Source organism: Vicia villosa, linkage group LG6 (assembly GCF_029867415.1).
Source record: "Vicia villosa cultivar HV-30 ecotype Madison, WI linkage group LG6, Vvil1.0, whole genome shotgun sequence".
Lineage (NCBI taxonomy): Eukaryota > Viridiplantae > Streptophyta > Magnoliopsida > Fabales > Fabaceae > Vicia > Vicia villosa.
In genome coordinates, this window is record NC_081185.1 from 132207952 (window position 1) to 132268899 (window position 60948).

At 35.7% G+C, this 60948-nt stretch overlaps 4 protein-coding genes and 2 long non-coding RNA genes across 6 annotated transcripts; 2 read left to right on the forward strand and 4 right to left on the reverse strand.

Moving 5' to 3' along the window:
* Positions 1-10396: 10396 nt before the first annotated feature.
* On the reverse strand, positions 10397-16809 carry LOC131614699 (uncharacterized). Its single transcript, XM_058886259.1, has 2 exons — positions 15863-16809; positions 10397-10433 (listed from the first exon to the last, which is right to left on the reverse strand). The coding sequence occupies exons 1-2, from the start codon at positions 16807-16809 to the stop codon at positions 10397-10399; spliced, it is 984 nt and encodes a 327-aa protein (XP_058742242.1).
* A 6381-nt stretch (positions 16810-23190) lies between these two features.
* Positions 23191-24807, reverse strand: LOC131612415 (uncharacterized). The gene is made up of 3 exons (XR_009287375.1): positions 24482-24807; positions 24263-24358; positions 23191-23738 (listed from the first exon to the last, which is right to left on the reverse strand). It is a non-coding gene; the product is annotated as an uncharacterized LOC131612415 (long non-coding RNA).
* A 371-nt stretch (positions 24808-25178) lies between these two features.
* LOC131612416 (subtilisin-like protease SBT1.2) lies at positions 25179-27935 on the reverse strand. The gene has a single exon (XM_058884208.1). The coding sequence runs from the start codon at positions 27696-27698 to the stop codon at positions 25293-25295; it is 2406 nt and encodes an 801-aa protein (XP_058740191.1). The 5' UTR covers positions 27699-27935; the 3' UTR covers positions 25179-25292.
* Positions 27936-29852: 1917 nt separating this feature from the next.
* Positions 29853-33700, reverse strand: LOC131610033 (xyloglucan galactosyltransferase MUR3-like). The gene is made up of 2 exons (XM_058881893.1): positions 31612-33700; positions 29853-31045 (listed from the first exon to the last, which is right to left on the reverse strand). Exon 1 carries the CDS (start codon positions 33402-33404, stop codon positions 31629-31631), a length of 1776 nt encoding a protein of 591 aa, XP_058737876.1. The 5' UTR covers positions 33405-33700; the 3' UTR covers positions 29853-31045; positions 31612-31628.
* Positions 33701-33974: 274 nt separating this feature from the next.
* LOC131612417 (uncharacterized) lies at positions 33975-36035 on the forward strand. Its single transcript, XR_009287376.1, has 4 exons — positions 33975-34296; positions 34527-34611; positions 34979-35145; positions 35793-36035. It is a non-coding gene; the product is annotated as an uncharacterized LOC131612417 (long non-coding RNA).
* A 9139-nt stretch (positions 36036-45174) lies between these two features.
* LOC131614700 (probable LRR receptor-like serine/threonine-protein kinase At1g53440) lies at positions 45175-47329 on the forward strand. Its single transcript, XM_058886260.1, has 9 exons — positions 45175-45311; positions 45457-45601; positions 45899-45961; positions 46124-46361; positions 46483-46548; positions 46678-46737; positions 46821-46865; positions 46952-46998; positions 47091-47329. The coding sequence occupies exons 4-9, from the start codon at positions 46306-46308 to the stop codon at positions 47327-47329; spliced, it is 513 nt and encodes a 170-aa protein (XP_058742243.1). The 5' UTR covers positions 45175-45311; positions 45457-45601; positions 45899-45961; positions 46124-46305.
* The last annotated feature ends 13619 nt before the right edge of the window (positions 47330-60948 follow it).

The following is a 60948-nucleotide window of genomic DNA, read 5'->3' on the forward strand; positions in this document are numbered from 1 at the left end:
GATTCGTCGAATCCTACCAGTGTTGAAGGCAAGAGATGAACAACGACCAAATCTTCTTCTAAGTTTAGCTATGTGTTTGTTAAGATCCTAGAAGCACCACCTACTTCCTTCATAGCTTGACCCTTTTTTGATCTTTCGTTGACACCGCGGTCGCATACCACCATTTTGCCTTGAACTTTGTCTTTTGGAAGAGAGCCTTTTAGGAAAAACTGACTCTCACTATCTCCACCCGAAAGGTAAACCAGCTCAAGTACTCTTCTTTTTCTTTCTAATCTGTTGTTTACATGATACAACGATTCTCCATAGAGAATTTTTCTGTTCGCCATGCGAACTATAGCCGGGAATTTCATGTAAAGTGTGCTTGCACCAATAGTGGCAATCCAAGGAGCATCATTGGCAACAAAAATTGCCATTGGACCATTATTTCCCGGTGCGCATATATAACCGGAATTCCTTTCTCCATTGCTCTAAAGCTTCCAACTGGAATACTGTCATCATACAGAGGCAATGGAAAACTACCTAGAGATAATAATAGAACATCGACACCGTCTCTGATTTCCACATCCAATGCAACCGTGATGTCAGAGTTATAGCAACCATTGAACCAACAAACTTTGTATACTACAATGTGAGCACCAGGAGCCATACCTCTTGACACACGTTTTGCATAACCGGAAACACTCGCCATTGGCACCAGAGCACCACCAGCAGTAGATGAAGTGTGTGTTCCATGTCCAAAAGAGTCTCTTGGAGAAATATTCTGGAATTCTTGTAGGTGATACTGCAAAATGGCCTTTGGTGAAGTACCTTGCACCAATGAGTTTTTTCTTACAATTGGAAGAATTAAAGGCTTGGCCAGATTGGCATATACCTTTCCATTTCTTCGGAACCAGAGGCATATCATGATCGACAAAGCTAGGACTCTCCGGCCAAATTCCGGTATCAAGCTAGGATTCGCAATTTGGATTTACCCGAGTGAAAGCTTTGAAGAACGGTGGTTCGGTCAAAGAAGTAGCGGTAACAGAAGGATCAAATTGGTATTGTTAGAGGACTTGATCGAGCTCAAGATCAAGCGAAGAGAAGGAGGTAGAATCAACTTCAAACATTTAGTTTGTAGGATTGTATTGCTACTATTCTCTTGTAAACAATTTTTGCAAAGTAAGATTGATTATCTCATTTCCATTTGGAATTAGGGAAAAACGTATCCATACCGAGGTCAATTGGTGAACTGCCTAAACAAATCCTTGTGTCCTCTTTCTCTATCTCTGTCATCTACTTTCAATTGCAAATTGTTGAATTTGTTGATTGTGCAATCGACACATTTAGATAAACTTCTTATTGTTTCAAAATTGTATTGTTTAGTTGATTACAATCCATAAGATTGTAATTGGACTTTAAATCAACAAAACCATAAGAAAAATCTTATCAACAATGATTGCATCTCAAGTGTTAGACAATTTGCTTCTTTGTGATTGTTGTTTTCTATTTCATTAGAAACACATTACTATTGAAATCATATCAAATATGTTGTTGGAGAAGATATATTATCTCAATTGTTTATCATTATCATTACATATAACGTTGGATTAACATATATCTGAGTTTTTCGATAACACTTTGGATTACACGATTTGATCTGGGCGTTTTTCGCTGTCCATAGTTAACAAATTTTCAAAATAGAATTTTCACTAGTTTAGTTTTAACTTGGTATCTATTCACCCCCTCTAGATAAGTTATCTTCGTCTAACACTAAATATTCATACCTGTTTACCCGCCTTTCTAATAAAAAATTATTGATCAATTGAAATTTATCATATCATTTTAAGCTTTTAACAATATTTAAAAAAATTCAATAATATTATTGTTGAGTTAAGAAATAAACAAAAACTTTTATTTAAAAGTGTCCAAATTTAATTGTGATGTATTTAATAAACTTGATACGCATACATGTGTATATAATAACAAAAGTAAAAGATATAAATATATATTGCATCGGTATGGGCGGGTTGGTACTAAGGTACCCGTACTCGCGCTCATACCAACTTATTTTCGTGGGCCATTACCTGTGTCCATGCCCGTATCCATTTTGTAAGTTTTTACCCTACCTGTGGGTCATTTTTTAGGGTACCTTCTTGAGATGGGTACAATTGTCATCCCTAGTGGTGTTCATTACATCCTATGTAATGATCACACATTCAATGAAAATCCCAAAATGTTCTTTGTATCGTCCTATTTTTTAAAATTCGGACGCGTTTATTATATACGAAATCATATCATCGGTATCTCACTTTCTGCCAACAAATTCAAGGTATTAATCTTTGAATAAATCCTACGATTTACTTAGGTATTTATCGTTCTTCTCTTACAATGTGGCGAGTCATGATTTTAAAATTCAGACAAACCGCTGGTTAGTTTTTTCACAGATAAAAGGTAAGTTAGAAGAAATTTTACAATTTTTAAATTCACCTTTCATTATAAATCATTTATAAATCAATTTCACAATAAATCATACACATTTGTCAGTCTATAATAAGATCAAATATTCAAATAAAATGAAAAATTCCATTGATGAGCCTCCAAAAGTCCTTGTCCAAAAAGCAACTTGGATTGTGGATTATAAGGAAACTTCCCATACTCTCCAAACTTAGTAACCAACACTTCCTTTGATTATATCCGGGTCGGATAGTGTCAACCGGGGAGTTTACCTGAACTAATAGAGGAAAGTATTCCCATACATGCAAGACCACCTATGGTAGAATGGAACCATGTGTATTAAGAAGTCGTGGTCGGCTCGCATTTGATTTAGTTTGTGCATGGAAGCATTTAATGTCAGATGAGTTGTCAAAAATCAGACGGTTAGGACTGGATATACGTGTCAATGGATTTGAATTTGGTATGGGAGATAGAAAACTGAGTGAAGGGTTTTAAGGAAATAATAGAGAAGAGGGAAAAGTATGCTAACAAAAAAAAAACAACAAATGCATGATTCATTGACATCTTGTTTAGAGGTAGTAATTGAACCTAGCAAAATGAATTAATAAACTGTAATTTAGGCACAAGATGTGTAAAAATTAAATCATAAAAATTACAATGTTTGTACAAGGAGAAAATATTAGCTTCATGAAAATTATAACACTAAAACTAGAGCAATGGATAACCTACATGATAAAAAATTAAATGATAGAAGCAATACATGTTAGGTCATACACAAGCATTCTGTGAAGAAATCCAAAAAAAATGTAGTAGCCAAATTTCAAACCAATCTAAACTGTTAACACAAGTTCCATACATGCATGTATTTTGAATCATAATTCCATTACTCCTCTCAAGTCTCAACCTCATTCTTGTTTAAATTACTTAATACTTGTAGCACCACCGAATGTAAAAGTGGAATTCTAATAGGCAAAAGTGAAATTAACTTGAATGTGAAATGAAGACACGCCTAAAATAACTAGCGCATATATGATCTGATATCAGACAGTGAAAATTGACCCTACTAATCGCCGCTGATGCTTTGTATCTTGGTTGATGATGAACTTTTATCAGTGGTAACATTTACAAGGCCATCCTTAAGAACAATAGTCACACACTTTCTGATTTCGGAGTTTGTTATTGATTAAGTAAAGGAAACTCAATGTATGGGACTTGAGTGAAGCAGACGTTTAAGGGAAATAAAAAAGGAACTTCTCCTCCAAATACATTGTTCAGCACTCTAACTTGATTACAAGTAATTGTCTATTTACACAAGTTTGTATCATTAAGACCAAATGGGAAACAGATCGAAGCCAAACACACGCATCTCATTCATTCACACTTCATATCAAGTCAATATGCAGAATTCCTAACACACGCTTCACTTGTCATCATATCATGACAGATAGTAGACTATGTTAGATTGTATCACTATGTATGTCACGTTCTCTTTTTCTTTTGAAGAGAATACTCATAATTATCTAGAATCTAAAATCTGTAGAATGATGTAATATGTTGTGAAAAAATTTGAGATATAGCTACAGAATTCAAAGGTGAAATCTATGTTCACACTGCCTTTTATATCTTATATATATCATAATGAAAATCTTTTGCATATAAGAAAATTAATATAATTGAAGTTAGAGGTAAGAAAAACATCGAAATGTAAAACTTCATATAAAAAACGGACTATATTTAGATGATTATTCAACATAATGACGATTAAATAGAAACAAATTTAAAAACAAAAAACATCTAATATTCAAGAATCAAAACTTCAATAAATAAGACATCCATAACTAGTAAACGACAACCCTAACGAAAAGAGTTTTCTCTTTATGTCACTAAAAAAAATAAGGTGGAGAATGATGGTCTTGATGAAAGCTTTGAGATAACAACGTCACCATTCACTGTATCACACGACATTGTTTGCAGTTTTCAACCACACGCTTCACTCCCTTTTTCGTGACATATTCACAACATATCAATAATAATTCCAAAAGCCCACAACAACTCTTTGAGATCTCATGGAGTGTTTTATCATCAACACTTGTACAGGATAAGTCCAATACCTCTAGCTGGGGAACCACAAAGTTCAATTTTAGTCCTCTCACTTTACAGTTCATCAGCATTAGATCTCTAAGCTTACAACAACTATTTAAAACTTGACGAATACCTTTTTCAGATATGTTATGGCAATAACTTAAATCGAGATGCTCCAAATTTGAGAATGAAGCAAACAATATGATGGTCTCGTCATTTATAAATGAAGACCGAAACAAATGTAGAAACTTTAATTGAGGGTTGACATCAAAATCTTTCAAAATATCATAATTTTCTACATTTTCTCTCTCAATATCAAAATCATCAATATATAAGCTTCGCATTGTGATCTCACTAAGTGAATGACAATTCTTACTGAGAGTAAACAAAGTTGATTCCGTGAGCTTGGAACATTTACTAAGATTTATAGATACTAAATCAGAAAGAAGTAAAGACAACTGGGAAACATAATGATTATTTAGAAAATCAACACCTTGAAGACCCAAATGTCTTATCCCGCGGCACTTAGATAATAAATCATAAATTCCATGGTAAGTATAGCCGGTGCAATTTTCAAGAACAAAAGTGTTTAAAGGAAGACCTTGTCTTGCAATAGAGTAAAGCAAATAATCAGATATTTGAGAAGAGTGAAACTTAAGAGAATTCAAACCCTTCAAACTCAGTAAGGAATCAATGTAATGAGAAGTTACATTTATCTCAAACATGTAAATAGATAAAGATTTCAATGATGATCTGTCACGGAGAGCCAAGGCAATGTCTGCATCGAGATAATAGGATCCGAAGCAAATGTCAAGGGAATTAAGGTTGGAGAATCTACTAAAGAAACGAGAGAGATGACAAAGTTGTGGATAATATATTTTGAGAGAAAATATGAGACGGTTAGTAATGGAGAGAAAGTGTTTTGAGACGAGAGATAGAGATTCAAAATTGCGTTTGTATTTGTCTTTGATTTTGTCTTCGAAGGGGTCAGTGGGGAATGGGAAGACATCCAAGAACAGGTCAGGCGGGTTGATGATGAATGTGAAGACACGCTCCCAGCACTCATCGGGTAAGTAAAACTCAAACTCAGGTTCTGTAATTATAATTGAATTTGTAGAAGAAAACGGTTGTTGTTGTTGTTGTGAAGATTTGACACAAGTTCTCTTCTTCTTTCGTATAGCAAGTGGTTTTGAGGATCTGATAAAAGTATTCTCCTTCGTCTTCTTTCTTTTCATATTGATTTTCATATTCACCGCCGTTGATTGATCGATGGAGGGATGGAATATGGATTCGGTCACTATTTAAAGACTAAAGTTAGGTTAAATATGAAACAAATTAAACCATTAAAAAGCACCGCCACTTAATTTTTTTAATCAAAAACCTATTTTTTTAAATAATCCTTTAACCCTACCTAACAAATAAAAAAACCAACTCTCCACTTTTTCAATGACAAAAAAACCAACTCTCCACTTTTTCAATGACAAAAAAATATTTATTGATATTTAAAAAGAATAACAATGAGTAAATAAATTTATTGAAATCTAAAAAAAAATAACAGATATAAAAATAAAAATACAAACATTTCTAACAAATAATAATTAAATTAATTCAATAATTTTATAAAAAATTGACAAAATAATAATAATTAAATTAATTCAATACTTTCTATAAAAAAATTAACCCAAAAAATAAGCCAAATTAACCTACTTTGCTAAAAATTTAAATTTAAATTTTTTAATAATAATAATTAAATAAATTATTGTTTTCTAATAAAAACCTAACTACAAGTTTGGCTGAATAATAGCGAGTCAAAATTCATATATATGAGAAGTTTTTTAAAAATCAGACCGAACCGGCCGGTCGGACTGGTTAGACCAGTAATCGGAGGGGTCACCGGTCTGGTCTGATTGTTTGACCAGGTATGCTATTGAACCAATGAGAATCGATCAAAATCGGTCAAAACAGAAAAAAAACCGGTGAACTGTAGATTTTAAAAAATCGACGGTTCAAATGCATGCTTTCTTTTTTTTCGTACAAAACGACGCAGTTTTCATGATTTTTTTTAAAATATAATTAGACTTTATTCAAACTTATTAGAACAATTTTCCCTTATTTACAATTAGACTTGATTTAAAATTTATTTAAATTTATATTTTATATTATTGTATTGTGAGTGATGATTATATTTAAAATTTGAATGTAAAGAATAAACATGTGAAATTATGATATTTTAAAAATTTTAAATTTTGTAGGTGTTTTGATATTTTTTAGAGACTAAGTCATCTGGTTCGACTGATTTAATAAATATATAGTATTGTAATAGAGACTAGTTTATTCAACCGAGTAATCCGATTTAGTCATGCGGTTTGACCAGTGACCGAGTGATTCAACCATTGAACGAGTGACCCAATACCCTCACCGGTTTGATGACCGGTTCGATTTTTAAAATATTGTATATGAGTTTGATAACGTAGACCCATATATATATATATATATATATATATATATATATATATGATCGCACCTGATCAGAAGAATCGTCAAGGCAGCAGAATCTGGCTTGGAGAGCAAGATGGGGGGGGGTACCTGCAAGGTTCTCCGATGCTTAAGTTAGTAGCTATCAGAGAATGAGGGTTGAGAGTGAAGAATGGAATACTTGACCCTCTAGTGAAAGAGGGTATTTATAGCCCCCAGCGCTGGGCCAAGGTTCCCTAATTGGGCCAGATCCAATTGGAGGCCCACGTGCTAGGGAACTGCCAGAGCGTCCCGTGCTAGGGCTGAGTCAGCAGGAGACTCACGTTCTGGATGCACATAGCGTAGGGTTCGGAGATGGTTGACCGAATCCTTCGCTGAGACGTGACGCGTGGTCTTCGTGCGTGGATAACTCTTGACGGTTGTCCAGTGTGTGGGCCCAAAGATTTGGGCCTGCTCGGCCAGAGTTTTCGCGAAGGGCAGCCCTTATCGGTTGCCCAGTAATTGGGCCCAAGGGAATTGGGCCTGCTCGGCTAGTAACAAGGGTTGGGCCTGCTCGGCCCAGTCCAGAACAGGAGCCCCCCAAGTCATTAGCCTTATAAGGGTGGTGACTTTAACGAGGAGGTTTAGCCGAGCACGGGTAACGTTTCTAAATCTTGGGCTACTCGAGGACTTTGGTCGGCCGTTGTCTTTGGTTTTCGACGTTTTGGTTGTCAATCGTCAGCGTGATTGACAGGTGTCAGCTGTGTAGGCTGTAATCATTACTGCGCCGTTTTTAGGGATGGAAATAGGCGGCGTCTTTTGGAGTTTCCAAGACCCTTGGGACGCGTGGCAGCCCTTCGTGGAGGGAGCCGCCTTTGGGGTGTAGGCAATGATGGCGTCTCCTAGGCTGCCTAGGCCATCATGACACCGTTTGGCCTTTTTTCCCTATATAAGGAGTGAGGAGATCACTCATTTGACACTTAACACTTTCCAAGCCTTCAAGATCCGCTCACTGCTCTCCTGCTCGTCTCGTTCATATCTTCTTCGCTTTCTTCAAGTAAGTTCCTCGTCTCCTTCATATTTTTATTTAAGTTTTATGTATTAGTTTTGAGTGCGGAGGGCACGATTGATGAGTGTAACGAGCAAGGTTTATGAATTAACCGAGGAAACCTAGAAGATGATCGTTTCTCCCATGCGTTTGCCGAGTGAGTTTTGAGTGAACGGAGCTAGAACGTTTGAATGAGACGTCCAGCTTTTAGGATTACTAGGGAGTAGTATGAAGGCCACGAGCGGCGGAGGTTGCATGTCTCGGTGAGGGCATGAGTTCGCCGACCTCCGCCGCGTGCGACGACTATGTTGGGCGCTTTAGCTCGTCGGCCATTCGACGATTGGGGGAATTTTCCTCGTCCCTTTTCCTCGCCCTTTCACTTGACTTGCGGTGGAAGGGTGGATTTGACCAGTCGAATTCACGGTTTCCTCTGCTTTTCAGGTAAATGGCCGATGAGAACAAGGATGATGTCGTCTTCGACATTTCAGATGGGGACGAAGCTGTTGGCTCGCAAGAGGACGCTCCCGTCGTCGAGACCTCCCCTAGGGCACTTGAAGAATGGGTGGCCGTTGCTCCGAGGATGATTGCATCGCGCTTCACGAGTCGTCCCAAGGAAGCCTTTAACGTCATCGAGGACCTTGACCAAGACGAGGAGCCTTCTTGGGGCGCCTTTGTGCCCAAATCTCACCAGAGGATCTGCTCGCAATTCCCCGGCCCCCGTTTCGCAATGTATGAGTTCGTCTTTAAGGAGGCTGGTCTCCGTCTCCCCTTCACTCATTTGCAACGGAGTGTCTTCAGTTGGTTGCGCCTCTGCCCGTCTCAGCTTCATCCCAACACTTTAGCGTTCTTAAGGGCCTTTGAGATCGTATGCGGGTACTTGGAGGTCGAAGCGACTCTGCCCCTTTTCTTCAGAGTGTTTCATTTGCAGAGGTTGCGTGATCCGGACGGCAAGTGGAGTTGGGTGTCGTTTAAGCAGCCGAAGAAGCTGTTCGCCATTTACCAGGACTCTATCAAGCATTTTAAGAGTCGGTATTTTATAATTAAGCCGCTCACTCCTGATGCCGAGAATCATTTGTTCGAGGAGCGCGAGTATATTGAGGATGGGGTGAGGAGAGTGGGCCCAGCTGCTCGTTTCCCGTTAGAGTGGCAACCTGACCATTTCGAGCGTGGGACCGACTATTACATCTTCCGGGACGAGGATCTCAATGAGCGCGATACAGGGGGGTATCAGCGGCTCGTTTCTTTTGTGGACGGGTTTAGACCGGCAATATGTACATATCCCAACGGGGATCCCCTATTCGAGGAAGATGGAGGCCCTATGCTGGAGCCTCGGCACATCAACACCAAAGCTGTCCTCGAGTGCGGAAGTTACGGGGACGCTATGATTTTGTTAGGTGAGATAGCTATTATTTGTTCAAACAATACCTTTTTGGTTCTAACTCTTTATTTTGCAGGAAAAATGGCCGACTTGCATGACAAAGTTACGAAGATGCGGGCCAAGAACAAGGGGGCCATCAAAGCGTCTGGGAAACGATCGCGGGTCGAGGAGGTCAAGGCGGCTGCCGCGGGTGTCCCTGACAGTGGCTCTCCTTCGTCAGTTGGGACGACCTCGCGTGGTTCTCCAGCCGGAAAGAAGCAAAAGAATGAAGGGACCGCGGAGCTTCGTCCTCTTATCATTGACAACCCCTCCGATGAAGACGTAGTGCTGCCCTCTTGTACTCTGCACAGGGGAATCTTCTCAAGGAAGAATGTGCTCCTCGAGCGCGAGGAGGTGAGGCACATCGTCAGGCGGGACCGGGTGGCTCGAGACAAGGACCTGTCCGAGGACCTCGAAGGGATGATGAGGGTGGCCGCCTTGGCCTTGGCTCTCAATGCTCAAAATGTCTGTCCTCAGAAGGACTACGATGCTCTCCAGACTAAATATGACGAGTTAGAGCACGAGTTCGAACAGTACAAGGACAAGTATGAGGTCCAGAGCGGCATAGTGGAGGACCTCGTCAAAGAGCAGAATAAGGTCGCGGACTTGGAGGCCGAGGGAAAAAGGCTCCGCGAGCGAATTGCTGAGTTGGAGAGGGCTCATCTCCCTGCTGCCGAGGAGGATGAAGACGAGAAAGCCTTGGTGACGCGTTCTCAGCTTTTGGGCAAGGTGAGGGAGTTGGAGGTCGACTGTGTTGCTACCTTGGGGGTCGGTTTCAAGGCTGCAGTGGATCAGCTGAAAGTCCTCAATCCGCGCCTGGTGACGAAGGGCATTGGTCCCTATCATAAGGTCGTGGACGCGCGAATTGAAGCAAACCCGGAGTTCGAGGACTGGGAAGACGAGCAAGAGTCCCCGGGTGAGGACATCGGTGCCGAGGATGAGGATGGTGATGTTTGACCTGTTTAACTTTGGTTGTGGCCTGTGTGCCAGTTTTGTGGCCTGCGTGCACAAGTAATGTTTGTAATATTTGGATTTCCCGGCCAGTTTGGTCGGATTTTAATACCATTCAGCATTTTATGCTTCAACATTTACTTGTGCTTATCTGATTTTATCGTTGAGTTTTATGTTTATGCTCGAATAATGCTTGTGCTCGACCGAGGTTTATGGCCCGGGCGTGTGGGGAACGGTCCGGGTGCGCAGAGCAGGTGTGCGCTATAAGCGAGCTCGAGGCCGCGGTCGGGGCCAGGTGCTCGCGGCGTGAACGATCCCATCGCGAGCTGGGGTTCTGCCGTGCAGGTACTTCCGCGGAGGGTCTGCGTGTAAGGCCCGCCGCATAGTCGGCTTTGCCTCCTGGTAGGGTTATCCGACTGAAGCTGTCGTGGAGCATACGCGCTTGTACCATGGCGCGAGTCCTTGCCCAGCTTTCCTCGTGTTCGTCACGAGCGGCCGGGTAGCGTTAGGTTGTTTCTAACTGTAGTAGCGTCTGAGTTTTTCAGCATTCCAAGGTCGAGCTAGTTTTTCGCCGAGAAGGTTCTCGAGGTAATACGCACCGTTTTCGGTTTTATCGTATACTCGGTATGGACCTTCCCAGTTTGGGGCTAGTTTGCCTTCGCGCGAATCTTTCATGTTTCGGCAGAGGACCAAGTCTCCGATTTCGAATCCGCGTTTGATAACTTTAGTGCTATGGCGCAAGGCTATCTGTTGTTTCAGTTTTGCTTCACGGAGGGAGGATCTTGTTCGGATTTCCTCGACCATGTCGAGCTCTTCTCTCATAGCTTCGTCGTTTAGTTCTTCCTCGAGAGGTGACTCAGTCCGACGAGATGGTTCTCGGATCTCCACGGGGATCACGGCTTCGGTGCCATAGGTTAACCTGAACGGTGTTTCGCCCGTGGTCGAATGTGGGGTCGTCCTGTACGCCCAGAGGACGCTGTGTAGCTCTTTGATCCAAGCTTTTTTCGCCTCGCCCAGCCTTCTCTTCAACCCACGGAGGATGACCCGGTTGGCGGCTTCAGCCTGTCCGTTGGTTTGGGGGTGCTCGACCGAAGTGAAGTGCTGCTTCGTCCCGAGTTTGGCCACGAACTCCTGGAATTTTCTGTCCGTGAACTGGGTGCCGTTGTCGGTTATTATCGCCTGTGGGACTCCGAATCGAGCGAGTATGTTCCGCTTGTAAAATTGGAGTACGTTTTGGGATGTGATTTTAGCGAGCGCTTCAGCTTCTATCCATTTCGTGAAGTAGTCCACAGCGACCACCAGGTATTTGTTTTGATAGGATCCGACCGGGAAAGGTCCGAGGAGGTCCATTCCCCACGTGGAGAAAGGCCAAGGTGAGGAGAGAGATTTGAGCTCGTTCGGCGGGGCCAGGTGCATGTCGGCGTGACGTTGGCATTTGTCGCATTTCTTGACGTGTTCCTTGGCGTCTTGCTGCATGGTCGGCCAGTAGTAGCCGGCTCTGAGGGCTTTCCTAGCTAGTGACCGTCCGCCGAGGTGCTGGCCGTTGATTCCACCATGGAGCTCTTGGAGCACCTCCAGTGCTTGCGAGGCATCGATACATTTAAGGAGGGGAATGGAGAAACCTCGTCGGTACAGTTTGTTTTCGAGGATAGTGTATGAACATGCTCGTCTTTTTATTGCTGAAGCTTCTTTCGCGTCGGCAGGGAGCTCGTCTTTCGTGAGGAAGTTGTACACTAGGGTCATCCAGCATTGGTTGTCTCCGATGGCGAATATCTGTGGAGCTCGCGCGCTTTCGCCTATACTTGGCCTGGGCAGAATTTCTTGGATAACTGATTTGTTTCCCCCTTTCTTTCTCGTGCTCGCAAGTTTGGATAGTATGTCGGCGCGCGAGTTGTGCTCTCGGGGAATATGCTCGACTTCTGCTTTGGCGAATTTCTTCATCTTGTCCTTGACGAGCGCGAGATATTCGGCGAGTATGTCGTTTTTGGCCTGGTAGTCGCCGCTGACGTGGGATGCGACGAGTTGGGAATCCGTATAGATCTTGATCTCTCGTGCGCCTATGTCCTCGTCGAGTCTCAGGCCTGCGAGGAGGGCTTCGTACTCGGCCTGGTTGTTCGATGTGTTGAAGGATAGGACTAAGGATATTTCTATGATAAGTCCCTCGTCGTTTTCCAAGATAATGCCTGCCCCGCTGCCCGAGCTGCTCGAGGCGCCATCTACGTAGATGGTCCATTTGTCCTTGGCCATGTCGGGCGAGTCGGCGATAGAGGTCATCTCGGCTACGAAGTCCGCCAGTGCCTGTGCTTTTAGTGCCTTCCTGCTTTCATACTGTACGTCGAATTCTGAAAGCTCGAGGGACCATCTTAGCATTCTGCCGGCCATGTCTGGTCGGCTGAGGAGTTGCTTGATGGGTTGGTCCGTCCGAACAAAGATTGTGTGGGCGAGGAAGTAGTATCGTAGCCTTCTGGCCGCTATTACTAGGGCCATGGCGACTTTCTCGATCTGTTGGTATCTCACCTCGGGTCCCTGTAGGGCTTTGCTGGTGAAATATACGGGTTTTTGTCCGTCTACGGTTTCTCGGATCAGTGCCGCACTGACGGCCTCGTTTGAAACGGCTAGGTAAAGGTACAGAGGCTCGTCGTCGTCTGGTCGGGAAAGGACGGGCGGTTCGGAAAGTATTTGCTTAAGGTGTGCAAGTGCTTGCTCGCATTCTTCGGACCATTCGAAGGCTGCTTCTTTGCGTAGCAGTTTGAAGAAAGGGAGGGCGTGCTGGGCGGATTTCGCGACGAAACGTGAAAGTGCAGTGAGCATCCCGTTTAAGATTTGGATGGATTTTTTATTGTTAGGAGTAGGGAGTTCAGAGAATGCTCGGCACTTATCTAGGTTGGCTTCTATTCCTCGTTCGGTCAGATAGAAACCGAGGAATTTTCCTGCCCGGACGCCGAAGGTGCATTTCTCTGGGTTGAAGCGCATCTTGCAGGATCTGGCCTGCTCGAACACGCGCTCGAGATGGGAGGTGTGGTCGGTGTCTTCTCGAGATTTGACGATTATATCGTCCATGTATACCTCGAGGGTGTCGCCGATCTCCCCACGAAACACTTTGTTCATCATCCGTTGATACGTGGATCCCGCGTTTTTGAGGCCGAAGGGCATTACGTTGTAGTAATAGTTGCCCGACTCGGTCATAAACGCCGTGTACTGCTTGTCGCTCCTCGCCATGGGGATCTGGTTGTAACCTGAATAAGCATCCATAAAAGACAATAGTTTATGCCCGGTTAACATCAGTATAATCAACACACATTCTCCATTTTCCATTAGATTTCTTAACAAGTACAACGTTTGAGAGCCAAGTTGAATACTTGGCCTCGGAAATAAAATTTGCCTCTAGGAGGTCTTTTACAGCTTTCTCGGCGGCCTCCGCTTTCTCGGGAGACTGCCGACGCCTACGTTGAACTACGGCCTTTGCGGCTGGATCGATGGAGAGGTGGTGGCAGGCGACCTCAAGGTCGAGTCCGGGCATTTCCGCGGCGCTCCAGGCGAACAGATCAGCATTGGCTCGAAGGCAGGCTATGAGCTGCTTCCTCGGAAGGTCTGGGATCCCTTTACCGATTTTCACTGCTTTGTCAGGGTTTTCGCCCAAGGGGACCAGCTCGAAATCTCCGTCCGGAACTGGTCGGAAGGGGTGAGGTGACTTCAACCGCATCTCTTCCCCAGTCTTTAGTTCTTCCTCTGCAAACCGGGCATCCAGGTCGACTGAGCTGACGTTGGTTGTCTGATGCTGGTCTTCTCGAGGATGCTTGTCTTCGGCCCTTGGCTTTTTGTTGGAGCTGGTCGGCGGAGCGATCAGTTCTAATCCTTTGACGGAGGCGTCGAAGATTCTTCTGGCTGCTTCAATATCGGCGTTGATGGTGGCCACGCGTCCTGTCCTCGTGTAGAACTTCATCTTCAGGTGGACAGTGGAGGGCACGGCGGTCAGTTCGGCCAGAGTGGGGCGTCCGATGATGCAGTTGTACAGGGTTTTGCAGTCGATCACCAAGAACCTGGTTTTGACTTGCCTAGAAGCCTCCCCTTCCCCGAAGGTGACGATCAGCTCGACGTAACCCCATGGTTTAGTGGTAGCTCCGTTGAAACCTTGAAGGTCTGAACCCACATAGGGAGTAAGGTGCTAGTCGTCCAGCTGGAGTGTCCGGAAGAGATGGGAGTACATGATGTCGACCGAGCTTCCTTCATCGACTAAGACTCGTCGAACATCGAAGTTCGCCATTCTGGCTCGGACGAGCAGGGGGATTGTGGCGTTTGGAGCTCCGCCGGGAAGTTCCTCCAGGTAGAAAGTGATTGGTTCTGACTTTCCCCGGAACTTCCGCAGTGTGGGGCCGAGGTCCGCGTTGGCGCTGAGCAACTCATCAAACTTTCTCTTGACTGAACTGATGGTGAGGGAGCCTGGATCCCCGCCGTTGGAGACGACCATGGTGAATGGGAAGTTCTCCCATTTGCTAAGTGCGGTGAGGATCCCGGCTGATGGCACGAAATGCTCTGGACGAGTGACGGACAGTGCTACTTGTAGGGGCCTGTTATCCGGTGAATTCCCTTCGTCAGAGTTTCTGTGGTCGTTCCTTCAGGAAGGTTCCCCTTTCTGTGTGTATTTTGAAAGGCGGCCCTCCTTGATCAGTGTTTCAATTGCATCTTTGAGGTGGATGCATTCTTCGGTCAGATGGCCGTGACTTCTATGGTATTTGCAATACTTTGATTTGTCGGTTCCCGGCCTTGCGGGGTTCGACTTTGGGGGCCTGATGTTTGATTTCTTGAAGTCGGTGTTCTGGCATTCGGCCAGGATCCTCTCCCGCGAGGCGTTCAGAGGGGTGTAGTCATTGAAGCGACCAGATGGTCCTCGGCGCTCTTTGATGTCGAGAGATCTGTCGTCTTTCCTTTTTTCATGCCCTCTCTTCGAACCTGGGTGTTCGTAGTTTGAACTGCGAGCGGCGTCACTGCCTCGCGAGGCTTTGATGGCAGCAGCCTCTCCTTCCTCGAACGCGATGAATGCTTGAGCTTTGCGAAGGAGGGCGTTCATGGAGTGGACCTTTTCAATCTTAATGGCCTTCTTAAAGTCACTGCCGGGGAGAAGTCCCCGTTCTAAGAGGTATCTCTTCATGTAGTCTTCTGTTTGTACTTGGACGGCCTCCTTGTTGAACCTGTCGAGGTAATCCCGAAGAGGTTCGTTGGGCCCTTGTATCACGGCCTCGAGATTGGCCTCTGATTTCGGCTGTCGCCGGGAGGCTGTGAAATGGCTCAGGAAGAGTTCCTTGAGGTCGGTCCAGGAATGGATGGAGTTGGGGCGGAGGTTTCTGTACCAAGTCATTGCTCCCTTCCTGAGGGTGGTTGGGAAGATGCGGCACTTGATGGAGCCCTTGACGACGTGGTAATCCATGACCGCTTCGATGCTCCGAATATGGTCGTCGGGGTCAGTGGTTCCATCATACTGGTCCAACGCCGGAGGCTTTTCCATCCCTCGAGGAAGGCGGGCTCTTCGGATGTCCTCGGACAAAGGGCTGCGGAAGTCCTCTTCGTCGCTCGGTCTTGGTGAAGTTGAATGTCTGCCTCGCCGGGGTCTTTCCTGGTCATTGTTGGGACCGGCGCGATTATCCCGAGGAGAGGGACGCTCGCGGGGTTTCAGCACAGCCTTGGAGGGGCCCTGATGACCCTGCTTGGGGGAGAGGCTTCTTGCTTCAGTGGCCTCTGGTCTCTGATTCTTCCTGCTCTTTCTTGGAGGAGAGCGGGAATATGATCTCCGACGGCGGTGTCTTCTAGGTGGGGAGCGTGAAGAAGATGGGGAACGCCGACGGTGCCTCCTCGGAGGTGAGCGCGAGGAGGAATAGGAGCGTGACCGGTAACGTCTCTTTGGAGGGGAGCGGTACCGTCGCTTCCTTTCCAGCTCGTGGATACGGTCGTCCTGAATTCGGAGGAGGTTGTTCGTCTTTTGCAGTTCTTTGAGCAGGCGGACAGTGATGGGATCAGTGCCCTCGGGGATGTCGAGCTGTTCCTCCTCTTCTACATGGCGGGTCCTCTGTCTCTCGGAGGTGTGAGTGAATGAGGAAGCGGCGTGCCCGTCTCTGGCGTCGGTCTCATTCTCGTTCTGGGGGCGTTCAGGTCCATTGTGGGTTCGGGCCTGCTCGTCTTCCCCGTTCTGAACGTGTCCCTCGGGAGGGTTTTGCTCGACATTCTGGACCTGTTGGAGGCCCTGCAGCTGCTGGATGTTCTGGACCCGCTGCCTCCCAGGTTGCGAGGTCTCATGCCTCGGCCTTCTCTGTCCGGCAAGGGCATGTTGTGGTTCTTCTTGCCGACGACGATTCGCCACCTCGCGGGTGGAATCTTCGATCAGATGTTCCAGGAGGAAGGGATCGGAGCTTGGGATGTTGTTGTTAGCCATGACGATCGTGAAAGGTTATGCTTTGATCTTTGTTAAAGAAGGGGGAGCAAGATTCCCACAGACGGCGCCACTGATCGTACCTGATCAGAAGAATCGTCAAGGCAGCAGAATCTGGCTTGGAGAGCAAGATGGGGGGGTACCTGCAAGGTTCTCCGATTCTTAAGTTAGTAGCTATCAGAGAATGAGGGTTGAGAGTGAAGAATGGAATACCTGACCCTCTAGTGAAAGAGGGTATTTATAGCCCCCAGCGCTGGGCCAAGGTTCCCTAATTGGGCCAGATCCAATTGGAGGCCCACGTGCTAGGGAACTGCCAGAGCGTCCCGTGCTAGGGCTGAGTCAGCAGGAGACTCACGTTCTGGATGCACATAGCGTAGGGTTCGGAGATGGTTGACCGAATCCTTCGCTGAGACGTGACGCGTGGTCTTCGTGCGTGGATAACTCTTGACGGTTGTCCAGTGTGTGGGCCCAAAGATTTGGGCCTGCTCGGCCAGAGTCTTCGCGAAGGGCAGCCCTTATCGGTTGCCCAGTAATTGGGCCCAAGGGAATTGGGTCTGCTCGGCTAGTAACAAGGGTTGGGCCTGCTCGGCCCAGTCCAGAACAATATATATAATTAATTAATTAAATAAATGACTAATTAAAACAAAAACTTTGTTAACTAAAACCAAAAAAATAAATCAATTAAATAACAATAATTTTATATCTAAAATTGTTAAATCACTTCCTCCGTCTCATAATAAGTGTTTCATTTGCACTATTTTTATATCTCAAAATAAATGTCTCTTTTAAATACTGATATAATATTTAATATTTTTTCCACTACTATATTCCTATTTATTAACTTTCACGCTTTCAACTACTCCACTACCAGGACCGTCTCAAACAATTTAGAAGCCATGTTCTAATATTTTTTTTTAAAGTTCAAAATAAAAAATTTAAAAATTTCCTACATATTAACAACATTAAGGTTTTCAACAAAAAATTATGATTTTTATCAAGATTTTTAATTTGAAATTAAATTAACTTATCAATTTTGTTTATGTTTCTCATATTCAAAATTAAATTTTCTAATTTTAAGCGACAATTTAAGAGCCATTAATGAAGAATGGAAAGAAGGAAAAGAAATTAAAACCTAAGTTTTTTTAGGGTCCGTTTGGTTCAACGGAGGGGAAGTGAGGGAATTTAATCGAGGGGAGGGGAATGGAGGGGAAGGGAGGAGAGTGAATTTAACTAAATATATGCTTGGTTCAAAGAAGGGGATGGGAGAGGAGAGATTTTTAACAATTTGGTTCACAAGGGGAGGGGAGGGATTTTAAAATCAATTTACCTTTTTATCTTTATAAATATTATTTTTTGTGCTTAGTAAAAATAATTTTAAATAACAATAGTATTGAGTAAATTTCACCAAATAAAAATATGTTCATTCATAGACCATAATATAACTGTAAACAACAACGCACATTAGTTGAACTATATATCTTCAACGCAAATCAAACAATTATCTGATCTTATAATTCATCTAACCCAATAAAACAATTTCTATAATTAAAAATAAATAAAATAAAGTTAGAAAATTAAAAATATTAAACAAATAATATTAGAGTTAAAATTTTTATTTATAACATAAATATATTATATTTGCATATATTGTATATTTTTATTATTATTATTAGTATTATTATTAATATAATAAATAAAGCCTTATTACTATCATATATAAGAACCGATATAAGTATAAGTATGTTGAAATTAAAGAAAAAAATAAACGTGAAATAATACACAGAAAGGAACCAAACACATATTTTTATAAATAAATATCTCCTCCTCTCCCCTTCCCTCCATCACCTTCCAACCAAACGGACTCTTAATTTTTTTTTTCAAATTCGTAGTAGTGAAATTTGAATTAAATAGACAACATTAAAGTTGAATCAATAAATACAATTAAGAGATAATTAATTATCAAATAAAACTACAAATTAGAAATTAACAATAAAAGGGAATGAAATAATAATTAAAAGTACATTTATAAAATAGAAATAATAATTTTTTTATCATAATGTATAGTGTACACTTGAATTTTTAAATTAGAATGTCTACGTATAATAATAAAAATATAATATTTGAAAAATATAAAAGACCAATATTTTACAAGAGTACCTTATATTTTAACGAAATCAAGCAATACATCTTAAATATTCAATTTTAAAACATATTAATTATAAGTTTAAATAAGAAATGACATATTAATTAATTGATGAGAAAGGAAATAATTAAAATATTGAACGATATTATCAAAATATAAAAGAATGATCACAATTCACATTTTTTTATACATATGTGTATTACTAATAATAAGATTTAATTATATAATCTTAATCCTTAAAAAAAATTTGATAAAAAAAATAGAAAATGAAACGTGTATATGCTATTAGTTATTGGTTGAATGAGAAATGCTAGCAACACTCTCTTTTGAACACTCTCTTAAACACTTACTCTTTTATTGGTTGAAACATGTGTGGGTCCTACTACTTTATGTGAGACCTATTTTTAAAGTGAGGGACTCACATATGTTTCAACCAATAAGAAAGTGAGTGCTTGAGAGAGTGTTCAAAAGAGAGTGTTGCTAGCACTCCTCTTGGTTGAATTTATTATGTAGTTTTATTATCTACTTCTGTCTAAACAAAAGTTATGTAAAAAATCAAAATTATTTTTAACTGGAGTGCCTTATTTGGAGGCCCCTCTATGTTTAGAGGCCCCTGGACCAGACTGCAAAGGTGTATAATCGGCCCTGTCCATTATTTATAATAAATAAGTGTATTTTAGTAAATTATATTGATTTTATCATTAAAACCAACACATCTAATAATTATTTTAAGAATCGCGTAGAGTTCAAATAAGACACTTATTATAAGACGGAGTGGTACTAATTTTTGGTGACAAAATGAAGGATAACTTTACAATTTTAAGTGCCAAAATGAAGGATAACTTTATAATTTCTATATGGTTTAATATCCTTTTTGTTCCTTATATTTGTTTTTAATTCAGGGTTCAGTTTGGTACCATAACTTTTAAAAAAAAATACTGATTTGATCCTTTTAATCCAGAGCCTCCAAAGAATTGTTGCAAGAAGCTTTTAAGTTAAAGAATCTCGAGCTCACCTTCTTGTTAGAGTCTTCCCTCAAAGAGACAATTTTTTGGGTACCTGTTAACAAAAAAAGGGAACACCAATCATAATCAATTCCCATTCTCACAGGGGAGCTCTATATTAATAGAATTTTGTCTCATCTTAACAAAAATACATGAGATGCTTCAAGGAAAAAGTTTGAGTTGAAGGAAGATACCTTAAAGTATGAGATCGAAGGCAGTAAAGTGAAGAAGAAAGGTTAAGGAAGGTCGAAGCTTTAAATGTATGACCCCCTAGTAAAGTAAGACCCACTTATTCTACTTGTTTCACTCGGCCCAAAGTATAAATACAAGTATAAGAAATATAAATATAGGCACCCCCTAGGTCCAATGTATTAGAGATTAGCAGCACCGGATCTAGATCTACGTCTCTAATTCGAGATGCGGCGATATCAAAGCCTCTGATCCAAGAAGTTGCATCACTGAATAACGCATAAAGCTTCGTTCCACCGTAGCTTCTACAGTTTCATCCATTTATATTTCCAGGACAAAAAAGAATTTAAAAACTAGCTTAGATTATCTACTTTTGATTTGAATCAAGGTTCTTCTTGCCTCAAATCAGAAGACATTGTGATTTGATTTATGAACTTTTGACTCGAATCATGATCAAAAATATTTTTGAAAATTAGTCTTGCTTCAAATCAAGCAATTTCTTTAATCAAATTACAAGTGTCAAATCATGATTCAAACCAAAACATGTCATTTCCAAAATTTATTACCTTGATTCGATAATTATTTCCATTAATTCAAATCATAATTTCATGATTGAACTCAACTAAGTGTTCATTTTGTTTCACCTTTTGTGTCTTCATCTTCGCAAGTTGTAGAGGTTTTCATCGATTGAGCCGCCGGTGAATTAGAGTTTGGAGGTGACGGAGGCACCGCAACTTTCGGACGCCCTTGTCCCCGCTTCTCCATCTAACCACCTTATTATTGCGGTACCGGATGTTATACACTTGACTTATATTTGATACGTTATCGGGTTCCTTCCGTTCAATGTGGCAAGTATATTTTTAGATTGGACAAGATTCCAAGACATGTCATTAATACATGTCTTCTCTTCCGGATTGAGCCGACATACACTAGGATGACCTTGTAATTTTGTGCACAAGTCATGGTTATGCAAGCCACAAATAACACTAAATTTCCACTTCTTGCTAGACAACATGTAACCATGAATTTTAAATGGACAGTCGCATTTTCTAGTACTTGTGTCGTCTCTTTTAAACTTCCTTAGAGGAGGATGGTATTTCCCGCTTCTTTCACACAACATTGTTACGAAAGCTTTTGTTCTTGTCGTACCATTATCCGGTCTTCCTATTACCGCACCAAAACTAAGGTTATTTGCATTCCTATGTATCCATGTGAGCATGCTATCACGATCATCAAGCTCTTGCTTGTTATTACAGTCACCGGCGACATCGACCGCCTTTAAGACTACCCCCTTCAACCTTCGGTGAAACATCGACTAAAGGAACTAATTCTCTTTAGATATTATCGGGGTGCACCATACCTATTTGTAAACAATAACATAAATAACACAAAATCATAAGACTGCTGGAAAAAATAGCACAAACACATTCCGTAGATGCACCTCCAGAACGTGTTCATCTTCAACATATTTCGTAGATGTACCTACGGAAGCAACGTTACATTTTTTGACAGAAACATGATGCATAATGTGAGCAATGCAATAGACAAAGATGAATATGCATACCTGAAATTCAGTCTTATTTTGCTCCATTTGATTTGTTACACCAAAAAGTTTGAGTTTTGGAGAGAAAAAGATATTTATGATGTAGGGCTTTTAGGTTGTAGAGAGGTGAGTGTTGAAGAAGAAATGTAACAATGAGAGAGTGTTCAGACAGGTTCAAAGTATAGCAGATGTTTTCGTAGGTACATCTACGGAATATTCTGGCGTTAAGACATTCCGTAGATGTACCAACGGAACAATTCATGAACTGAATTAATTCACATTTTTTCCAACTTATACTGGTTTAAAATACTTTCGTAGATGCACCTACAGAAAAAACCAAAACTTTTATAAAAAAAATAAGATATACTTCCAAATATATATCTACGAAAATGGGACATTACTGAAATTTCGTCATGTGCATAAAAATTTTAAGGAGAGTAATAAGATATTCTCTATAAAAATTTATTCTTATTTTAAGAATCTATTTAAAAGAAAGGGATTCAATAGTCATTTTGAAAAAAATATTCTAACAATGCTATAATTACTGCAACTAAATATATACCCTCAAATTTCAAAAATAAATTATGTTTGAATCCAAACTCTGGTATTTTTTCTTGGAATCATATCAACAAAGATAGTAGTTGAAACGAATGTCTTTAATGCCCAAGTAATTTTTACAAAATTTTACAAGATAGGCCACTGTCATTTAAACTAGAAATGTCATTTGAACTAGAAATATGATAGAATATGGAAACACTCTTTAACTCTATTTATTTATATACTTTACTACTATATTCTTCCTATTATGATGAACAAATAAACTAAAAATAAAAACAATTTTCTTTATTTCTAATATATGAGTATCAATAATACATGAGAATAAAAAAAAACCCAAATAATATATTTTAAATTTATTTATAGCAAGATCCTCTTTTTTATTGGTGTTTAATTCATATTATCGTAACAATTATAATATATATATATATATATATATATATATATATATATAGGGAGCATATCAAGTGAGATATATATATATATATATATATATATATATATATATATATATATATATATATATATATATATATATATATATATATATATATATAATCATATTTGTTCCAACAAAAATCTTAATATAATTAAAATTCAGTATAAAACAAAATTTTACAACCACGCAATGGTCTCAATCTAGTTAACATATTATAATAGACTATTTGCACTTGCTGGATAAACAAGTTGATTTTGGTATGTAATGGTAAACTCACATGCATTGATAGTTCATTTGTCATTTATGTTGGCATGTTTTTAGAAACCATGGGTTTAAATGGTTTTAGTTGAATTGATATTTGTGTACATGCATTCTCATTAAGTTGCAGAAGTCTTATAGGATACAACAAACTCTTTTAAGGTACATAATAGAGTTCTGTCCATTATTTGAAGGTGCATTGACATTGAGTTGTTTAATATTAGTGTACATGCATTGGATTGTTCTTTTTTACATGCATTGGCCAAAACTTTATAAATATTAGTCATATACACAAATTGGTTACTTTAATTAATGGTATATCATCTTTTCTTTTGGTGGATTTGAATAAGAAGGTTAGAACTTGTGTGAGTAAAAAATATATAGGGTTAAATATATGACACCCCCTTGCCATTAGAGCGAGATTTGATTTTGCCCCCTTGAAGTTATTTTTTTACGAAGACACCCTTATAAAAGTTTTAATCAACTTTTACCACACCCTTTTACTCCACATGCTGACTGGGCTTTGACCCATTGGCTTAGGTGGCAATAGCATTTGAAATTCTAATTTCCCTTCATACATCTCCATATTTAGTCTTCTTCATACACCTTCCTCCACTCTTCTCCGATCAAATCGCAGCGGCAATCATTCCTTCTTCTTTTCCAAGTGAAACAGTTCTATCTGCTTACTTATCTCCAAAAGTTGACAAGTCAACTGAGCCTCTCGCATGGACATTGAAAGAACCCGTGCCAAAAGCAGAACTGGGGATGGTGGTATGTTCCTTGAGGAAGTTCACAACATACCTACACTTTTGCATGTCTATTTGTTAGATTCATAAAGCACACAAAGTTCACAAAATTAACCAAAATGCTTTCACAATTTAAAGACGGTGCAAGCAGGGAGGTATAGAATGGTAAATGACGGATCCTTCTCTAGTTCTCCTATTGGCAGATTAAATGCTAACTATGACAACTATAATATTTACAGATAGGAAATCCTTCCATAATAGTTCAATAACTAATAGATCTGTTTGTAAGCACGGTTTTCTGATGATTTAGCTACAGCTTTACATTGAAGGCTCAATACAAAGTTATTGAAAATAACTGTGAATGATAAAGTGTAGTAATACTCAAGAGAGATAGTGTTACAAACCACACTACTTTTATTAAAAAAAATGTATATTGAAAAAACTCAACACATGTGTTTTGCCTGTTATTAAGCAAATAAATTATATGTGCTAGGGGAACTTATCAATTGGAAATTCAGAATGCATAGCTTATCAATCCATCAACCCATCATATTCTAGAGATTAATTAAAGAAACTCACTTGTACTTTAAAAGGACACTTTGCTGAAGTATTTGAATATTTGTTTTGGGTTTTCTCAATGCATATATAGAATTTCTGAACGATGAAGTCAAACACCTGCAGGTGGATGGATAACAATAATATAAATACTTGTTTATCTTATAAACAGCTCCCAGAATAGAATAAAACTTTTGAATGAAATTAAAAAAAAGTCATACTAATACTATAGGTGCAGACAACCTTTGAGACTGCTTTCTGCCAAAGTTTTTCAAGCTCAGGCTGAACATCTTAAAGAGCTTTTGAAGCTTTAACCATTGTGTCCCAAGAAATGGTTTGTATCCCAAAACCAACGAGTAGATTTTCAGTGGAAGATTTAAAAAAGGAAGTGAAGTTCATAGACCTATTTCAGATCATGCTGAAAACCTTCGTTACTGTCAAACCAGTTGTAGGATATGAGTTTGTAATTTTGATTTTTTAGATTGAAAGATTTGGTTGCAGGTTAATGGGTGGTTGTTTAGTGTTGATGATGATATTTCGATGAAGGATTTTGCTGAAAAAGTGGTAAAAGAAAACGACGGAATTGGAAAAAGAAGAAGAGACTTTGTGGTTTGCCTTTTCCTATTTTATCATGTTTCATTTTTTTTAATTAATTAAATAGTTATTTTATTGCCACCTAAGCAAATTGGTCAAAGTCCAGTCAGCATGTGGAGTAAAAGGGTGTGGTAAAAGTTGATTAAAACTTTTATAAGGGTGTCTTCGTAAAAAAATAACTTCAAAGGGGCAAAACTAAATCTCGCTCTAATGGCAAGGGGGTGTCATATATTTAACCCAAATATATATAATAGTGAAAACAAGTTAAGAAGAGATTGTTTTTCACTAAAAATTGGCAAGACCAATTATTTAACCATTATATATCAATTTATTTTTTTCTAGTACAACTCCTATAACAAAGTTTAGCGTAAACTCTGCAACTAAACATAAATAAAACAATGAAACCAATGCAACAATGATAACAAATAACTTAGTAATAATGGTTATAACTTTCTCCTTGCTACTTAGTCTTCCAAGTTACTACTATTGGGCTTCTAACTCTGTAAGAACCATTTTGTGAGTGTATCCATGTCAAATGTCCTTCTGCAAAGTTCGTGGTAACCCTTTTTCTTGATATAAACCAAACTTTGTAGCTCAAGCTTTGATTTTCTTGTTTAAATACTAGCTTCTTTGGTTTCACTATCACTTTCACTCCTTGAGGTGCTACAACTTCCACTGAGTAGATGGAGTTAGGATTTCCTACATTTGTTACTCTCCTGCTGAACATTTTTCGCTTCGTTCCGTCTTTAAAAATCACTGATATTGAAGGATAGTTAAGGCTGAAGCCTCTACTCTTCTGCATGATTGCATGGCAGCTAATGTTTCTGTGTGTGATGCTGAATATTTCTGAGTTTGTGTAACCGATGCTGCAAAGATGGTTGACGTAATCGTTTGGTTTGATATCGTATATCAGTCCGGGATTTAATGCTTTATGTGGATTCACATTTCCGGATCCCATTGCGAAGGATCTAGCGGGTTTGTCTTCGTCGAGTATTGGTTTTCCTGTATGGTCTATTACGTCTGCAGTTGTCATGATTGCTGATTTGATAGCTGCAGGGCTCCAGTTTTGATGCGCAGAACGGATAAGAGCCGCGATTCCACTGACATGAGGACATGACATCGAGGTACCTGACATGACAGAGAAGTTTACTCTTCTTTTGTCTTCTGGTAAGCCTGTTGGACCAAGATTCTGAGGCCATGCAGCAATGATGTTGACGCCTGGAGCTATGACATCTGGTTTAAGGATTGATGGGTTGGTAAAACTTGGTCCTCTGGCGGAGAATATTGCGACTGTTGGTGCTCTAGACTTCCCGATTACAGTTCCTCCGAATTCAATCCTTGCAAGTGGTTTTTTTGTGGAGTTTATGTAAGCTTTCAAGGTGATTGATTCGTCGAATCCTACCAGTGTTGCAGGCAAGAGATGAACATCAACTGAATCTTCTTCTAAGTTTAGCTCTGTGTTTGTTAAGATCATAGCAGCACCACCTGCTTCCTTCACAGCTTCACCCTTTTCTGATCTTCCGTTGACACCGCGGTCGCATACCACCATTTTGCCTTGAACTTTGTCTTTTGGAAGAGACCCTTTGAGGCAAAATTGACTCTCACTATCTCCACCAGATAGGTAAACCAGCTCAAGTACTTTGCTTTTGCTTGCTATTCTGTTGTTTACTGGATACATGGATTCTCCGTAGAGAATTTTTCCGTTCGCCATACGAACTATAGCCGGGAATTTCCTGTCAAGTGTGCTTGCACCAATAGTGGCAATCCAAGGAGCATCATTGGCAACAGACATTGCCATTGGACCATTGTTTCCCGCTGCGCATATAACCGAAATTCCTTTCTCCATTGCTCTAAAGCTCCCAACTGCAATACTGTCATCATACAGAGGCACTGGAAAACCACCTAGAGACAACGATAGAACATCGACACCGTCTCTGATTGCCACATCCAATGCAGCCATGATGTCAGAGTTATAGCAGCCATTGAACCAGCAAACTTTGTATACTGCAATGTGAGCACCTGGAGCCATACCTCTTGCCACACCGTTGGCATAACCGAAAACACTCGCCATTGGCACCGGAACTCCACCAGCGGTAGATGAAGTGTGTGTTCCATGTCCAGAAGAGTCTCTGGGAGAAAGATATTCTGGAATTCTTGTAGGTGATACTGCAAAATGGCCTTTGGTGAAGTATCTTGCACCAATGAGCTTTTTGTTACAATTGGAAGAGTTAAAGGCTTGGCCTGATTGGCATATACCTTTCCATTTCTTCGGAACCGGAGGCATATCATGATCAACGAAGCTAGGACTCTCCGGCCAAACTCCGGTATCAAGCACGCCGATTATGGTTCCCCGGCCGAAACCAGATTGATACCAGCCATTTTCTCTTGCAGGACTGAGTCCTAAGAACTTATAAGAATATGTGGTTTGAATCTGGAGATTCCTATCAGGCCTAATGGAGATAACATCAGGACTTCTTTGTAAATACTCAATCTCAGCCTCGGTTAACTGAGCTGCGAAACCGTCCATAGCGGAACGGTACGAGTATAGTAGGCGCGAGGAAGGGTCTTCATCAGATGAAATGGTTTGTTGTATGAATGATAGATGCCATTCAAGTTTGTTGGTGAACAAAGACTTGGTTGTGCCATGAGGGTGTAACTGAACTATGTAAGTTGCAAGATTTTGTGCATGAATGGTGAGACTGAGAAGGGAAAGAGTAAAGAAAAAGAGTTGAAATTTCGATTCCATTGGTTTTTTTTGCTGGAGTAGTAGTAGAAGAATGTGTTGTGTGGTGCATGATTTTGTGGAAGGATTGTAGGGGTATTTGAAGGTGTTGAGGAAGAATTCAAAAATGAACAAGTTAAGCATTTGTTGAAGTCTGAGGAATATGAAGCTCGTGAAATATAAGAGCTCTTCATCACGAGTATCCTTTGTTAAGAGAGAGAAAAAACCAGAGAAACTGAAATTTAGTAGAAATCTAGGAGCACACAGACTGTGTCACGAGATGTTTTGCTTAGTTTTAATATATGACTTAGTAACCGTTATTTTCAAATATTGTGAAATCAATGTTATTAGTTACTATGTTAATGAAACAAATAGCATTTGGATAAGATGGTAAGGGTCTCTTCTAATTTAATAGAGACTCTAATTTCGATCTAGTCCAGATTATGCAGCAGTAGATGTGGCAAAACTGATATGGTCCACCGAACATGCTCATTTTGTCCGCATTTTTTTACGGGGCAAAGTCAAAGTTTTCGGTCTGCACTCTTTAATATGGTCGTCTCACCTTGTCCCGTTTTTTGCAGACGCGGGTAATAACATAATATTTTGCAATTTTAAGCTTTAAAAATGCAGTGCCTGTAGAGCCGCTCCACCCCACACTCAATTTTTTGCGGGACAGGTAAGATTTTTGTTCTGCGTCCTCAATTTTTTACGGATTTTTGCAGAGAGGACATAAACAGGACTGACATACTCATTTGCCACCCCTACGTACTAGTGTTAAATTTTTTGAAAGAGAATTTTACCTTCTATTTTGATTCTCTCTAATTTGAAGAATAAGTCCGATCTGCGAGGATGTCCAATTTATAAATAAAAAAATAGTACTATGTTAATGAGAGTGAGAGGAGCCAAAAGAATGAGTGTTCAATCAATCATTTATTAAACATGTACGCTCCTTAATTTGCTATGAAATTGAAGACATTAATGTAGGACTGACTAAGGAGACATTTGCAGTAGCTACACAAGTATTACATGAGTGGATGCATGAGATGTTATCTAGTCATGTTTTTTTCATTTCACTGTTTGTTTATTCATATACATGTGTACTCAATCTATTCATCTAGGAAAAGAGTAGTAACTTGTTATTGTTATTTGTTAGCAACAAAAAACATTTAGGGTTGTTGTTTTATTTTATGTGACTACTACATAACTGGGCACGAAAATGACCTCAAGTAAATAGCAAATGACCTCAAGTAAATAGCAAAACAAAGTTTCCATACATATATGCTACTTAGAGGAATTAGTTTTGTAACAAAAAAATGAATTACAGTCAGAAATATTTTTTTTGAAATTCAATTCAATAAAAATAAATATGTAACATTCCTGGTTTTATTTTTAAAAAAAAACAATTTTTGAACACCTTTTTAGATGATAGAATGATAATCTTCATAATATGTTGGTAGGCAATGCATCCTATTTTCTCTCAAACTCTAAAGAAAACAAAAAATAATATTTATTAAATATGGATGCATCAAATATACAAATGTCTCGATAATTTTATTCGGATTCATCATCTAACGACAATAGTATATCATTTTTGTCATTTATGGTGCCTCTCGACAGACAAAATTATATTTAAAAATTAAAATTTTATAGAAATAACAAAGATGACATTTCAGACCAGCACGGATTTTGAAATTCGAACAGAACTTTTGTGCATTTTGAATGTATAGGATGAGCTTGAGTTCTTTTATATGTACTGCGTCCAAATTTTGAAATTCAGATGACGCTAAAAGTATCATTTTTGAAAATTCATCCAGATGACGCTAAAAGTATCATTTTTGAAAATTCTATAGGATTTGAAGGCATTATTAAGGGTTCAATAAGCAACCCCATTTTGGTAGCCATATGGGCCTAGGCCCAAAAATAACTGCTCAAGACCAAATGGATTAGAGGATTTATCCTCCACGCTCTCAAATTTAATCTGTCACCCCCACAAGATCAATGTTTTTACCATTATGCCCTTTCTTAATAACTCCGGTTTTTTAAAAGTACTTACTAAATTTTTGAAAGAATACTGAATTTTTTGCATTTAAATGAAGAAATACTGGATATTAAAAATAAATAAAAAACCGATTTTTTTTGACCAAATATAAAATTTGATAGTTAAATAATGAAAATACATTTTTAAGTTAAATTTGGGGTTGACAGAATAAATTCTCAATGGATTACCTGAGGAGTAGAAATTCCCAGCCCATCAGCATGAACCCCTAGATTCATGTCAAGATTTTTTTTATTGGGGATGGTTCAACGGTTAATGTAAGTTAGAATTGGAAGTGAATTCTCGAATAAATCATGATAGTTAAATTTGTCGAAATTACAGGAATTCCATGTTGATAGAGGCAAACCCAAATCCGCAGAATCCACCCGCACACGAGTCAATAGGTGAAAACCCGATTTGACTGGGTTCATATGCCACCCGATATTTCGAGTGCGGATTTGAATAGTGCGAGTTGTAGGAAAAATGTATTTTATGTATTTTGCTGCGAGTTTGAGTTTGAGTGAAAAAATCCTAACCCAACGGGTGTGGGCGTGAGTGTTATTTTACCACCCGAATAGTCTGAGTTCGGATTTGGGTGGTAATTTCGAGTAGTGTGAAACCCGCACCCGACCCTATCCGTTGTCATCCCTACATGTGATTCTATTAGTTTTTGTAAAAAATAGTAAAATACACTAATTCGATGTGATTCTTTTAATTTTATCGTTAATTCAAACATGCACATCCACTCTATGAGTCTATATACATCTTGTTTTCCTCCCCCAATAGAGATACTCAAAATCCACATTCAAGATCATGCCCTTCAATGTGTGAATAGAAGAAAGTATATCGACTAATTCATATTTAGCGAAGCAATGCTATCAGAATATTAGTGTTTTTTGTTCAGATTTCACTTCATTATATCTTCTATTTGAGGTTAACAACATTTCCATTTTATCCATTACTACAGATTTTGTTTGTAGTACACACTATTTGCTAACCTTTTTCCAAAATCATTTTCTACATATGCACTACCACTATCATTTCTTGTATTACATTGCCACGATTAAACACCAATTGATTAATGAAATTTTAGAAGTTTTCTTACCTAGAAGAAAACATTTTACAAGACAGAAAGACAACAGCCAAAAAGAAGAAAGATTACCGGCAGGCAGGAAATGTTTTATAAAATCAACTAGACAGAACAAAATAATAACCTGGCAAATATTCAGCATAGCTATACATTACTAAGTGCTTGTTTGGCTCTGTTGGTATGCCCTTTCTCACATCCCAAAGCTTCATTTGACTTGATAATGAAGAAGCAACAAATAGTAGCTTGTACTTGGACGCGCGGCCGAAGCTTTTTTGACCATGATTCCAAATACGTACTAATAGTATATTTGGATTAGTGGTTGCATACAGATTATCCCAATGCACAACAAATGTGAATTCCCTGAAACTATATAATGGAGCTTATGCGTGAAAGTGCTATTTCAACGCAATTTTATAAAAATACACCACAGATCCAAACGTATGTCAGTAAATACTATTGAATCGATATCCAACTATTTCAGAGCACATCAAAAGAAAATTTTGCAAAGAAACTCCTAGCATTATCTATACATACCTAAGCAGTCTGATTGATGCAGCTGCCATATTATAGAGTATTGAATTCAACAGACAATTTAACGATAAATTTGTTTATATTTCCTATATGAATCAATTGAATAAAAATGTCTGTATCAAGGGAAATTATTAGACCTTAAAAATACACCTAGAAACCACTATGGCAAATAATACAAAAAGCAGAAACTAGAAAGAATGTATATAACGAAACTGTAGCAAAGAGGGGGGTTTCAATGAGGAAGCCTACTCAGATAGTACAAGTTCTGCAATAAATTGATAGCAGGATTTCACTAACTATTTTGTAGCTGCAATTCTTGTTCTCCCTAATTCAGGGAAATCATTAGAATCTTGCTCTAGACAACTTTTAGAAACCAGCAGCCAGAAGATTCAAATTTTTACCTCACCATGACGAATCATTATTGAGTTCTTTGCTCATTTTTCCAAGAATTTTTCGCAGCTTCAGCAGAGGAATCAGTGGATTCTCCATTTCCACCCTTAGGTTTAGAGAAGAAAGGATCCCATTCATGAGGTCCTACTTCCCGCTGTCCCTCATCCAACAGTGCATATTTCCAACTATTCTCCTCAATGAAGTTTTCGTCAGTGCGACCTTCAATAATATCCTTCCTCAAATTGGTAACCTTATCAATCATGGCTTGCACAGAAACATCAAAAGCATCTTTTAAAGTCTCTAACTTAGATCGGGGATCAGCATACACTAATCTAGGAATCAGACTAATCACCTCCTCTCTCATGATCCTCACTTGCTCCACCGGTATCTGACTAAGCCTCTGCTCTATAGTAACCTTCCTCTTTCGAATATCATCCTCAGGAATAAATACAGAATACTTAGTATAATCCTTAGGTAGATGCCAGGTATATTGCGTATACGCCGAACCCGGATGGAAAAACACAGGTATACAACCAGCAAGCATTGAATCAAAAGCAGATCTTCTTGTATAAGAATCACCTTGAGGTTGAAGACAAAAAAGTGATCCCTGAAACATCTGCATTATGGAGCTAGGAGAATGACATTTACTTTCCCCAAAATCACACTCCAAAAGCTTCCCAACTTTAGAACTCCTACATTGCTCAATTATCTGACCCCTAATCGACTTTGCGTTATCCGGACGCGGCGCACCTGCAAAAGAAAAAAGCCATTTCCTCTCCAACTTCCTCATCCTCTCCTGCCAAAGAAACACATCCTCATCTTTCGCAGGATGGAAATAAGTAGGATAAGGAATCCCAAAATCATTGGCATTCCAAGGACTAGATTCAACAACAAGCATAGACATATTCTTAGCAGCCGGTAAAAACAAAAGCTTGTTCCCCCAATCCGTTTCCTCCTCAGACAATCTCCTAAAATCCCAAGTTATCCTCCCCGCAACAAGAAAATGATCTCTCCCATTCATGATCCCCCACTCCGGCCGCTTCGTCAACCAATCCACGAGATCAAGCGAAGCAGCGTCTCTCATAGAAATATTATAACCCCAAAGATAACGCGCAATGTCAAAGCCAGCATAAAACGGCACAAATACAGCAGCAGCAATGGAAGAGTCTTTAGTCAAGCATTCATACTGTTTCATTCTGTTTGCAAAAATCACATCAACAGCGAATTGGTTAGTAGCGTACCATCCTTTATCGGAGAAGACTCCGTCGATGTTTTCGAGAGGCGGACCAAGACCTGCATTGGTAGTGAACTTGCACATGTTGGTCCAGAGAGACAATGTCTTGCAGTCTCGTAACATGTCTTGGTTGAACCTGGAAGGAAGATCGTGGACGTAGATGTATCTACCTCCACATGGATCGGTTTTATTGTTGGAAGTTGCAAGTGCTTTTGTAAAGGGGAATTTGCTTTTGGGAGGGGCTTGTAGTGATGACTTATCAGGAAAGCCAAAGTTCTTCCTTGGAGGAGTCTTGAATTTGGGTAATGATGGTGGCGGTGGTGGTGATGGTGGCGGTGGTGAATATGGAGGTGGTTGGAGGTTGAGGGGGATTACTTGGTGGTTTACGGTGGTGGTTAAGGTGGATTGGTGTTGATCTTGTTGGGGGAGGACGATGAAATGGAAGTAAAGGAGTAAGAGCCAGAAGAAAGCGGTGAGTACAGCGAGGAAGCAGATTCGGGAGGTTTGGGTTTTGGTTGTTGATTTCTCCATTTGATCTGGGAGGATGCCCGCCACAGGGCGCCGCCTCATTACATCACAGTCGGTGGTGGATTAGATTGAATTGAATTGAACCACCGTGAGAAAACCCTAGAAATTGAAAGAGGATTTGGGGTTTGTAGAGTGAAGAAATTGAGAATGTGAAGAAGAAATGGAATGAAGTTAGCTGGTATAGTAGAGATTGATGATGCGCATGTTAGTAAACTGGGTTGGTCGCAACTGTCGAATGTCGGTGGCCTGTTTGTTAACACACTTACCGTAATTAAGATTCGTCTCAAAACATTGGACCAATCTTAATTTCCACAGGTGGTAACTTTTTCCAAGTGAAAAATATGGTGTATAGTTTGTTTAAGTTATCATCATCCTTCTATTTAATCATACAATATAATAAAGCTAGATGAGTATTTTGGCAAGTTTGCCATTTGTCAAAAAAATAGAGCGCTTACTATATTTATATTTCCTATTTATAGAAATGTTTCTATTATTATTAATATTATAATTAATTAATATTTTAATTATTATTTTCAAATTGTTTAAATTTATTATATTTAATGTTGTGCCAATTCACATTTAATTTTGTTTCTCTTTACATGGGGAAACGTTTTACGCTGCAAAAATACACGAAACGGTTCTCCTTCAACATCTTTTTCCAATTCAGATCCAATTTCTTTTCTCAATGCAAACCCTTCAATTCTTATCCTCTCTCCTTTTATATTCGAATGCACATCGACGGCATGTTGCCTCGCCGGTCGGAGATACCGCTGGAAAAATTTAATATCTGGCATTAGGTAAACACATCCTATCTCTCTCTCTCTCTCCATTTCACATTAGGTCGAACTTTTCCTCCATTTCCTCCATCATCGTCTTCCTCGCTCCTCTTTCTCTCATCTCCCGCAAAGATGTCTATCTCGGTCACTACATCACCGTAAGATTTTATCTCCCTTTAAAATCTACCGTTTCTACTATGCAAATTTAAGAATGAGATTTTTGAAGAATATCTGTGACTGCAAATCATTTGTTAGTTTGGTGTTTTGAACGATCAAGTTCTTTATCTATAACTGTGTTATTGGATGTTTCTTTGTTCATTTTTTAGGTAATTTCAAGTATATACTGAACCCATCAATTTGATTGAATTTGCTATGATACTTTGATTAGGTTGGAAATTTATGTGCTTCAGTAGAAGAGTGGACAGTTGGTAGAACCGAACTCACCTCACTTATGGATGTGGAGAGGAGATATGGTACACATTTTGATCTACAAAGCTTTGTTTTGCCTTAATTTTTTCACTAAATAGTATCTTCAGGTTCTTTGCTTTACTGATTTTTTTATTTTAATTGTTACAATTTGGAGTTTCTACAAAATCACAATGTCACATTTGAGTATACTGGATTGTATTGACTGGTTTTTATTGGCTTATAAAATTTTTTCATTGCAAAATCTGTAAAATATAGTCCATTATTTGACAACAAAACTTGAGCTGGTACATATTATGAATTAAGATGGAATTTTAATTTTTCATATAATGGAACTTAAAGGTTTGGATCTTAGTGTATGGAGATTGTTGATTGTGAAGGTTTAACCGGAACCCCATTTTTATGGTGATGTAGTTTGGCGGCAATCAATGGAAACTTCGACTGGATCAATATCATCACTATCTGCTGGATTGGGACCTAGCGAATATGTGAGCGGATGCATTAAAACTTCTTTGATGGTGGTTTTGGCTCTCATCACTTATATGCTGCTCATGGTTTCACTTTATGCATAAGAGCAGAAGGTGAGAATAGACACTAATTGGCAAGAGAAAAAAGCTTTCCTGTTATTTGTCCAGGCTGCACATGTTAGAAATTTTAGGAATATCAAATTAGGTGTTACTATCGATATAGAACAAAAGTGATGAATATATTGCTTCTTCTCGACTTGATTGTTTTCAAATATGTATATTTGCTTGTCTGTTTGAAATTAAAGCAGATCGATTTGAAAGAGATTTGTGTTTGGTTACAATTACAATTTTCTTCAAATGTGTAGCTTTGTTGGTCTGTTTTTACATAAGCGTTTTATATATGCTATTTCTATAACAAAAGATAAATAAAGTCGAGAAATTTTTATATAAGCTACAAGTTATTTTTAGAAGTATTGCTTCTTCTCAGTCATTAATTTCGAAATTAAAGTAGGGAGATTTGCAAGATATTTGTGCAAGGTTATCGTTTTTGTTAATGTTTGAATATTTGGATTGAGTAATTGCATCTTTAACAAAAAGAAGTTCATTCTTAGTGCAGTAAATCCATGTTAGTATGTCAAATAGAAATGTCATTCTATTTAGTGAGCAGCGACAGACCAACTTATTATCTAAAAAAGTTCATTCTTATTATGAATTATGAATGGTTTTGGAAAGTAAATAATTACTACTTTGTGTGAATGTAGATAACGGAAAATGCTATGTCAGAGAGTGCAGAAGAATGTTTTGCTAATGGTATGGACTCATTTCTATCAAAACCTTTGTGTGCATGAAGATGACGACAAATGCTTTGTGAGAGAATGCAGAAGAATGTTTTGCTAATGTATCAAAACCTGTGAGTTTAGAAAAATTGAAAGAGTGTATTGAACGATATTCTTAAGGTGATAATAACTTTGTAGTTCTTTTTTTTGTACAAAAGTGTAGTATAAGTTAAGGAAATTTTATAATATATGAATCATATTTTCATCATTTGCAAGGTTCATACCCATTATATATATTGGTGAACTATCACAAATGTCTGATAAAAGTAACATTGAATCAATATAAATCTTATGATCTCGATAGATTATTGCATAGTGAATGAGTTAATATCACTATTGTTCATAGAAATACCTTATGGACAATGTGTACCTGAAGAGGCCTTAGCTCATAAGTCATCATCATGAAGACTAATGTTTCATTTTTTATTTCCACTGTTCTTGAATGTGTGACAATCCAAGTCTCTTTAAACAAATATCCTTACCAAGACGTGAATCCGTAGTAATTGAATTATTGTTTAACCAAATAATTTTGTTCTGACATATGAATCTTACCACAAAGATTTTAGGAGTGTTATGTAAGAAATCCCTGCAGTGAGAAACAGACCTCAAAAACTAATAAAGTTAATAAATATGTGAATTGTTGTTGTATTATTTTTTTTAATATTAATTATATTGTGATCCAATGCATTGAGGTATTTAAATAATTTTATATTTTTAATTATTTATAAATATTATATATTTAAAAATAAATTTTAAATAATCAGAAGGGATTTTTTAAAAAAAAAAGTTAAATATTGAATAATGATAAGTAAAAAAAATCATCTTAAAAAAATTATTAAATTGTTTTTAACAGTATTGACATAGTTTTTAGAATTAATTATCTTATTTGTAAAAAAATTAAAATAAATTATTTAATATTTACAATATATTTTATTTTAATTTTAAACATATGTAAATCAAATAAAATAGAGTATATTTTTTTAAAAGGTGCTGCTAAGGGGCACTGGATAAGAAGTTATAAATGATCTTCACTTTTATTCATTTGAAAAGTAATAATAATTAAATATACAATTATTTAGTCACTCAAATTAATTTATTCATTCATTGAAAATAAATGACATCACGAGGTTCAAATATTATAATAAAATATTATGGTCAAAATGATTCACAATTGATTTTGAATAATTATTCTCTAAAAAAAAAAATTCTATTGGACTTTCATTCAAATTAATTTTTTTTTACATTAACAAAATTGTTTATTATTTACAAATAAAAATAAGTTATAAAATTCTATTGAAAGTGTCCAAAAATAAAACAAATAACATAAATTTTAATAAATAAATAAATTATATTTCAAAAAAATAAATAAATAGATAGACATCACACAAAATAAATAAATAAATAGATATCATATCCCAAATAAATAAATAAATAGAACACATTTTAAAAATGTCAACAACATGCACTTGATGCACGAGGTATTAATAAGAAATAGAAAGTAAAAATGAAAAATAATAATGTGTAACATATCAGTTTTTTTTGGTATGAAATAACAGTTTCAATAATTTCCTTTTTCTAAATAATATTAATGAATTCAAATGATGCGGCACTGGTCAGCATTTCTCTTTTTAAAATTGTGCTATTTTACTATAAAATAAATATATTATATGTAAAACATCTAAAAAGTGCAAATGAGTATAAGTTATAAATTAGAGACAGATTAATATTTTATGTTGTATTTTAAAATGAAGAAGAAAAAAACAATACCATAGATTTATAAATGGTGAAATTAAATCAGTCAATTAAGTATGATTTATTTTATTAATTTATGAAAAACACATGAGACAATTATGATCAATGAATACACATATTTTGCATGTCTCCTAATATTTTGTTTGCTTTTCATATTTTATTTTTCCAAAATGTAACTGACACAATCTCTCTTCATTTCAAAAAATAAATAAATTAGATTCACAAAAACACACAAGTAATATCATTATTGCATACACCAATTACCTAGGCTGATAAATTATTAACTATAAAAATAGGAAATGGTTAGAATTTAATAAAATAACAAATGTGTTTTTTAATTTGGTCTTTGATTTTTAAGCTAATTAAGCTAATTAAATTATTTAAAAATAATAATAAAATAATAATCAAACGTTTTAGAATCTCCTGAGTGCTCCTTTTCCCTTTTGTCCCGTGCCTCCCACGGGTTTACACACTAGTACAAGCATATATGTAAATTAGTTAAATAGGGCAAATATTATAGATATTCTAATCTATCTAACACGTGCTTCCTACAACGTGTCGGTTGACGGTAATAAAAGACAATACTAGCACACAGGAATGTGTTACTTACACACTCACTTTTTTTTTTTTTTTTACCAAAACAAATCTAGCTTCTTTCATTCAACAAAATAGATTCAATACAAGGAGGTATAAAATTAATGTAACTACGTCGAGCCTAAGAATTGGCCGCCTTAGTTAAACAATGAGCAACCATATTCGCTTGACGCCGAACAAACTCTACCTCGAAGTTTGGAAAATTAGATAGCAAAAGTTTAATAGACCGAATAATAGATGAAAACTCGGAGCCTCCAATAGCATTAGATCGGATAGCTTGCACCACCTTTTGCGAATCACTCTCAAACACGACACGATCAAAATGATGGACGGATGCTCCTTGGATAGCTTCTTTTAAGGCTATCGCTTCCGCTTCAATAACAGAGACATTACCAACATCCCACGCAACCCCCGCCTGAATAAAATTCCCCAAATTATCACGAAGACACCAACCTCTATTAGTGGTACGATGACTACTATCAAAACCCGCGTCGACATTACACTTGAGCCAACCCAAAGGAGAGGGAATCCAACGATGTAAGGTAGAAGAGGCAGTCCCGTTATCTTGAGGATTTTGTGCCGTAAACCATTCCTGCCACTTGTGAAAAGCTAACCAACCGAGTTTAGAAGCTTCCTCCTTCTCATTATTCCAAATAAAATTATTTCTATTATGCCATAACGTGTCAATCATAATCGCAAAGCGGCCTGCTGTCTTTCCATCAACCTCACTACACACCATCAAAATAAGAGTTTTAATGTCACTATAACGAGTAATAAAAGGAGCGGCAATATCATGCAAACCTGCTATTTGCCAACACGATCTTGTTTCAGGACACCCGAAGAAAACGTGCCAATCATCCTCCTCATGCGTATCGCAGAAAGGACAAGTAGAAGGACAAGGAACATGATGCTGAATAAGGCGTACCCGGGACGGTAAAATACCTGAACAAATTCGCCAAAGAAGGTGTTTCACTCGGGGGGGCCCAAAAATCGACCACAGCCCTTTCCAATTATCCTCATGGCGCTGAAACGCATAACACTTCTTCCTATTCTTCCACACTCTATAACCTGAGCGAACACTATATTGACCGTTCTGCTCTTCCTTCCAAATCAACCTATCTTCGGTAACATCATCGACAAGAGGGACCAACAGGATCTCCTCCGCCTCTACATGATCAAACAAATCGCGAATCACCCTCATATTCCATTGCTTAACGGTAGGAAGTATCAAGTCCTTAACAACCAAATTATACATACCTTGATTTTGTGGCCCCTTCACACAACCCTCTAAACTTCCTCGAAGCCAAGGTTCATTCATAACTCCTATTTGGCTACCGTCACCTATACTCCACCTACAACCAATAGTTAGCACTTCCAGGGATTTCCAGATACTCCGCCAAACAAAGCTAGGATTGTAACCAAGAGTAGCATCAAAGAAAGTAGTTTTAGGGAAGTACCTTGCTTTAAAGACTCTGGACACCAACGCTTCCGGGTTGTTCATGAGAAACCAACCTTACTTTGCGACCATAGCCATATTAAAGGCTCTAAAATCTCTGAATCCGAGGCCTCCCTCATTCTTAGAACAAGCTAGTTTATCCCATGCCATCCACCGAATACCTTTTCGATTAGTACCCCCACACCACCAAAAAGCATTCAGCATCTTCTCGATATCATTGATAACCGCATCAGGAAGCATATAAATACTCATCATATAAGCCGGAATGGATTGGAGAACTGATTTGATCATGACATCTTTCCCCCCCCCAACTTGAATGAATGATTAAAGGGGAAGTTTGTAAAATTGTATTTCACCCTATGGATGGATTCACAAAAAACATGGGAATATTCTTATCACAATCAAACCGCGGGATGCTTATAATAAAGTTAGAAAAGGATTAACACACTCTTCGTCCCACAATTCAATTGATTATTTTATACTCCATCCGTTCCTTTTTAAGTGTCATTCTAGTAAAAAGCTCTTCAACTAAGATAGTAGATTGTTAGAGTTACTTTTTCTATAATACCCTTATTTATTTTTCTCTTTCCAAATAAATTCAATCATATACTCTCTTTTTCCAATAACTAATTGAAAAATGTGAGGTGGAGTTATTGAGAAAATAAGGATATAATTGACAAATTATGATATTAAATTATAAAACGACACTTAAATAGGAACCAAAAAATTCTTCTAAAACGACACTTAAAAAGGAACGGAGGGAGTATATATTTAAAAAAATTTAAAAATAAGAGAGAAAATAATATTTAACAATAATATCCTTCATTATTATTAGGGATGTCAACTTGTCTCTGTTAGTGGAGATCCCGTGGGGATTCTCCGTTTGGGGCCTCAAAGACGGGAAATTTTCCTTCCGCGGAGACGGGGATGGGGAACAAAGTCTCCTCGAAGGTACTTTGGGAACGGGGGTGGCGTGAATATCCTCTGCCCCGTGCAATCCCCACCCCGTCTAAAATAGCATAATGTACTTAATTAATATACAATTTTAAATAATTATGTAAGTTTATTTGTCATTTTATATAATTAATTTTATACACAAATTTAAAATATATATGTATTGTTAGTAAAAGAGTAATATCTAAATGATAATTTAATTTTTTTAGTTGAAATTTCGGTGGTCATGACACTCAATATTATAGATTAAATATTGTTAAAATAATATATTTATCATAAAGGAATAATTTCAAAATTTCTTGTGGTTAATCTTTGAAGCTTTTACTATTAATTTGGGTTAAAATAAAAAATAAAAAAAATATTTATAAACCTTGGGGATCCGTGGGGACCCGCGGGAATCCGTGGGGACCCGCGGAGACGGGGATGGGACGAAATCCCCCTGTAGCGGGGATCCGAAGCGGGGATGGGGAATAGATTTGAAGGCGGGTATTGTGATGGGAATGTATCCCCCGTCCCCGCCCCGCCCCATTGACATCCCTAATTATTATATTAGAAATAATGCAATTTTTATTAATTAGATAGTATAATTAAAAATGTATTGAAAATTGAAATAGATCATTCATTTTAAAACACTAATTGCTCTCTTAAAATTCTAATCTCAACTAAAAACCTTACACAAGGTGAACATTCTACCCTGCCTTCAATTATGCTCACAATCACATTAACTTTGTATTTCAATCCAGACTAATCAATTTTTTTATCATATATATATATATATATATATATATATATATATATATATATATATATATATATATATAGAATGAGTGCATGTACCTAACTCATAAATGATGATCATTAGAATGACTATCTACATTGGATCACGAGCAATCATATAAGTGAGAGAAACATCATATATATTTACTAAAAATCATAAGATATCTCAATAATCTCTCTTTCAAGTGTGAGTTTATTCACATCTATACACACTTCCACGAACATTTTCAATGGAAAGATTCAGTCTCTTACTCGAAGCATCAACTTTCATATCATTGATGAGTTATGGAGAGGATCATTCATATTGGGTGAAAAATAACCACATAAGTGAGAGAAACACCACATATACACCCAAGACCTTAAGTCTCTTGAAAAATGTATTTGTGTTGTTGAAGTTTGTTTTAAATCCTACATTGCTTAAGTTCCCAAGTTGTTGAATGTGTAAATATGTGAAGACAACCTCACCCTTTGAAATAACTTTAGGGTTGAGATTCAAACATATTTAACATAGTATTAGAGATGGATTAAGAACTGCAATGTGGACATTTGACTGAGGTCCACGCTAGGCGTGTAAGTGGGTGTTAAAGTTGGTAGTTGCGATGTTGGAGTTTGTTTAAAATCTCACATTGCTTAGGTTCTCAGGATGTAGGGTGTATAAATATGTGAAGGTAACCTCACCCTTTGAGCTAATTTTTGGGGTTGGATCCAAACATATTTAACAAAGTCATTAGATATATGAGTCATCTCACTTATAAAGTGTTCAACCTCCATTTTTTTCATGGAATGTGTGACTTTCAGCTCACACATGTATCTCAATAATAAATACTAACAAAAACAGTAATTAGTTAGAACAAACTATCTTTAAAATTACTATCTTAAACACATTATGGTAAAGTATTCAATCATGTGTCATCCACAAAATATCATGTGTGAGCCAATATATTCTCATAGGTATTACCTTCGCAAAAGATATGGGAAATTTTTTATCTAAATGAACAAAAGTGTGCGTGTTATTTCTCTAATTAGTCAAAAAAAATCTAACGAACTTATTTTTCATTAGGTTAGTACAACTTAACATATGATCAAAATACTATACATAAGCCACGAATAAAATTATGGGCGGTGTTAACTACACCCCATGTAGTGATCACACACCTTAAAGAAATCCTAAAATTTCCTTTATATCGGAATCCGGATGTGTCTATTATACACCAAATCACTTCATCAACACAACAAGCGCCACATCGTTAAAAATTATTCTCAAATTGGTCAGGGGACTAAAATCCAAAACAAAACTTAAAAAATGAACCAAAATCGTGGTTTTTAAAATGAGGGAATTTAAACCCAAAAAAAGGGGGAATCAAAGTTGAAATTAAGCCATAGATCTTTGTTCAGAATAACCCAATGCATTATGGGAAAAAAGTTCACACTATCTCTTACCCTATGAACATGAATTTAAGGAAGCTAATATCCCTACTAAAGTCTGACCAGTACAAATAAATAAACAACATTTAGATTACTGTAAAAAAAATACTATTTATACAGGGGCTTGATTAGGCTAAGAAAGTCTCCTTGGAGTTGCTCAACTTTTTATGTTACTAATGCTTCATAATTAGAAAGAGGAAGTCCCCGGTTAGTAATGAATTATAAACCTTTAAACAAATCATTACATTGGATTAGGTATCCCAATACCTAAGAAATAGAATTTTATAAACAGATTACATAATAAAAGTATATTTTCAATGTTTGATCTTAAATATGGATATTATCAAATACAGTTAAAAGAAAAAGATAAATATAAAACTGCTCTTGTGGTGTTCTTTTGTTACTCTGAATGAAATGTCATGCCATTAGGATTAAAAAAATTCACCTTCCGAATTTCAAAACATTATTAACACTGTATTCAATGATTACTCTCATTTCACCATAGTCTATTTAGATGATATATTAGTATTATCAGATTCTACAAATCAACATATACAACATATGAATCAATTTTATGAGATGATTAAAAATAAGGGTTTAGCGATTAAAGACAGCAGTTCATGGATCATTAAAAACATTTTCAAATATAGGGATGTGGTCAGTTGTAAAGATTCTTAGATTGTATAAATTATGTGTCTAACTTTATACGCAACTTAATAACCATTTATATACCTTTATTTAAGAGACTTATAAAGAATCCTCCTTCTTGGGATAATTCAATGACCCATAGTCTCTTGTAACTAAAGCAAATAGTTAAAAAAAAATCCTATTTAGCAATGGCGGAGTCAAAAAATTTAGGGAGCCTGGGCAAAAATTTTATACCCTGTTTTTATTAATTTTACACCTTGTTTCTACTAATTTTGCCTTTGATTTTGTCTAAAAATTTTGCCATTGATTTTGTCCAAAAGTTTTACACCTTGTTTTTATTAATTTTGTCTAAAAATTACTAATTTTGCCCCTGATGTTGTCTAAAAATCGACTATTAGTGTGAGGAGTATACGACGAAATGAGGGGTTGAGTGTAACGCCCCGATTATTCAATTATTTGATTATTTGATTATTCAATTATTTGATTATTTGATTATTTGATTATTCAATTATTTGATTATTTGATTATTCAATTATTTGATTATTTGATTAATTAAATAGTATTACATTATTATTATTATTTTCATCATTATCGGTCGATAATTTTATTGCGACGATTAATTTATTATACCGATAAAATATCATTAGAATTAGTAATTTAGTTAAATTTGAGTTAGTGAGCTTATTGGGCCTATTTTTACTAAGTGAAGAATAATAATGTGGTTTTACCCTTAGGCCCAATGTTATACTAAGGATAGGTTTTAGTGTTAGTAAGGGTTTAAGAGAAGTGTAGAGATATCATAAAATAGAAACTATTTTGTGAAGAAGGAGGCTAGGTCTTGAAGAGGAGAACCAAGTTTAGAGAAATCCCAAATCAAGAGTCAAGATTGGTAGAGTTTTCTTCAATCCAAAGAGGTAAGGGTGGGGTTCTTTTTCTATAATGGGGCTTATGAACAATTGTATGAGGGAATTGGGTTTATAGATTTATTGCTAACTTGTGTTGATTGTTGTTGTTCATACAAAATTGAATTTGGGATTGGGGATTTAGATTATCGTTTTGCTGTGTTAAATTGTTACCGAAACTTAGAAATTCTGCTTATTGTTGTTGTTGTTGTTGTTTGTTACTTTCGTTGCCGTTTGTTGTTGTTGTTACTGTTCGTCTATACTGAATGCTAAACTTGTGTTATTAAATTAAACGTGAGTATTTAATAAGTGTGAAATTTAATTTATGTGAGTTATGGAAATGAAAAGGAATACTGGTCCATGACTCCGTCTAACGGTCAGCACCATTCCAATGTATGTCTTACGCGACTACCGACAGAACGAGGGGTTGCCGTTTTGTTTTTCTTTCCACGCTGACATACATTTAAGATGCAGCTAGTTAAGGTATAATTAGATACATTAAATAAAATATGATGTAATAAAGAAATACCTATATATTGGTACAACATGATTATATACTCCTGCCATGTACATGTGATAGCTTAGCAATAAGAGATTTCTGTTAAATCTCAACTCCCAGTTTCATATATTTCTTCTAGAATAGAATCTATAATATAAGAAAGAAAACTGTGCTGGATTATACAACTTAACCCTTGCTTTATTTGGTGACAAATCTCACTTATGGGGGCAAATTAGGTCCAAAGTAACCATTTGTCAGACAATTAGATGGTATTAGTTACATAATTGGTACCTTTTGTGCCATTCATTGGCTCTCTTCATTATTTTATATTATTCAACCCATAAACCGGTTGCATATGGACGAGAAAAAGTAGAAAAGTTTCCTCTGCAAAACAGCAACAGCAGTCATGGTCTTCCCAATGAATACACTGTTTGCAGGTATCATTCTTTCTTTCCTTCTCTTTCTTTCTCGTCCTTTCCTTCACTTTCTCTCTTCTTCCTCCTTCTCCCTCTTCTTCTTCCTTCTTCCTTCTTCCTACAGATGCAATTTGTATTCTTTCCTGACACGGTTTGTTCTGTTGAGTGCTGAGGACGATGATGAACACGATGATGGTGATGTTGATGTTGTTGGGTTCGTGATGAACGATGTTGAACGATTTTAGATGAATGAGTTGAGTTGGTTGAAGATCTATGAAGATGATGACGAAAGCTACGAATCTGAATCTCGGGTGAGGTATTTCTGGTTTTTGTTCTTGATCTCTCTTCCTCTCTCACGATTCTGAAGGGTTTTGATTTTAAGGGAAATGATGAACAAATTGTTTAGGTTTTTTTATGAATATTGGGATTTATCTGTGTTTGAGGTTTTGATGTTTGATGAACAATGTTCTTCTGATAATTTCTGAAGGGTTTGTAAAATTGGGAAAATGATGAACTAGGGTTTTGGTTGTTTTTGCCCTGCAGCTGTTTTCTTGATGATTTTTGACCTTATCCATTGTCAATTCTCATTAACATGACTTTTTTTCCAGATCCGACCCTTCCACGGGATTAGGGTTTCAGGAGATCTCGGTCGCAAGTTCTTTTCCAATATGGTATGTTTCATGTTCCAACCAATGTTTTGTTGTTCTATAATCTTCATTGTTAGATTGTTGTGTTATGAATCTTGGTACAAAGACTATTTACTTTGGCTGAACCGACTTTTGGTTTTTGTTTAGTTTTGTTTTCTGCAAGAACTTTTTGTGGTGGTTATGCAGATTGGTTAGCAGAATTTTGTGGGAAGTGGCGGTTTGAGTCGGTGATGCAGCCTGTTTCTTCGGGAACCAATTTGTTATTCGTTTCGGTTGAGCTTTATGCAGGGCTGCAGTTCTCATAAGACCATTACTTGAACATTATAGTAAAATATATTCTTACTTCTTGCAGAGATTTAAGCTTCAATATGTTTTCTGGTTCAATCCCAAATTCAATCCAGGGATTGAAAAGGCTAAATTACATGTAAGTGAACATTCATTTAGCGGCCGACCATAAGATTAACCAAAATAATACATCTATATGTTGATATCTAAAGAATTAGCTGTTTTTCCTTTGTTGATTTAACTTTGCTGTTTGGATGTAGGTTTATGACAAATAATTCTTTGAGTGGACCGATTCAAGACTGGATACTTAACTTCAAAATTAACATGTTAGCCTATTTCATTTACCATCATGCTTTTTCCAATCGCATCATTTAAACACTTTATTGTTATTAATCTCAAGTCGTAATTGAGCTTTGAAGAATTAAAATTCAATCTATATATATGCTTTCTTTCAGAGATTTATCTTACAACAATTTTACAAAGTCTTCTGCAACTAGCTGCCAGCAGCTGAATCTGTAAGGTTCCCTTTGTCTAGCTATATATAAGCATTTCATTTGTGTCAATGTTTTTATGCTAACAACTTATGGTTTCGGAAAAGGAACTTGGCTTCGAGCTATTCTTCTTCAGCGGTCACTTCACCTTCGTAAGTTCTTTTATCATTTCCAAACTTGGCCATCAATCACCATTGATTTGAATAATAAATTCAAACTAACTACATTCATTTTGTAGAACGTTTTGTTTGAAGAGAAACCTTCCTTGTGCAGGAAAACCTCAATGTGAGTGTTGAGCTTATTTACTAGATCGAACAAGTTCCATACAACATTTTTTTTGGAGTGAATTGTGATTAGATTTCACTCTGTCTTTGCAGATGATTCATTGTTCATAAACTGTGGAGGACCAGAAGAAGATTTTGATGGAAATCACTATGTAGGTGACCTGCAGGAAAATGGAATTTCAAATTTCGTTCTTAGAAATGCAGGACAATGGGCTTATAGCAGCACAGTAGTGTATATGGGAAATGTTCATGCAGACTATACCGCGTCAAATACTTATTCTTTGAATATTAATGGCCCAGATTACTATAAAACTGCTCGGCTGCAGTTCTGATATGGTTTATTTTTTTCCTTAATCTCTTGACGTTAAAAACATTTTGTTGTACAGACACGGCAACTTCATATCCATCTTAAAGTGTCGGTTTTTCTGAATGTTTAGATCTCATCAGGTATGCATTTAACTTCATATCCATCTTAAAGTGTCGGTTTTTCTGAATGAGTGTTTGGATTCTGATTCTGGTCTAATTTTCAACAGTCGGGTTCCTGGATCGGTGTTCATCATGGAGATGAATCTGCTAAAGGGGAAGCTAACTAAGTTACTGATTCCAATACCCCGAAGAACGCTGCTGAGGCTGCTGAGGACTGGCCTGCACCTAAGCAGATTCATTCATTTTATAAAATGGCAAACATGGTGACACCAATTTTCGATGATGAAGCACAAGTTTGCTTGGCTATAAGAAAAAAGGATGGCAATGAGAGAGTTGAAGTGTGAACTAACTGAAGTGGTTGAAGTCACAATTTGGGCTGATTTTTCTTGGTTGGAATGGATTTGGGTATCTCCTCTTGAATTGCAAAGTATGTATTGGCAAATGATGGGTGATTAGACTTTTGAACTGTGTATGGAGGTGCATGTCCATGTATGTTGCAGTGATATTATGACAAATTAAATACATGTTTAATATATCATTTAATTTAAATTAAATACACTTTCATACTATTTTACTATTAATTTTTAAATTTTCTTGCTAAATAAAAGTGTACCAACAATATTTTGTAATTAAAGTGATATAAATAGTATCATAAAAAACAAATTTTTTTAAACATTCGTATTATTTTTGTAGCGTTTATTTATGTTTACATTTATTGGGATTTTAATATGTTTTTTATTTCTCTCTCTATTATGTTAACATTATTTATATTTATTTTATTGAATGTGTATTTATATGCATAATTAGATAACATGACTGATTTTTCTCTCTCTAATATGCTGTATAATTGATTTTAACTATATTTAATTATAGTATATTTATAAATATTTTAGTCCATATTCTTTAATAAAGAATATTTATGTATATATATTTTTAAAATAACATATGACATATAATTATAAAAACTATAACAAATATTTTCTTGATCCATTTTTTTATATAGATAAAAAAAGTATTTTTAATCCAAATTTTTTATGAATGATGCTATTTTTATAAGCGAGAAAAGTTTATTATTGAATCAAATATTTTTATATATAATGACAATGTTTTTTATTATATTATTTCTGGTATGCTGAAATGCATTTAATGCATAGTGAGTAATATCCTCGAGATGTACATTATCATAATCTTACCATATCTCCATTTTTTGTATCTCTCATCATTGCTTTTGATTTTATTCCAACCCACTTTTTTCAACAAACCAAACCCATTTTCTGAAACAAACATATTTTCTCTCAACAATTTAATTAATTAATATTATTAATTAAAATTTATGTAATTAAAATAAAAATTTATTTCTTTTCTAAGTGATTTTTGTTTATTTTTTTAAATTGAAAATATTTAATTTTAATATTTTTTGTTACATATATTTTTATAAATGTAAAAAAATAAATTGTTGATATAAATATTTTTTATAAACGGGAAACAGTTTACCATTGGTACAATTATTTTTATAAATGAAAAAAAGTATATTGTTAATATAAATTTTTTTATAAACGGAAAATGTGTATTATTGTTAATATAAATATTTTTTAAATGAAAAACAGTTTATTGTTGATACGAATATAAATGAAAAGTGTATTGTTAATACAATATTTTTATAAACGGAAAAAAATGTTTTGTTGATAAAAATATTTTTATAAATTGGAAAAAATTATTGTTGATACAAATATTTTTGACATCGGATATCAAAATATTTGAAAGTAGTGATATAATATTTAATGCTATATTCACTTTTTTTTTCTTCACTTTTTACACATTGAATACCAACTCTCTTTTATGTCACATCAATAAAAAGAAATAACTTACTAATCCAACTTTATTACGGGGAAAAAGAAACCACTGATCTAAACATGTAGTGAGTCAATAAAATTTTATTGTTTGTTTTCTTATATCGTAAAAATTATATAAAACGGGAAAAATAAAACAACTGATCTAAATATTGATATCATTTACATTTCATCTTTTAAATAAATAAACAATAAATAAATTTTTTTATTTAACAATTTAATTTTTCTTTCATTTCATTTTTATTATATATTAAAAACAATGCGCGTACCATACCAGTACCCGTGCGAATGCACGGGTATCCCGCTAGTAATAATATGAAACAATAGGAATTATGCAATCAATACAAACATTCCCGTTTGACCGAAATAGCCGAGTTAAGCGGTATAATTAGTTGTCCGGAATTTGATGAAATTTGACGGGGTAGCTAAGTTTAATTAGTACATTAACGTGGTGGTGTTCTTTTGTCGAAATTGTGATGTTAATCGGTCGATTAATTAATGATTGAATAATGTCCAATAAATTTAAATATAAATACTAGGTTCTTGCTAGTGAGTTGTAAAGACATGAGAGAAACAACTACAATTGATAATTTAAAGAGGTAGTTTGTGTTTGTCATTATAATTTAATAGTTGATTAATTAAAGTTGTGAATTATGTAATTGAACATTAGATGTTAGAAATAGAGATGAAATAGTGAATTGAATTCATATATTGAGACATTAATGAGTTGATTAAATTAATAGTGAATTAATTTCAAGTAGTCTATTTAATTAGAAAATACTTAGATTAATTATTCGGTTTGTCGGTAAATTACGATATTTTGACAATTTATTCGTAATTGTGTTTTGACTTGAATATGTATGTTGAGAAATATATATTATTAAGTCAATGATGTTGTTTTGATATTGATTCTCTGTGGGTAGTTGGATAGCATTAATTTTAATGATTAATTGCTTGATTTTAAATGTGTATGTTCATATATAATTGGCAAAATGAGAATTAACATGAGATAGTATGGTTACTAGTGTTAATTGGATTTTGTGAATCGTAATTGATTAATTGGCCTTTTATATGTGAATGATATGTATGTGTTGTGAATGTTGTGTACAATTGGTGGATAATTCATCGAGTTGAATTATTGTGATATGCTAAATATTAAGATGGTAGAGATGATCTTAATTGCATATGTTTGATTAACATTGTACATACATTCATATCATGGATGCCTTGAAACAAAGGTGGTTTGCTTTGAAACATAAGCGAGGCTTGAATTCTAGAGTGAATTCGGAAAGCGGTAAACTATATGTTTACATTTGGTGGCTTTGATCTTGTCCGGATCTGAAGCGTGGCTAGATTCTATATGAATCGGAAGCGGTGGAACTTTGGGTCCACATTGGGTACCACATGCATAGAGTCACATGTCTTGCATTGAGTCACATTGAGGTTAAGTGATGTTTGAATATATGCATTTATGTGATTGTCATGTGTACATAAGATGTGATAATTGAAATTGGTGATGTTTTGATATATAATTGGTTAAACGTGTGAATATGTGATAATGATGGATTGTGTATATATTTGGGATAATAGTATTGAATCTTTTGAGTATTATACTATTGAATTTTGTGCTTACTTGAATATGTGAAATTTATTAGATGATACTATTTACATGATTATGACTTGTTGTGTGATGAAAAGTATGTGAGATTAATGAACTGTAGAAGTATGATGTGTATAGTAGCTATTGATACTTGTGATGTGATGATTTTACATATCTGAATCCTAGCATACAATTTATCATATGCCCACTTATATGATTTGATATCTCACCCTTTTCTCTTGTTTCGCCGTTGCCTTTATATTGGTAACGTGCAGGTATTCAAGTATGAAGATTTAGTTGCCGTTACTCGAGTCGGTTGTCGCTCTGATACGTAGCACTCTGGGGGGAACGATTTATGTCATTCATGATGTTGTTGTTTAATTGTGTTATCTTGGTTGAACAAAATGATAAGTTAACTGAAGATATTTTATTGAATACTTGTTTAAGTGATTCCGCTGTGTTTTAATAAAATAAGTTATTCAGTTTCAAAGGTGCTATGTATCCGCTTTATGCGACGAGTTCATTTGTTTTGTTTTGTTTTTTTTATTATGTGACGCCTCATTTGTTTATTGAGAAATTTTGAAAACTCTGATTTATATATATTTGTCGGGTAGAAATGGGGTGTTACATTGAGCCCAGGCGCGTGTCCGGGTTCGCTGAGCTATAGCTCCGCCCATTCTATTTAGGGATACTCAATCCTAAAGCCAACCTTATTGATAAAACTAATGTGTCACCCCTTACGAGCATGAATAATAAACAAGTTGTTAGATATTATTTTGGACCTTGAAATCCAGTTCAGTTAAGTTATACTACTATTAAAAAAGATAATTTATGCATTTTTTTATGTATTACAAAATTTTAAGTTGATTTGTTTTAAAAATCTTTTTCATTAAAAAATAATTACAAAGCGGCACAAAGTGTTTTACAAAAAGATGTTAAAGATTTATTTTCAAAACATATTTTTACTAGATGACAAGCATTATTTTCTTGTTTTGATTTTGAAATCTAGCATAGTAAAGGAATTAAAAATCAATTGACCTAGAGAAGTTCAAAAAGACAAAGAAATAATTTTAGATTCTCCGTCTTTTGTTTCCAAAATTAACTCTCCTATTACTGCTACTCTCACGACAACTATTAAGCCTAGTTTCTTAACTCCATTAGATTTTACCTTACAAATTACCATCCCCTTACATTTACATATCCAGAGAGTTCTCCCCTCTATATTAGCCTTTTATACTTCTTCTTTATCAAAATTGACCTTTATTATCAAAGATTTGTGTACACCAATATTACTTTTAGAGACAATTTATTGTCCTCCTAACTCTTAAATATTTCAAGAATTTTTCCTCGAAAATTTTTCTTCATTCCTAAAGTTCTATTTAAGACCAAAAATTTCTACGAATTTATCCTGGTAGATTCCAAATTTATTACTCATACCCATGAGATAAATCTAAAATTAAGTTCTCTAAATTTAAAATTATTAGGGTATTGTCTCCTTCTGATTGGAATCAACCTGCATCAAAATTAAAATATTTTTCTAGAACATTTACTCCATAATATTATTCTTACTTTGATTACATGGACGCTTGCTCTGACTTCTTGTCTGTTGAACCTTTCAACCATACTTGGTTTATATGATTTAACAAGGATATTTCGCTTAGCTTTTCTAATTGGTTTATTTATTGGTCCCAAATTGTTAGATCAACTTTAGAAATATTTCCTGATTATGCCTTAAAGGCATTCCACAATTTTACAAAAAAAATTACTCGTCCTCGGTACAAATCTCTATTATGTTTCTATGTTACTTTTGGAATTACTTAGATTTCATCCTGGACTTCTTTTACTCAACCATTATGGGAAGGTTCCTCTTCTACTGAATTAGTCAAGAAACTTTCAATTAAACGACCTCTTTAATTATCTGCTACTTCTAGGCTTCTAGCCATTAAGAATTCTTAAGCATGATTAAAGAAGTTTTGATTGTTTTATCCGAAAGTGGTAGTGTTTCTAACACCTATGAAAATATTAATGAGGATATTTTGTATGGAATTATAGACCTTTGAAAAATAAGATCCTAAAAAATCATTCAATTATTTTGAAGATAAGATTCTGAAGATTACTCTTGTCAGCAGCCCCCTCCCCCCTCCCCTTTGTCGGTCTCAATTATCCTCCATTCAAAATTACTTTTGAATTATTAACTTTATTAAAATAAAATAAAAAACTTTCAATTGTTCAGGTCATGTGGGTCATTTACCTTTTGTAAAATTTATGCGTAGTTTAATTTTAGTTTCAAGTCCACTTGAATTCTTACTTATAAAATGATCGTTTATTTGTGTGTTGTGAAAGACCTTCGAACTACTTCTATACCATGTAAGTATTTGCGTAAACAAAATCATGATGTCTTTTAGTCTTTAAAACAATACTTCTGTCTTTGCATTTACTCTTATTTTTACTATTATCACTTTTTTTTTTTTTACTATTATTGTTGTTATTAACGAAAAAAACCCCATTTAGAGTGTGCTCCTCTCAAGATCCTGAGTTCGAATCCTGCCAGGTGCTATTAATTCTTGCATGGGCCAGTCCATACAGAACTTTGTTCTGGCTTTAAACGGGGGCCCCGCTAGTGGTCGGTGGGATTGGTCCCTCTTGGATTAGTCGGTCGCAAGGCCGGATACCAAGATTTCCCAAAAAAAAACGAAAAAAACCCCACTAATTATTTATAGTTATCGTCATATTTAAATATTTATTTTATGGATAATTATTTTGATAAACCAATATTATTGTAATTAATTTTTTTTATTTGGATAATTATTTTGATAAACCAATATGATGTAATTTAAGATATGTTTGGAAGATACATTTTCAAAAATACCTGAGATAATTTAAAATTTTCAAAAATATGAATCCCGTCTTAAAGGTAGAAAAGAAATTCTCTAAATCAAATAGTTTTACTAAGCGCTTAGGGATGGAAATAGGCTAGACTAGGTTAGGCTTTATAAGGCCTGAATCTGGCCTACGATAAATTTGAAAGACTTGAGTCTGGCCTATGACCTATAATAGACTTTCTTTTTTGGCCTGGTCAGACCTTTTTAAGAGTCTGTTCTGCCCTGAAAGTCTGTTTAAATGTCCATTTTTCATTATAGTTTTCAATTAATCTATATTATATAAGAAATCTTATAAGTCATCCTATATACGCATATATATAGGCCAGCGTATTTAACCTTTGTTATAATATATGTGCATATATAGGTTTGTCTATTTAGCCTTTTTTCTAATAAACATATAAATATAGGCCGATATATTTAGCCTATTTTTAATATACATGAAAATATAGGCCGGTCTATAAGACTTGATAGGTTTTTTATTAGCGTAAGTCTGACCTATTTTATTAAATAGACTTTTAAAAAAGTCTAAACCTGACTTTTTTTATTAAATAAAGCCTAACTTGGTCTGACCTTATATAAGATAGGTCATAGGCTCCTGTAAGCCGATCTGACATATTCCCACCACTGAGCGCTAGAGAAACTGCACACACGTGAGAAAAGAAAATGCATTAATTTTAACTACACCAAGATTATCGCTTTTATGTTTGGTTGAGTATATAAGGAGGGTCTTTTATTATAAATGTTGGAAAATAGATCGGAAATAAATAAACAATAAAGCATATTGATAACTATGTTTATATGGAAGGAATTTGAAGTTAACACAGTCGTGGTCATGGTTTATGCACATGTCATTGAATAATGGAAAAAAAAAGCAAACAATTGTACTAATACAATGTAACACTGTCCTGTTTTAATTAGGGAGTCAACGATGGCCTACATCTTAGAGTGCGCTATCACTAACTCTTCAAAATCATACATTTATTAGACGATTTAATTGATTCAAAAATGCACTCCAAATGAGATAGTTGACCCTTCATAGTATGACCTTAATTATTACTCCCTCCTTCTTTTTTTTTTTATAAGTGTCACTTTTATGAAAAAATTATTTTAATTTAATTGTTACTTTCAAATTGTCTCTAATTAATAACTATGAAAAAAAAAATATATTGGAAATAATTAAAAGTTAAGAATATTATAGACGAAAAAAATTATAATTTAAAAAATAACAATAATTATTATCTTGATATATGTAAAAACTCAAAATGTGACAATTAAAAGAAAATAGATGTGGCCTTAATTATTGTAATAGTGCAAAGTCTCCAAATGAGAGTTACATTTCCTTGAAAATAATGTCCAAATCTAGAGTTTGTCATGAATTATATAATCATCATGATTTCAGCATTCTTATAGTTGACCCTTCAAAATACAAATTGAAGAAAAGAAAGTATCAAAGCAATTAATTAGAACCTAAATTTATGCACCCAAATTTCCTACGGTAAGAAAATCCGCACATTACGCATTCAAACGTAGTTGATCGTCCGATCAAAATTGTTCGGTTTCTATTTTAAAATGGAAATTTTGAAGAAAAAAAACTATATATTTAGCCTATGATCAAGTCAAACAGTTGATAACATCTTAACAGTGTAAATCAGAAGAAAAAAAAGTCGATTACATAGAATTAGAGCTGTCAAAATGAGCTACCCGACTCTAAACTGGTCGGCCCTGGCGGGCTCTGGACTTTTTAGGGCTGGGCCAAAAAGACTCTGTGTAATATGAGCTCGAGATTTACTACCCGAACCCGGCCAAAGATGGACTTCGGGCTACCCGACCCTAAATGGACTTTTTTTATTTAAAAAAATTAAAATAAAAATTCCATAATATTTATTATAAATAGAATTAAAAATTATGTTATTTTAAACATAATACATTTGTAAGTATTATATTATCTCTTATAAGTACTATAATGTGTTTTTAAATACAATATATATCTAAATTGTATAAAATAATACTTGAATATTTATTATAAGAGAAAAAAAATAATACAATACGATGAAAAAATGTTAGTTGTATTAATGTATAATATTTAAAAGAGAAAGATTAAATAGAATAGAGATTAAATTTAGTGAAGTGAGAAAAATCAATATGCTATTTTTTGGAGTAAGATAATATAAATATTAATTTATTTTTAAAAAATTTATAATTATGCGAGTCTAATGTACTACCCACGACCCATATGGACTAGTCTAATGGATGGCGGACTTTTCAGTGTTCGGTTAAAAAGACCCTGAAAAATATGGACTCTAATTTTAAAGTCCAAGCCCTATAATTTTTCGGGCATGACGGATTGACCCATATAAGCTAGCCTATTTTGACAGAATGATTCATATTAATTAAAAACTCATAATCTAAAACGATGATAAATGGAATATCCAATTAATCAAATTTCATTTCCTATCATTCCGACATAAACCAAAACAAAATAATAACAAAAATCCTACAACGTAGTTACTGGATTTCATAGGATAAAAATGATAATTCGATTTGAGAAAAGAAGAGCCAAGAGAAACATAAGAGCTAATAACAAAATCAACATACATAGAAAAAAACCAAATTTGTCCCAACAACAAAGTCTCTTGTGATAAGAGGGAATATTTCCTTTATCAACCTTAAAATCTTCAAAGTACAACCTAACACCTGGATCTCTCATTCTAACCTCACTATCATGCAACACAGAATTTACAACACCTTGAACATTGTTGTTTACATAAATGTTGATGCAACAACAATCTTTTGACTCACCTTTGGTGCTTCTATGATGCACTCGCATTGTTGCACCCACATTCTTTGCATCCATGTTGATGTATTCAAACGAGCCATCTTTGAGTTTTGAGTCCATAATAACATGGTAATCACTTAAATGTGCCACAACCAATGTGCATGGAGAAGTTTTAAGGGGCTTTTAGTTTCACTTTTTTTTTTTTTAATGTTGGATTTGATCTGTAGGTTACCTCATGCTGAAGGAAACTTAATGTTCTCTTGTGATTACTTGAACAACACTCAAGTGAAAAGTGGACTTGGCCCAAGTTATTTCAAATTACATTGGGCTATTTTCTAATTTATCAAGATCCAATTTTAGATGGTATTTATTTTGTACATACAAATAAGTAAAGAAAGTAAATAGATGATTTTTTTTAAAACTAAGATTGAATTTTTCATCATCCCAATTTTCGTAAATAGATTATTACCTCATAAAAACTGTATGTTTAATGCATATAACATGTACATCAATACACTTATAAAAATCACAATTTTTCTGTGGGGTTTTCCGTTTAAAAATGTGGGACATTAGTTGTTAGTTGTGGCATAAAAAATACAATAACATTTTCAAAAAATACAATAACATTTTCAAAAAAAAAACAGTAGACTTTATTATAAAATTGAGTGGAAATTGATTTCATATAAGTTTTTTATTTTTTGAATAAATGTAAGTTAAACATTGATAGGTGTGTGGAACTTCTATCCATCTTTCCCATAGTAAATTAGAAGTTGAAGACCTCATCCATCATCTTCATGTTCTACATTTTTAAAAACTTAAATTCATCCATCATCTACATCCATCATAATTTTTAAAAACTCATATTCATTCATCATCTTCATCTTTTATCATCCTTATCATCTTCATCTTTCAGCATTTTAAATACTCAAATTCATATATCATCTTCATATTCTATCACTATTTTTATCTCAAGAGTTTAAACAAAAAGTAATCTTATATACAATTTTAACAAATCTGAAAAAAATTATATAAATATTAAATTAAAGATCCAACTATAAAAAAATTATATTTTTATATCTAAATCTATTGTATTTTCAAATGTGAAAAAATTATATAAGATTTCTTTACCATCTCCATAGGTTAAAATTTAACTTTTTTTTTTGCTAAATGAGATTTTATTTATAATTTTATGTAGTAACATATTTATTGTTCTTTGTAAACTCTACAGATTGATTTGTGAAAGAATTATGTAGATGATTGGCGTTAAAAGATTAAACATTGCACTATTATTTCTTCTCAGGTTTCAAACATCATGTGCTAACTTTTTTTTGTGTTGTGGCTAAAATATTATTGAATTCAAATGCTCTTTAATGGTGATGATATTCTGTTGTAATATCATAAAAAAATAGTCAAGAAAATTTAGTAGATTTCTACGAAAATTCATAGGAGATATAAAAGAATAGGTTGAATTAATGATTAAATATCTCTTTCTAAATTTCTAGGTCTTACAATTGCTTTGTTTCCAACTTATATCACATGTAAATCACTTAATTTTTAACTATCAAGCTGAAACTGTCCCATAAATTGTAACTAGCTGGTTGTGTTGTTAATATTTTAAAATGTATATAAACTATTTGGATTAATGGTTCTTAATCATTTGAATTAGAAAATCTAGTCACATCAATAAAAAATAAATAATTGATTATTTATTTGCTTCCATTTAATATTTACGAATACAAGATATATTAAAAATAGCCACATAAATATTATTCGTTTTCCATTGAATTCAAACGATGGAGGTACATCAGGTTAAACAAGAACAAAATATATGATCGATAATATTACTCTTTGAACATCATCAAAATGTTCGTAACACTAAATTGGAAGAGTTCGCAGATCAAATATTTGTCTAATAAGGAGAGCCGTTGCTATTGCGGAAGAAAGGGAAGAGGTGAGGAAAGATAAGGACATGCAGTTGAGAACTATGAATATGCATGAGTTGAGTTTGTAGAGGAAGAATTTAATGAAGGTAAAATTTGTTTTGCAGAGAATTTTACTAGCATCCAAAGATGAAGGGAAGTGCAAGAATTTGTTTAAAACACATTGTTTTATAAAAAATAATATGTGTAATTTGATCGTGGATAGTGGCAACATGGAGAATCTGGTGTCACGGAAATTGTAGATTATTTGAAGTTGTCCACGGAACCCTATTAGAAGCCATTCACTTTCGATTAGGTATGCAATGGCTCTTAAGTTCGAGTACCACTAGCCTGCAGAGTTCATATCTCCATCAGAAAGTATTAAAAATAAGAGGTACTTTGTGATGTTCTTTATATGGATGTTTGTTATATTGTACTTGGTAGAACTTGGTTGTTTGATAATGATATCACTTATTAAGGACATGATAATATGATTATGTTTATATGAGACACACATAAAATTGCTATGACTCTTGTTTTGCACTTTGATAAGAATCTAGGATGAAAGAAGTATATTTTCTTAGTGATGACGCAGAGTGAAAATGAGCTTGACGAGGCTGTTAAACAAACAGAATTTTTCAATATTATGGTGATTAATAGGCTAATGAGTGTTGTAAAGAGTACACAATAATTTCATAAGAAGTGTTAGGAATCCTAGATGATTTCAAGGAGTTGACTGCATTTGAAATACCAAACAATTTATCTCATATGCGAGATAAACGCAAGAAAGTTAAATTTTCAATGTGGAAGATGATGTGATTGTGTTTCCCCATAAGGAGATGTTTCCAGTTGGTACTTACAACAAGCACTAGCCACCCAATTATGGCCTACTCAAAGTGACCTGAAAGATCAACGATAATGCTTATGTGATAGCTCTCCCAAATTCCATGAATATATCCAATAAGTCAAATGTTACTGACATTCATGTGTATCAAGCAGATGAAGCTCTTTATCAAGAAGAGAATTCAGGGTCGAGTTCTTCATAGGTGAAGGAGAATGATGTGAAAAGGCTATTTGCGTGCATCAAAGAAGAAGTTGCTCATCAAAAAGGCTCGACAGGATTTGCGTAAGTTTGGCGTCCAATGTCAAAATGAATCTTGTTATACCTTTTTGGATAGGGAGTTGGCTCACGAGTCCAGCTTAAGACTTCGCCATAGCCATCAAAGTTCGTTTCAGACTCAAAAACATTTTAATAGTTTCCACAACTTTAGTAATTTCTGTTTTATTTTCCATAATTTTAGCAATTTTAGTTTTATTTTCACCAATTTTAGTAATGTATGTTCTATTTCAGTTTTTGAATATTTCTAGCATTAGGGTTTTATTTTAGTATTTAAACATTTTTGGGACGTGATCGTCAGTATCTTTTATAATATTAAAATTCAAGAGTTTTTTCTTTTTGGTGGATTCTATAATTTTATCTGACAAGTTTATGGCTTGCAAACTTGTATTTTTCGTTTTAGAATTAACGCGTATTAATCCTTCGTGATTCCGAGTGCGCCAATAATCAACTAAATTTCACTCCAATCCTCCGGTGAGCTGCACCTATATGTTTTCACAATTTCTCAAGCAAGATTTCTAAATTTCTAATAACAGCTTTTGTGATTGTTAATTATGATATGTTGTTGATTATAATGTGCTCCTTAATTTGAGATTTTTCTTTGATTATTATCACTATGTAAACTTAAGAAAACAAACTACCAGCAAATATACAAAACAATCCCTTTTATTGATTCCTTATATTAAGACAAGCTTATTCTTTTAAGGTTAAATTGGTACCATCACTTGCATTTTTATTCTCTTAAAACTTGTATGCTTTTTAACAGAAAATTCATATTTGTGCATAGAATATCATGCAATTATTATTGTGCCATATTATATACACTATGCCAAATTTTTCTTTTAGCAGCACCCATACGAAAGCGCTTTTAGGAAAAAGCGCTGGTATAGGTTTCGCTAGAAACAAAATTAAAAAACACGCAAAAAAAGCGCTCTTATAGGGGGGTTACGAAAGCGCTTTCAAAAAGCGCTGGTAAAGGCATGGGTACGAAAGTGATTTTCAAAAGCGCTCTTATAGGGGGGTTATGAAAGCGCTTTCAAAAGCGCTGCTATAGGGGGTGGGGTACAAGAGCGCTTTTCCCTAAAAAGCGTTGGTATAGCCATGTGTACTAAGGCGCTTTTCAAAAGCGCTTTCATAGTTGTTTCATAATTAAAATTTTTAAAAACAAAATTAGACAAAACGCGTTGCCCTCACAAAATCCCTAATTCCCTCTTTCTCTTTTGTCATCGCTGTGCCCAACCAAACGCCGCGACTGCAACTTCTCCTCCTCCCTCCGACGGCGACTGCAACTTCCTCCATCCTCCGACGGCGACTTCCTCCTCCCGGGTAAGAACAACAATCCTATTCCTATCTCTCTCGCAACCTTATTTTCGAATTCAAA

Excerpts from the sequence above, each read along its gene's own strand:
- LOC131614699 (XM_058886259.1), bottom strand. The coding sequence starts at position 16,809 with ATGGCTAACAACAACATCCCAAGCTCCGATCCCTTCCTCCTGGAACAT. Across the intron at positions 10,434-15,862 it reads AAGCCTCCGGCGTTGGACCA|GCCACAAAACTGGCACACAG; the intron begins GTATGATGGAAC and ends TTGTGCACGCAG.
- LOC131612416 (XM_058884208.1), bottom strand. The coding sequence starts at position 27,698 with ATGCTTAACTTGTTCATTTTTGAATTCTTCCTCAACACCTTCAAATAC.
- LOC131610033 (XM_058881893.1), bottom strand. The coding sequence starts at position 33,404 with ATGAGGCGGCGCCCTGTGGCGGGCATCCTCCCAGATCAAATGGAGAAA.
- LOC131614700 (XM_058886260.1), top strand. The coding sequence starts at position 46,306 with ATGTTTTCTGGTTCAATCCCAAATTCAATCCAGGGATTGAAAAGGCTA. Across the intron at positions 46,738-46,820 it reads AGCTGCCAGCAGCTGAATCT|GAACTTGGCTTCGAGCTATT; the intron begins GTAAGGTTCCCT and ends GTTTCGGAAAAG. Across the intron at positions 46,999-47,090 it reads TTGTGCAGGAAAACCTCAAT|ATGATTCATTGTTCATAAAC; the intron begins GTGAGTGTTGAG and ends CTGTCTTTGCAG.